At 44.9% G+C, this 71,652-nt stretch overlaps 3 protein-coding genes across 4 annotated transcripts in view; all 3 read left to right on the top strand.

Moving 5' to 3' along the window:
- The window catches only part of alg2 (ALG2 alpha-1,3/1,6-mannosyltransferase), a 3,867-nt gene extending 2,788 nt beyond the window's left edge, over positions 1-1,079 (top strand). The window contains exon 3 of the mRNA XM_035414001.1: positions 1-1,079. This exon is cut by the window's left edge and continues 574 nt beyond it. Within this exon, the coding sequence (XP_035269892.1) occupies positions 1-323 (323 nt within the window). The 3' untranslated portion in view covers positions 324-1,079.
- A 22,104-nt stretch (positions 1,080-23,183) lies between these two features.
- Positions 23,184-34,638, top strand: LOC118221206 (DOMON domain-containing protein FRRS1L). Its single transcript, XM_035406050.1, has 5 exons — positions 23,184-23,823; positions 26,574-26,658; positions 28,568-28,706; positions 30,479-30,725; positions 31,529-34,638. Exons 1-5 carry the CDS (start codon positions 23,619-23,621, stop codon positions 31,699-31,701), a joined length of 849 nt encoding a protein of 282 aa, XP_035261941.1. The 5' UTR covers positions 23,184-23,618; the 3' UTR covers positions 31,702-34,638.
- An 852-nt stretch (positions 34,639-35,490) lies between these two features.
- On the top strand, positions 35,491-69,607 carry tmem245 (transmembrane protein 245). Of its 2 annotated transcripts, XM_035429772.1 has the most exons (18): positions 35,491-36,443; positions 38,460-38,577; positions 39,670-39,768; positions 40,474-40,587; positions 40,979-41,143; positions 41,505-41,674; positions 43,240-43,263; positions 45,596-45,700; positions 46,993-47,075; positions 48,657-48,747; positions 49,534-49,632; positions 50,513-50,644; positions 52,126-52,248; positions 52,989-53,134; positions 56,486-56,586; positions 62,506-62,680; positions 64,154-64,348; positions 65,837-69,607. In XM_035429772.1, the coding sequence occupies exons 1-18, from the start codon at positions 35,832-35,834 to the stop codon at positions 65,880-65,882; spliced, it is 2,598 nt and encodes an 865-aa protein (XP_035285663.1). In that variant the 5' UTR covers positions 35,491-35,831; the 3' UTR covers positions 65,883-69,607. The 2 variants fall into 2 exon arrangements, with proteins under 2 accessions (XP_035285663.1, XP_035285671.1); XM_035429780.1 differs by lacking the exon at positions 43,240-43,263 and having other exon boundaries at positions 35,492-36,443.
- The last annotated feature ends 2,045 nt before the right edge of the window (positions 69,608-71,652 follow it).

Below are 71,652 nucleotides of genomic sequence, written 5' to 3'. Positions count from 1 at the left end.
CCCTGCTCCACCACTGCACCTGCGTCCTCTACACGCCCAGCAACGAGCACTTTGGCATTGTCCCGGTGGAGGCCATGTACACGCGGTGCCCGGTCATCGCCGTGAACTCCGGCGGCCCGCTGGAGTCCGTCGCCGACAAGGAGACGGGCTTCCTCTGCGAGCCCGAGGCGGAGAGCTTCGCCGGGGCCATGGAGAAGTTCATCAGGAACCCTCGGCTCCAGCAGGAGATGGGCGAGGCCGGCAGGCAGAGGGTGCTGGAGAGGTTTTCCTTGGAGGCCTTTGCTAACCAGCTGCACAAGTACATCCTAAGACTGACAGAGTAGCACTCCATGTTCAATAGACCCCAACCCTGGTCCTAGAGAGCCACAGGGTTTTCTGCTTTTCGTAGTTTCTCAACACTTAATTGATCAAAGAAAGCAGTTGATTACTCAGAAGTTATCTTCCCTGCTTTCTTGGATCTGAAATGGTTACTGATTTTTAGGGTGAAAATGAAAACCAGCAGACCCTGCGGCTCTCCGGGACTAGAGTGTGAGACCCGTGGCAATACAGCACTCCAGAAGGGTGCCCGAGACACTGCTGAAGGTGCTTCAGCAGCATTCCCTGGGAGCTGTTGCTCGGGAAAGACACACAAAGAAATCTCCGACCCTTTAAATGGGGGACTGTCATTAACCGCAGATATGACGAGGGCTGGAACAGGACAAGAGAGAACAATAGGGGTGGAGCTGTCAGCCTGGGAGAATATGTCTGACAGAGCTCGTAACGAGTTCGTCCACTGCTTGCATTCATCTACAGTTTTGGTACTGAGTTACAGCAGCCTCTGTGTCTCTTCTTCTCATCACAGACCGTTAAGAAGTCCCTTAAAAAAATTATGCTGGAAATCTTTTTTGCTCAGCCTAGTTTGAGCTTTGTTCAATTGTAATAATGACAGAAATAAAGGATAGGACCAAAACTTTGGAGAGAATAACTTCTTATTTTTCTCTGTTTTATTTAAACTTGTTAAACAATGCAGTGACTCAATGGGTTTACTCTCTCAGAGATCTAATTATATTCCATAATAAAAAATTATTTAATGACTGTAAGACTTTTTGCAAATTATCTTCACGCAACAGGACAAAGATTACAATACACTGTCGATTAAAGACAGAAAAATGCAAGAAACGGCAATCTGAGATTGACACTGTCAGGGTGAGAAAAAAAACTTAAAGTATATGGAGATAGAACGGAGTGAGATGTGGCATGATTTAAATTATGATTTAATAGAGGTAATGGTACGTTTAAATAATGGAAAGTGTACTACCAAAAATGATATACATTTTAAAGAAGAATGTGGTAAACATTGTCAAGCAGTAAAATAAGATCAATCTCCTGAGAGATGTATTTCCACTTGAAATGACTGGTAAATATGCCTCCTGAATTAAAATAAAAAAGACAAAGCAAATGATAACAAGCCAATCTTCCAATGTATTAATGAGTTTAAAGAAAAGAAATTGAGCCAGCCTTAGCTCAGAACTTGTGGACATGCTAACATTTCTGCATTGCAATGCTGTGGAACCACTCTATGTTCATAGTCCAGCATTGGCCTCCTGAGCCATGCTAAACCAGACAGGGAGATTTGTATTCTGCTGTAGGGTACCATTTGAAGCGCAAGAGTTGTCACTCAAGGTTTGTGGAGATGGAGATGGACATTACAGCCTGCATTAGTCCATAAAAGGAGCTTAGGGCATTGCTGGAAGACATTGTTGGCAACATGGTTGCGGTCCACAGCACATACAGAACAAAAACAATGTCAAAATATTCAACAAAGTTGCAGGAAATCTGAGTATTACAACCGTGATCAACTGAAAAGGAAACACTTCAGCCAGCCACCTCAAATTTTTGAAGACTGCTGTGATTCTTTGACCTTACACTACTTTGCAGTCTGGATGTATTATACTTCTTACTAGATTCTATTCCAGGCTTGACAAAGACTGTCACTCTGAACTTCAATATGAATGGCATGTTAAAAAAAAATGCCCCAATGTCTTTGGATCAATTCTGGAATACAGCTGAAAAAATATTTCCCAATTTAACATGGATATTTAACAATACGTGGCAGTTGGTATGAATTTTGTTGATGCTGAAAGAAGTGCACCTCTATAAACGCAAGTTTTCACACACCAGTGTTTATATTTAACTACAGAATTTAGAGCATTTGGACATTTAGAGCTTTAGTTAAATATGTGACATTAACAGCTGCCCCTGTTTTTATTACTGAGAGTTGTTACTTATAAATGTAATTTATAAATTTACATTTATATGCATTCATTTAAAATAATGTTTTCACCTTTTCACATTTTTAACAATTCAGAGCAGGTTTTTCATTTCAATTAAACACATCCCACTTTCTCTAAAACAAAAACATTTTATATGTACTTATGGCTACATTGTTTAATAGGGTACACTGAGTCCTACATGTAAAAAGTGCCAACAAATAAAAATTGCACTGTCATTCTTTTTATGTGGTAATGGGTTGATTGATTGACATGATGAGTGCAATTCATTGAATGACTGAGTAACGGCTCAGAACGTCTGTTGAACCCTTGGTGGTGGAGAACTGAAATACGCGTGAAATAACAACCTGAATTTTCTCTGGCCCAAACTTTTTATCCTGAAAAACCACATCTTTAGCCACTATATCAGGGTTGGACCAGTTAAGAATTTGGTAATCGGTTGCAATTCAATTAATTCATTGAAATTTGAATTGGGATTACAGGGAGTACACTTTAATCCAATGACAAAGAAATGTACTCATTTATAAAACATGAAAGCTTTATTCACAGATCTGACAAATACAGCTGTCACTTTCATTTTCATGTACTGTATATAAAATTATCACAGTATCACCTTGTATAAAATCAAAAACAGTTTAGTCAATCTGTCCATGTTTACAGATATACTGTATGAATCTATGAAGAAAATATCCATACAAGGAAAACTATTTTCTCAATTTTTTTCAGCTTTCCCTGGGTCCTTTCTCCTGCACTTGTGGGTCCCAGACTTCAAACTGACCTCTTAAGTGCATATCTGGAAATCTTTTTAAACATCATAGTATTGTGATCACTTCAGACTGGGGAACAACCTAATATAATGTGACAGAGGGAGATCGGGTCATCTGAAGGATGAAGATAATGCAGGAAAGTGAACTGCTACGAGATAATTGTTTTACTTTTTTCTTTTTTTACTGTGCATAGCTGTAGGGCAGGGATGCTCACATCTGGCTCTGTGGGCAAATAGTACTGCTGGTTTCCATTCTTCCCCTCAGGGACTGATTTAAACCTGACACACCAGGTGAGTGCTATCTCTGGACAATCAGGGATATGATTGGTCGATGGTCTACCAGGCAGAAGAGAAACTGGCCCCAAGGGGCAGATTTGAGTATCCCTGCTGTGGGGTAACGCTGAATGCATTCCTCACTTAATGCTGTCTCACCTCTATTGATGCACATATTGCAGCCTATAGCTCCCGAACTAACAGTGTTAAATTGACATTGATCTTAGTTTGTGTTGGATGTTTGTTTATCCTTTATGTAGGGTCACCAGTTTTGTGAAGCATGTGACCCAAAGGGAGTTTAGTTTGCATTTCAATCAATATCCTTGGTGGATCCCCATAGGCACTGGATTAGCACAATCACCTGACTAACAAATACAATTAGTGGTTAATTGTCACCCTTATGAAGCCATACAGAGAAGAAGGGAAGTAAACATGGGCATATTCTGGTGCAACGGAGTGCACTAGTATCTGTCTGGTAGGCTGCACATGGATGGATTCAATGTACTCAGCACAGTTTTCAATTTATCCATACACACACACACACACACAGATGTTGGACGCAAGCGGATTATTTGGCCATTTGGAGTAGGAGGTGTTTTCAACCATTTAACAAGAGAAAACGAGGGAAATGGGATTTTCAAAGAGATTTGGACAAAATATTCAGAATTTCCTACATTTCCACTCAAAAAATATAATATCGTTCTCTTGGTAGCAAAACATAACACTCATACATAGGAATAAGGCCTGCCACAGAATCCCAGGTGTTGGCAATGTTCAACGAAAACAGCGTCTGATGGTGAGCGATCAGTGTTTCTGGAGGAATAATAAATATGAAAATTAATAGGCTGGTGCGAGGGACTCTTTATCGTGCCTTTGGCTTCCCTCGCTGTGGGTGATATAGAGCCCTGCTACGGCTGGATAATAAAGTGCCCGCCCGGTCAGGACTGTCCCTCCAGGAGCCAAGCGGGGGGCCTGCAAGCACGCACAGCATTACGGCTCGGCGTCTCCCACAGGGAAGTCACGGCTTGTAAAACGAGAAATAATTTGTGGCGAGATAATGTACAATCCCGGGCCCCTCGGTTTTGCGTTGGGGAGAGGGGGGAGGAAGGCGGTCCACAAGCGTCTCCGTCGCCGCACCCATACTTGCTGTTCCCCTGCTCTTAATTGTCCGCGGGGCTAACAAGCACGGCACAACCCCGACGGCGAAATGGTTATAGTTTAAAATAGCCTTTAATTCCATAAAGCAGAGGTTAGATATATAGTTCTGCTGCCCCAAACATCCATTGTGTTGGCAGTTCTGGAACACTGTTAGCCGTGGCTCCTCATTAGCGCCAGGGCATGGTGGACATTAAATATGAATGGCTTATTTTTATCCCCTCCACTGATTGGGTTCTTATTTAGATTAAATAGATTAGATAAGCGAGCCGCATATGCGTAAATCAAAGGAATCATAATTAAGGACAGGGAGCAGATATTGCACCTTGGGAGAAGACCATGTGAGTCGTGAGGTTGCTGGCTAAGTTCGCTGCAGCTGTATCCATTCGAGGAAAGCTCTGTCCAGATAGGCTACCTTGATATAGTTATCAAAGAGTTAATATCGCCATAGGAAAAAAGTTCCATTTCTTTTGGTGCATGACAGATTATCTTTAAACAAAGCAAATCTCAATTGGTATTCATAGCTTGGCTTTTTGTGCTTTCTCACATGGAACACGTTAACAAATTATGGATTTCAATTTTTACGGCTTCTATAAAATATTCGAATGTATTAGCATATATCTCGTAACAGTTAACAAAGCAGTGTGCTATACAATGGGAGGGGGAAGGGAGACGTGATTTACATCTGTGACATAAAACAATCTCCTCGGGATTTTTAAATAAAGCAATCTATATCTCATAGCCATGCATTACAACTGGATTGATGTTCTCAATAAAATACGTATTTATTGCTTGCGTAAAAGAAACGCTATGTGACATGCTCTGAATAGTTGGAAGTCCTCTCATAAAGTGGATGGGGAGTTCTATACCGGACTCTGAAAGCTTCCTTCTTCAGAGAAGACAGCAGGTGTCAGTTGTGCAAAAAAGAATGAAATTGAATTGTCACAAATAGGCTTCCTTCAGAAAAATGGCTTGTTTCTTTTCATGTTAAAGAAATTGAACTTGTGAGGGGAGTGTGGTGGGGGACTTTGGTGCCTGTTCCCACTTAAGTCATTAAAGATCTAGACAAATCCTGAAACTTGTCTATGTAAATCCTGGGAGTAAAAAAGTAAAATAAAATATAAAATAAAATTATAGTACTACATAAAAATAGGGGGTATTTCAGTTCACTATTCAACTGATATATATGAAAACAAAACTGAGCAGTGTATATTTGTACATCTTGTCTGTTACAGCTACCATTGCATACTCTCGTACATACCTCTGCAGTCTCTTACCTCTGAAAATAAGTGACCAAATCAGGTTGATGCTGTGAACATTTTCAGTTTGAGAGGCTGAGTGAGAGATTGTTATGTTGGATTCAGATACTGTGAGGATTCAGATACTGTGACTTGCTGCCAGGGTGTCACAGCACTAGTAGGCTGGACATCCATCAGGGCTGCTTAGATGCCACCTTTAACCTGCAATACCTTTCTTGTTCATCATTTCACAAAGGATGTACCAACATTTCAAAAATATTTTCTAGAGGATTGTATATCCTTGTGGGTTCATCTGGCAAGTTCAGGTTAGTTTAAATGCTGCACATATTGGTGCGCAAAGACAATGGAGTGAGATTTCCAGTGGAAGTTCACTTCGGCTTCTCAAAGCTCTGTTCAAGCACGACCTTGAAAATCCTTACAATCGCCATGAAAAATGGCACTGGTGGTGTTCAGGATATTAGTGTCTACAGCTACTGAATAGTATTTAGTCTTTATGCAGGTTGACCATGGGAAAAGACTGATTACAAGACAGTGAATGGTATGAATTGGGACTGCACCTGAAGGCTGTAGCATGTATAGAAATGGGCAGATTTGATCATACTGAATGTGAATGCCCAGTTTATTGTGGTCCTAGCCAGTGCTGATAGCAGTTGGAATGTCAGTTGATGCAGAAGCAATAGATAGAAGTTGTCGTTGTTTTTCTTTGCCCATTGTTGTCCACCTTGCGGACAGAGCCAGGTGCTTGTGTGGCTCTAAATTTGGATGAGCTCTTGGTGCCTGCCAGTCCCACCCCCCACCCCTCCCCCAGGCCCTTTCCTCCTTCTCTGGGGTTGATCTGATCTCTCTCCACAGGGGCAGTGGGGGAGGGGTGGGGGCGGGGGGACCTCCTGGTGAACTTGGACGGGCTCCAGTGCCTCAATCACCCTGCAATCAGCGCCCTGTCACTCAACCGGGCAGAGTGACACCTCGCATATTCATCGCTCATCTGGGGCGCTCCGATTAGGCGCTTAGCAATTCAAATCCCCCCCCAGCCGCACAGGGAGTCGCCCCCCTGCCTGCCATCCCCTCATTTCTTTATTTATTTACTGATTTTTCCACCAAGTTAGGAAGGGACTGCGGTTGGGGTGGCGGTGGGGGGTGGGGGGCGGTGGATAAGAGGCTGGCGTGGCTGGAACCGAGGGGGGGAGAAAACGCGCTCTAATCGGGGAGAACAATCGTCTCGGTGGCTGGCGCGGAGGGACCGGGTGCCCCCGTTGGCGCGGGAACAGTGATGCCACCGAGCCCCCCGCCTCAGCTGGAGAGGAAGCCCTCACCTGATTAGCAGCCGCGGGTTCACGTCAATCACTGCGCATCCCACGATCGTCCCCCCCGCGCCTCCCCGCAACCCCCCCCACCCCACACGCACTCTCACACAAGCCCGCCAACACCGTTTATTTACCAGGGAAACAATGCCCCTCTCTGATATGAATGCTGCGGAGAGATGGCAGAATAGATTGAGCTGTCAGGCGACGCGCGGCAGATGAAGATTAATGTGCGGCGCAAACAATAACTGCAAAGCAATGATCATAAATATGCTAATGCCCATTATCAATACTCAGGATAATTGTGGGGAGAAATTAAAAGGGTGTTGAGCCGACGAGGGGCCAAGGAGGTGACAGATTAATTCAGGTCACCGAGATAAATGGGGAAATAAATAAATTGCACCCCAGCCCCCCCCACCCCCCTAACAACAACACCCCCTTCTCCCCCCCCGCTCCCCCTTGTTAAACTCTCTGCAACTGATTGTGTGGTGAGTATCTTGTATTTTGGGTGTGCTTTCTCATTCAGGAGAGAAAGGATTGCTGTTGTAAAAAGGATGTTTATGCCAAGGTTTTAATTAAGAGTCAACAGGTTGAGAGAAGTCAAGCAGCCCCTGGTGTATGGCAGGAAACAGATAGTGACGGGAGGGAAAGGAGCAGCATATTCGCTGATAATGTAGAGGCTTTTGTCTTAGTCAAAGCACAGATATTTTTAGGGAGAGAAGCAAAGGTTTAAGTCCGTTTGATGAACTCCAACGCCAATTCACTTTAGGTGCACATAAGCCTGTCTTAAAGAGCTCATTTAAATGACTAATAATGTTTTGTCTGTGACATGTCTCAAAAATTGTCAGTTTTCTGAGAATATCTGACAGCCACAACATTACACAATTATCTATAAATATTGACATCTACTGCAACAATAGTCCCTACGAAGGATGACAAAATGTCCTATTTTATGCGAGTCATTGATGAAATCTCCAGACTGCTTAACTACTAAACCAAGTTAACCGAATGCTTGTAGAAAATCCTTTAGAAAACAAAGAGAAGATGTTATGAAAGCCACTGCAATTGATGCTGTGAGAGAAATTAAAGAAACACGTTCAGTTGGGGATACCAAGCATGTACATGAAGTACAAATATGCTTCATGCAAGATACTTAAAAATAAATATTGACTTTTATTAAGAATTGTGTGATAAACTATTGGTATTATTACAAAGAAGTGCCTGAGATGGGAAGGTCTAAGTTTTAACTGCAGGAATTAAGCAGCTCAAAGCCGGCAGTAGCTTGGTGAACCGTATTCCACCTGCGGCTCAAAAGGCTTGTGAATGTGGGCTGAACTGCTGCACCTGCCCAAACTGTGAAACAAGGTCACCCGCGTGCTCCTTCAGCGAAATCGATGGAGCCCGCGCTCTAAAATAAGTAGGCAGGCAGGTGACATCCGCCCCGCTCCAGAAGCGCATCCGTATTACTGCGGCGGCTGCCGGTTAGCGAACCCTTCTGCTCCGCTAAGGGCGCATCGAAACAAATGGAGCCCAGCGGAGAGGCGGCCCAGGGGGAAAGAACATCGCGCGCCCGTGCGTTTCTCTGACCTCCTCCTCGCAAAACTCCTCCTCTAATTATAGAGCACGGGAGGATTCGCCAGCGTGAAAAATAAGGACCCGCGCCCCATCCCGCTGCTCCAGCGGGCCGCCGGGTGGTCCCCTCCGTCTTAATGAGCGTTTCGGGGTTCGCCGTTCCAGCCGATTGGGCCTAATGAGCTCACTGGGGACAGCGGCTTTGGCGGGAAGAGCTCTCGCGCGGGGAGGCTCGCGCTCGCGTCGGAGAGAGGTCTGTGTCCTCTCGGCGGGGGTGGTGTCCGGTGCAGGGTGCAGCCGAGGGGTTGAGATTCCGCGCCCCCGTGTCTCGTGAGGACCTCCTCTTGAACCTCCCCATCCCTCTAGAGGAGGGGATCCGGTCATTAGCCCTTAAACTGCGGTAACAGTCAGCTGGGCTGGCCTGCTCGTCCTCTCTCAGCCCAGGACAGCCTCACCTGTTTTTTGGCTCAGGGGAAGAAACAGGAAGGAAGCCTGTTGTTGTGTACAGCACGTGAGCAGCGAGCAGCAGCTATGGCTAATTGCTCTGCTCTAATAGATTCTGCATGAAAGAAACACGTTTTCTACATAAATACAAACCAAAATGACGTTAATAGTACTGTACTAACTATCTGACTAAAACAATGGTGAAAATAATTACAGCTACAGCACTGCCTTGCAGGACAAGAGTAGTCTTTCCACAGTATGTAAAACAGATGGGACATAAAACTATATTACCTCCTGACTTTATTTGATTGATCTGTTTGTGTCATCTGTCGGTGCACCTGTGTGCGTATTAGCATTACCAGTCGCTCCAAGGTCACAGCTCTCTTTGCTTGTGACCCCAGACAACCCTTCCACCCGCTCTTGAGGTTACAGTCCCTCGAAACCGAACCCCCGCTGACAACCCAGAGACAGTCTGTCTCCATATTTTCTCCGCTCTCTGCTGAGCCCTTGCAGTCTAATGCGCACACATTCCTCATTAACATGCTGAGTGGCTGGCTGTCATTGCACTATCTGACTGACTGGCTGCCAGGCTAAGATTAAGACCTGTGCTGCAATTTCGATTATTGACACCAGTTAGGCAAGCTGAAGGGCTGTGGGCGGGGAGCAATGCTTACCCCCATCGCTGTGCAACTAGAGTTTGGACACCAAGCTCATAAAGGCTGTCTCTAGAGGTGAGCGCGAGAGCTCTTGGGCGATTTCAGTGGCTTAACCTGCAGCTCGGCTGTAATTAACTGAGACTAATTATTGGCAGGCGGGGTGGGGGGGGTGGGGAGGTTGGAGGGGAGGGGGGTTCGACCGCTGCGAGAGGTCCCACAGCTGCCTGTGCAGATAATCACAGCTTAAGGGCCTGTCACCGGATGAGGCCATTCAGTGAGAGCGTAATGAGCTGCAGCGCCCTCTACTTGTGATCGTCCACACTGCATACTTCTTTTTACGCACAAAGGTGATATGTCAATTATGTGTCCAGTTCAAATGATTTTTTCCTCAAAAAGAACAATTGCTACATGCATATATTGTGTATTCATAGTGGTTCGTGATGAACTCAGGGATCTTTACTGTTTTAAAGTTGCAAAAATGTCATGTCGTATAACTGTCTGTAGGTAAATCTTGATGACAAAAATGCATATCATAAAACTATGAACGAATTCCATTATATTGTGAGGATATATAACTACATTCTGCAATGTGGTTAAAAATTATATTTAGACATTGTCTACCTTTACCTGAAATACTTATTTATTCCATTTGCATACATATCACTTGGCCATACCCAGAATATGACATGATAAAGACCCCCCTGTGAATGGTTCTTTGAAAAGTTTAGTCTCTCATAATATGTGCCAAATTTAATTGCATTGTTAAATTTAATTATATTATTCCATTTTCAAACTCTGGTCATTCAGTGTAACTTCTGAAAATCAGTGGAAATGCTGCAATATTTTGAAACTTTCTTATGATACACATTTCAGTTCCATGTCATGTCTTGACACGAGTGGAAAATCATTTGCAGTTAAATTTATTTGCACAAAAATATCAGGCAGTTTAACCACATTTTTTATTTAGTTTATTTACAGTTACCAGTTACATTTGGATGTCTATGCTTACACCTGCTGATATCGGTCCTTGTTTCATGTATTTAACTTTTGATACACAAAATATACCTTATTTATGGAGTGTACTGGGGATGATGTGCAGAAAAATGTGATACATATTTATTTATTTAGCATTAGTAAAACACTTGGTTCTTCAATCAATGTTAAATTATTTCAGAATATGGGTAGCTCTGTGTGTCTTGCTGTTTCATGACCTGTCTGCCCCGAAGCCACTGACACAAAGGTTCCTCTCCCTAAGTAACACTTAGTGACTAAGCTAAGCTAAATTTCAATGAGAAATTCTGACTTAAACATTTACGACACAACAAACAAAATTCTGACAAAAACATTTATGATTACACCAAATGTTATATTAATAGTGTTTAAAGACATCGTGACCTTGTACTGAATCAAAGAAACATGAACTCATTATATACTCATCTGAACATAAAATACTTTTTTAATAATAATTTTTTACCCTTTATATACGAGCTCACAATTTAGTAATTTAGTTATTCTGGACAAATTTCAGTTTATATTGACACAATGAGTAAAATTACCTACAACACACCAACAAACACGCACACACTATATGTATTAATATTCATAAAAGAATCATATTATAAAAAACATGCAATTTAACAGAGATAGGTGCAGAATTCCCTCATCACCACCCGACTACTGCCGCTGCCATACAGTTCCACCCCAGGGGCGGAAAAAAAGACTCAGAGTCCTTTAATACATTCCTGGCCCCCTTTTCCGTTTTAATTCAATATGCTTTCAGTCTCCTTTGATGAAAGAAGCCCCAATCAGCCGGTGTCAGCTAAGGGGACGTCGCACAGGGGAAATCATCTCCTTTCCACAAACCTGGCATGCTGGGAAGGTAGCGGGCAGCTGGTTTGGCAGTGTTGAGGCTGTGGGGATAATGAGGGGTGGAAAGGTGTAGATGTGTATAGGGTTGGGTCAGAACGGTTTGCGGGTTTTTCACTGGATGCTCTCTGAAGAACTAGGACTGGGGGCCTCTGTGATGGTTTCTTTGCATAACAGGTCTGCAGTGCTGTATCGCAGCCATGCACTTGGATTCAGTGTGTCACTCTGAATTAATGCGCCTGTCTGGACATGACAAACATTTATACATCTGCTTTGTACAGGCCACGCACTTTGAGCATGGCAGGTGCTTTAAATGATAGCCTCTTTCTGTTATTCATTTTGAGATAACATGTTGACTCTTTTTTGGAATGTCCTAAATCGATTTTCGAGCTTGATATGCATGTCATAATTATAATGTGAGGACATGGTATTAACACGTTCCCTACCAGCATTTTGTTTATTTACTTGCTGTAGCTTGAGATTATGTGCATGACTGGTCAATATTAGGTTAACCCTCCCCCATGGTTTTTCATTGAGAGTGATCAGTGTCGAAACTGCCGCGCACACACTTTCATACTTCCATGTGAGTCTAAATACTTTGTCACGCTCACAGTTTAACGCACGGCAGCCGACGCGTTCGTGTTGCAGGTTCACGGTCCGCGGAGGTAACGATTTTTTCTCGATAAAAAACAAAAACAACAGACGGCAGTGTCCAGCCTCTCGTCTTTCATTAAGCGTCCCCGACGAAGAGCTCGCCATCACACCGAACCGCCGCGATCGTGGCGCCGATCGTTTGCGTCTGGCCCCGCCCGCGGTCGGCGGGGGCCCGGACGGGAAGGTGGAGGTGAGACGGCCGGGGCGCTCCGGAACACGCCTCGCGCGTGTCGGGGATCCGGAGGAGCGAGCGAGCGGGCGGCCGATCGATAGCCGTCCGCCTCTCCCACTGATGAGCTAATCGCCCGGGCAAACATTTCATCAGCGCCCGGCGCTCTGCACACAGCGGCGCCGCGCCGCGGGGCGCCCGCTCGGGGATGAGGCGCACGGACCGGTCCTCAATTAGAGGATGAAGTCGGGGCTTTAGAGCGGACGTGGCGGGCGGGGGGGGAGGGGGAGGGGGAGGGGGAGTGGGGGGGTCTCTGAGCTTTAATTGGCCCTGACCTCTGGTCTGACAGCTGATCACTTCATCATGAGGACAAGGCTGGCATCTGACTCTGCTCTCAGTCTCGATCTCACAGACGACTGGTGATGCGCCGCTTTGCTTCCAGGAATACAAAACGCGGGATCCTGCTTTGGCCAGTCGCTGCGACTGATCTTCGCTTGGAATTTTTATTTCCACGTCGTTCATTTTGTTTGAACAAAATAAAAATTGTTCTTAGACAGAAGAGATAGTGCCCCTAAAGATGAGACAAATGATTTCAGTAAAAGGGACAGCACACCATTATGACAATCCCGCATGGAGATGGATTGGAATGCATACATTTGCCATTGTTAATCTACAGAAGCTGGGTGTGTGAAAAAAAATCCTGTAGACACCCCTAGTTAGTGTGATATTTGTCAACTTATTGTCATGGCATTTGAGCTGGCAGGGAAGTTCACACCTCGTAGTATGCTCCTCTGGTCGAATGGGCATTCGATGAAACACCGGCTATTCAATGAAAATAGCAGTGCACCAGTTGGAGGAACTACAGAATGTATCTCCAAAATGACACCCATAACCCAACAGTATCTCTGTACTGTTGGGGCAGTGGAGACTCAGTCGATGTGTCATCCATACAGGACAAGGGAACTCACGCACTGAGATTGGTACTAAAGCCAAAAGCAGTTCTGCAAATTGCCAGCCCATTACATGAAATCAGGTCTAAATGCAAAATCAATGGAGCGCTGGGCACTCAGGGGAATCCAACCCGACCTCAGAGAAAAGAGTCGTCCTCCGGTGGAAATATTTTGACACTTGGCGAGGGATTCGTTTAAAGTGCTAAATACCTGGATCAGAGCGTAATCTGCTGTAGCAACGGTGAAGAGGGCCGCTGTGAACGGACTTCAAATGAGCGACTCAGACGGGAAGCGCTGGAGCGAGATCGGGGCCAGGAAGCGGGCGGAGCTCGACTCGAGGGGCCGTGAGAGCACCGTCGCTTTCCGCTGCTGACGAGCGCTCCGCTGCGAGCGAGGACGCGGCGCGGGGCGGGGCGGGGCGGGGCGGGGCGGGGCGGGCTCGCAAAAGCCCCGGCAGGCTCAGTCTGGCGGCTGGACGCGATGGAAAAATAATGGTGTGAAAATTCTGAAATGGAAGTCCATAGCGGAGAATTACATGCTGTCAGCAATTTGCCCCAGGATTACTCTGTGATACACTTAAGTAAAGGAGGCTGAAAAGAAAATGTAATGTGATAGAAGTAGCTTTCAAAATGTCTCGTAGCTCAGTATAGGTACATTTATACAAATTGTGTTCCATCAAATTTTACTACATGAAATAATATAAGTACACACAATTTTAAAATGGGAACAGGACACACACACAGGGGTACTCACATGTAGCACCCTTTAGACTGCCCCACACGTCTCTGCACATGTTCAGCCATTTAAAAAATGGCATAGTTGTGATGAGTGAAAATGTCGGTCTTAAATTTATGAGTGCATTTCACGTTCTGAAATAGGCTTCTTTTCCAAGCTTTTTGCCGATCTATGTGCTAATAATGACGCGCCCCTATTCACTCGATCCAGAGCTGTTTGGAAATGGCCCTGCTAATCTATGATGTTGTGATGAGGAGGCTCCCTCTTGTATCTCATTCAGAGCTGGCCTGAGTGGGCTCCATCACAAACAAGTGGCGCCCTCCGCCGCTTCGACCGCTGGCGGAAATCGCCATGGCAGCGCCGCACCGACCCCGCCTCCCGCTTAAGTCATCGCCGTGCGCATCACTCTGCTTATCGCGGTTAAACACTGTGATGAAGACCTTTCTCGCTGACAAAGAGAGCCCTCTCCATTAAGGCAGAAACCAGTCCCCCGGGAGGAGAGGGGAGGGGAGCTGCGCCAGGGACACCATCCCCAGATTAATGGGGACACCTGAAGCACTTTCCAGCATCATGCGCCGTAATGGGCTCACAGAGGAGATGGATTGGAATCAGGGAGATTTTGCCCAACGGAGGAGGCCATTTTGAGCGAGCGCCGCGGCCCGCTATTGATTCCCCTGTCGTTAAATTGCAGAGCCGCTGAGAAATGGACATGCCAGCTTTACTTACCTGACGTACAATTTGGGGGCTTGGGACTCTGTATAAATGAGGTTCTCGCGTCTTTCGAGACTTGTATTGAGACCGCAGGACAATGATAATTGCTTCTCCCATTGTCACCCTGCCTGACCCCTGCACCCCCCCACCCCCCTCCCCCTCCCCCGACACATCCCCCCTACCAAAAATATCTGAGCTGGAAGATCCAGCCAAAAGACTTGGCCAAAGCGTGAGCAGGAGTTTGAATGTAAGCAAGTACTCCAGAACTGGGCAGGAGTTGGTACTTACGGCTGGGTTTTTGGTCCACGCCAGTGATTGACATTTCAGATGTGTGTCCAAGTAGAACTGGGTTGGCAGTGTCCCCAGACACAACAGTAACCGTACGTGGGGTCAGAGCATCGCTGGGGCTCAGGGGGTTGTCTCCTTGGGCTCGCTGGCCTCCAACCCCGGAGAGCAATCCTGGGAGAACTCGCTCACGGCCACAATACCTCCGTATTCTCCACAGGCTCTAGATAATGTGAGATCCAACAATGCGCTGGGCATCATTGTGCCTTCCCCTTGGCAGCGCAGTCCGCCGCTCTGCCACAGACCTTCAGCGCTTTTCGATGCTGGCTTTGTAGAGCTCACATAAGCAGGTGGTCAGAATATGCCCATTCAAAGGGCTGTCGGAAAAGTACAGAGAAGATGAGCGCAAATGTTTTCACGCCTTTCACTGTGGCCTATTACAGGAAGGAAATCATGTGTCTACTTTAAAGGTATTGTTTCATAGCTAGCTACCTGTGTCTTTAGCATCTATGTGCCTCGTAATGCTCCACTGAAGCATGTCCAGCTTGGCTGCGCCAGCTCAGTGTTTCAGCTTGAGCTGGACAGTGCTCAAATGATGCAATTCCAACTCTAGTTACTATGAGGACGTTTGGCCAGCTGAAACGAAGACTTAATTTTGAACAGGGAAACAGGTGTCCCCAAAAACAATTCAACAATACTGAGGAAAGTAAGAGCTGCCCCCCCCACACACACACACACCCACAAGTTTCTGAACGGCAGATAGATAGGTGGTCTTGAAATAGTTGTGACAGCAGTGTGAAAACTAAGAGGGCCCGCATGCACACGCGCTCGCGTGAATACACGCGCACGGTTTCTGAACGGGCCGCCGTCCCCGCGTCACTCACGGCCTCGCGGACCCCAGGAGAGACCCGGGTGACATTTAGCAGGTTTCAGGACAGTCTGGCCACATTGTGACCTCCCTGGTAATTAATGGTCCCCTTTGTGGCTATTAAGATGAGGCAGGTATGCCCAAGGTTCTTCATTACGCAGAGGTGTAATTACGGAGACGGCAGCCGCACAGCAGGCCTGCTCGGAGTAATTGGGAGAGGCCATTAGACGGGCCGGAGCTAAGGAGCGAATAATAGCCCTGATAAATGTGAGCTAATTGCCGGGAACTGGAACAAGTGTCGGGAATTGATCGCGTTGATTAGTGGCCTCAGAGGGAGGAAACTGGGTGGAATGGAGTAAAGGTCACCTGTAACCGTGTTTAACTGGGGACGCCCCCCCCGCCCCCCCCATCCCCACGGGACGGCAGATCATATCTTCAAAATGTGCGTTTTCCAAATGCTCCACCTGCGCGACAATTGAATTTGCTACTCCAAAGGGTTAACTATACTGAAAAACAAACAGATCACATGTGTCACTTTTGCATTTGAAATAGAAATGATCCTTGTTTTGTGGGACAGACGCTTACAGTATTTCTGGCAATTCAGACTCATTTGAAAGTCACTATATGTTTAAAATAATGAGCATTGCTCAATGTGCTTCAAGTCTTTTGTGCCCACTCATCCATATAAGTAGTCATCAGATATAACCCCTTTTTAAAAGGTTAAACAACAACAATTTCAAACAAAATATCCCACAGGCTTTCAGGAGGATTTTTAAAGAAAATGTTATAAATATATAAAATTATATACATTTCTAATTTCAATTAATGCTTAAACATATGAATGCAAGAATAAGGGTCAATATGCTTTTATTTACTTCTTTAAAATCCCTCATAATTATAAAGACAACTACCATACTATAAAATCCTTTTGGTATGGAAAATAAAATTATACTGTTACATTGTTGCATAAAATATGGCATTAAATTAAACTGAATAAATGGAATGGGTCTTTAAACTGGACTTACCAAAGTCAAGATTTAAATTAGACACATCATATTACTCAGAAATATGTCACATGACATACTGGCTATATTTCAATTATGACAAAAAAAAAAACATGCAGCAGATTAGTGGGCGCCTTGGAAGACAATCAGAATAATATTAGACATTATTTGGAGCTAAGTAACAAATCTTGTCGCACCCTCTGTTTAAAATGTGTAACTTGGCTGTGTCATGGATCATAAACAATCAAGGATCATGGAAAATCCTAATTTAGCCTGGATTTTCAGTTCAACAGGCAGCTGTAATGTATATTGTGAAGGGTAAACATTTGGGAATCCTAAATGGATTTTTTTTTTTTTTACAATAACTCATTTTATTTTGTTTTGTTTGACATACCTGATCAATTCATGTGTTGCATCCTGCAGCCTTTTCATGTTCCTGCATTTGAGTTCCGTAAGGAAGACATCCACCAAGGCTTAATGTAAGCCATTGTTCGTAGAGAGCTAGCCTACAGCTGTTTGCTCAAATTATCCAATTCTTATTCTCCCTTGGGGTTAAATCATGTGAATCTGGTAGAATATGCAAATCAATACTGCCATCTAGTGGGAGAAATAAAAATTACTCACTTTGAGTAATGTACAGCTGGTCATATTTTATATAAGACTTGATAAATGTGGTAATAGCCTATGCTAATATTTGTACCCTTGTTATGATAATATTGTTTTAATATTATTTATCAATCCCATACCAGCTGTTGATATATGGTGTGGTCAATTTCATATATGTAGTGGTAATATATGCCATATTACCACTGCATGTATGGTATTATTATTCACAATAGTTATTGTATTAATTTTCATGAACGTAATAATGTGTTTAAATATAAGAAATACAAATATTAAATGTGAACATGCGTAACATTACATTTGGTGACAAGCTGAACATATTCAACCACAAAATCTACAAACTACGTGAATCACAAAATCAATATTATATTTTCAGTTATCCATCTCTACACTAGCATAATTAAAAATAATTTTCAAACAGCACCTCACTTTTAAACTGTTCATTAGGTTTACTCCCAACCGGAAATTAGTAGCCACAAAGGATTCTGGGCAATTTCACAGCCTGAAGGATTGTTAATAGATTGGGCCATACTCAATATGAATGAACTAACAAATTCTAGATGCCAAAGGAATTTCCCAAGGTGTAAGTGGTGAGCGTAAGTATGAGAGCATGTCTTTTACATATAGATTTAGGTTTGCTGCTCTCGTTTCGATTTTTTCAATCTTCCTCCTAATCCACCAACTACACCCTACATACTCCCCCTGTTCAAGAGCGCACCGCCTGCCATGTTCAGATTGTACCAGTACTGTGGAAGGTTGATGTGAGTGAGGGGAGCTGGCTTGTAGCAGTACTTTTTCCAACGAACTAATTGGCTGGAAAACTTAACTGTAGTGACATAGGCTTTCTACAATCTGATTGGTGGCAGCAGATAACTGCTGTTTGATTTGGTTTCAAGCACCCACACCAAACACTCTGTACCCATCCCTCCCCATGCCTTGTTTCCCTTCTTTTTCATATTGGTTATCTGTTTTAGAACTTGTTTCGGTGGTTTACAATGGATTATTGGCAGTGAGGACTTCCACATCACCAAGAAACAGTCAGCACAGCACATCAGTGGCTAAAACAGAATTATTTTCACTGTTATAACCCTACATATTGGCGCTGGCACGACTGTGATTCAGTCCTGGACTGTGGGGTTCCAGGCACTAGAACAGTGCCTTAATAGAACAAGTGAGTGGCAAGTCCCCACAATCAGAAAACTTTTGAATGTGGTGTGTTATTACAGGTTTTCTGGAGTTTGTTCATGGCTACACGTTTATTAGTTATTCAAAAATCCTAAAAACACTGCCATGAAACTCCCTCCTCACTGCCCTCTGCTGGCGAGCCACTTGAATCAAGTGTATATCCTTACTACTGTACACGGCTGTATCCCATTCTCTAGACTTGTGGACTCGTGGACTCAACAACCTTATTTCAACAACCCTTTCTGTAACTGCTCCGTTAGCCAATGTTTTCCATGACAAATACGGCCAGCCTTATTCATGCTGTAATTCTATGACACTGCATGAACTCGCAATAAAAAACATATTTCCTTTCTTTTCACTCGCCCCCTTCTCATGTCATTTTCCTTTCAAATGTCATTAGAATTAACTTATTTTAAACTTATTAGACAGCCCACCCCCAGGAAATTTACAGTTCCTATGTGCCTGGTTCATGTTGTGGATGATTCGCCTCTCCTTTTCTCACCATATAAATTAGAGTAAGGTTGAGTCTCTGTCTTTCAGCAAGGTGTCACACATTGGGTGATGTCAGAAGTCTTGTATAATTTAATCCTGTGTATGTCCCTCAAGGCCTTGTCCACTCATGGGCTCTCATGTCCCCAGAAATACACCACTGAAATCTGCGAGCCCAGAGAGCTCTGTTTGGGATTGGGCACTTCTGGGTTACCATGAGGACTCCTTCCCCTCTCTGAGACTACATTTGCCAGTCATGTCTGTTGTCTGTTCTGGCCCCTCAGTGGCAGAATGAGCTTCCCACGGCAATCAAAAAAGCAGAGAAGACCCACGTATACAGACTGCACATAGGCTCCTCCACCCTGACCCTCTCTTTTACTTAGCCTTATCACCTGATTAGGCTTTTCTTATTTTTCTGTTCTCCGTGAATGTGGTCTTTGCGGTTGTTTGTATAATGCAGTTTAATGCTATTGTTTGAATAGTTCAGTGGTGTTCAGTACAGCAACTTGTCAAATCTGCAGTTCATGCACTAGCACAGACCGCAGGCCATCAACAAAATAATATAGAAAGCTAGTGACACTATAATGAATTTATTAACACAAAAAGCAAAAAAATAGAACAAATAATTTTTCCTTTTTGTGCAACTAAATTTTACACCGTGTTACAATTTAGATCTAATATTTTAGATGTACTACTTATAGAACATGATGCAGAGCCAATAGGCTTCAACCTGAAACAAAACGAAGTCAAGGGAAGGCTAGCTACCCTAAAGTTTCTGCTAATTAGTGACATCTATAATAATAATAATAATAATAATACTAATAATAATAACATTTTTAAAAATCTTTATTCATATAGCACCTTTAAAAACACATTTACTAATTGCTTCACAAGACAGTATAAAAATAACAACGCACAACAGAAAAGATGAAAACAAGAATAAAGAAATAATAATAAAATGAATGAAAACAGGAAGATGAAAAATAATTACATAATCAAAACAAGAGTTTCAAAATCTTACTTCACATTACAAATAGCAAGCCTGTATATATGCTACAGTATTTACAGGGTTACAAGATCATTAAGATAACTTGGTTCTAATCCATAACATACCTTAAAAGTTAAAAGTAGAATTTAAAAATAAATCCTAAAATGAACTGGGAGCCAATGTTTTGAAGCTTGTATTGGGGTGATACGTTCTCTCTTTTTAGATTTTGCAAGGAGTCTGGCAGCTGCAGCTGAAAATTGTAATCTGTGAAGATTGCTGACACAGGCAGGTGTAGAGGGAACTACAGTACAGTAGTCCAATTGTAAAGAGATGGATTACAGTCTTGAGTTTTCTTTGAGATAAAAATGAACTAATTTCGCTTAGATATTCGCCTGTGGTGAAGCAAACATGATTTACAACTGCCTTAACCTGCTTATCCAAGCTTAGATGGTTATCAAAGTAAACACCAAGTTTTTTGCAGAACTGGGTAACATTAAGTTAGCATCGGCCTAGATACCACCATTAGCACTGGTGGTATCTAGGCTGATAAGAATGGAATGTGACGTTATGTCTACAGATGACACGCCCCAGGGGCAGCAGGTAAATGCAGAAGAGAAATGGTCCCAGAAAAGACCCCTGCAGCACCCCACAAATCATTTTAACACAAGATGACCCTGAGTCATATGATAGCTACATTGAAAGACCTGTTGTAAAGGTAAGAATAAAACTAATTTAAAACAGAACCGGATATGCCCACCCTTTGACTACGTCAACACAATCTAAAGTAACACTAAGATCTAAAAGATCTAAGCAGCTATAAGCAGATCAGTCATCGTTTTAAAAAGAGCAGTCTGTGCTATGGTTAGCCCCAAAAACAGACTGAAATTTTTCAAAAATATCTTATCAGTTTAAAAAAGCAATTGCTCAACAACAAGTTTCTCTGAAACCTTCAGAAGTGGATTAATAATGTTTATAATAACATGTTTATATGAGGCTGGGACAGTACCAGTCATTAGCAATGCATTGATAATAGCGAAGATGTGTAGATGGACAGATCTATATACCTCCTTAAGAAATCTGGCCGACAATATGTCAAGGGTACATGAGGAAGACTTCATTTTTGTAATAATGTCAGTGAGCGTGTGACAGTACGGGTGCTGGGACCCAGGCGCAGAGTGGGGGAAGGAAAACACGAAACTCAAAAAGGGAAAATTAACAAAGATTTTACTAACACAAAAAAGCAAACACAAACAGGGAACAGGCAAGGCCACAAAGGGCAAAACAACAGACTCAAAATATTCTTAGGAACAAAAAAAATAAACAAGAACAGAACTACACTAGTACAGAAAACAAACGGCAGAAACGCACAGAAACACACAAGCGGAAACAAAGTAAGAAACACAAACCGGTCAAAAACATAGGCGGGAACAAAACAGATCTCAGGAACAAAATACAGGCAGGTACATATAAGTCATGAACCAAACACAACTCGGGGACAAACACAAGTGAGAACAAACGCAGGCAGGTAAATACAGTTTGCAAACAGAGATGGAAACAAACACAAGGAAACCAGAACATAGACAGGAACGCATGGAGCAGATTTGAGGAGGGGAGCACAGAACAAGCAGACATACCGCAAGAATCCAGCACCTGAGTCAAGGAAGAGGGCAACTTAAATAGACCACACTGACGAGACACAGGAGGGCACCATGAACAATCAGGCCACGGAAGGGGAAGGGAAAACGAGACAGCCAGAAAACAATGATTAGACAATTGGAAACAATCATACAATTAACACAGGGGGAGCAGGACACAAAACAGGAGTGCCGCCATCTGGCGGCCCAACAGGGAAAACGCAGACAGGAACGCAGGACCATGACAGAGCGTATCAATAGAGATTGAATTAAGACTCCAGAGAGGCAGCAGTCTTTGTTGGAATAGTTAGGCTTACATCTTGTGATGGAGAAGAAATGTGCATTTGAAAATTGTCCACTTCCTTGACAAAAAAGGTTAAAAATTCAATATAAATAAGTATAGTACAAAATGTCCCAGAAGCTGTTAATGGGATAATCATTTATGAATGATTCTCTCATGAATTCTCCTAATGAATGATTATTTAATTTTAAAAAATAAATTAATAAATAAATCTGTCCTTTAAAATAGCCTTTAGCAAACTGATTTCATCAGCTTGGCATCTTGGCATCTTGTTAAAAAACTTTTTTTTTCATGTTACTTTTTCATTTCTTTCCTTTTATTTTAATTTTGAATATTCCTGTGTGCACATTCATCCCTGCCTATCATTCCCTCGACTTTAGTCATTTTCCTGGATTCAATAATGCTACCCTCCTCCCAAAATAATGCACCGCAAAAGATGAACCTGGACCACAAACTGGACTACAGGTCTGAAAATGAACTCCAGAAATCGAACTCTTTCACACATCATTGTCTAACTCCAGATGTTTGACTCCCAGAAATTTGCTGTCCACTGTTGCAAATACAAGATTGTGGGAGGAGGGCAATTTGAATCTCATCCACGAGAGCTGTAGCCCTCAGTCAGAAATGTCATTCTGAATAATAGACTAACATAATACTGTACAGAAAGGGAAACCAGGAGGAATTATCTCTTGTCGCATGGTAACCTATTAATTAGATTTTAAGGCTAGGCTACATGCATCATGGTTTTAGCAGCACCCAGCAAAATTGCCCTTTGTGTCCAATTTCGAGCTCTATACCATTGTATGTTTTGCCTCACAGCTCCAGGTTTAATATCTAGCTATACATATCGTTTTCTATAATTAGGCAATTATTATCATCGCGGTCTGCACTGAAGAAAAAAATCTACGAGTCAGAAGGAATTCTGAAAATGTTCATTGGTTGACAAATGTCCTATTGGAACGTTACCATCCCGTATTGATACCAGTACCGCTATGCTACGCCACAGCCAGGAAGAAGGAAAGGACGAAACCAATGTTTGGCATACGTATTTATTAACAAAATAAATGGCACGGCAACAAATAAGATCATGCAATAGGCCTACAGAAGACACAATTAAATAAAGCGCACGCCACTAGTTTCCCACGAAGCTTAAGAGCTGCCCGAAAATAAACAGGTCTTGCCACAAATCCCTCTAATTCCATATTGGTTTAACCGCGTTCGTCTGAATGGATTCGGTGTCGCTGACCCTCGCGCAGCCCCCATATCGCATTTTGGTGTGAATAAGCTCACTAATGCTAAATTAGCATTACATTTATCGGGCACTTTATGCCGAATATATCCTACCAATGAAGTGATGCCTTGCAGAAATAATCAAATGCAGACATTAACGCGATTGTTCAACCTTTCTCAAAATTTATAGAGAATTTTCTCGTCACACACACAACCTGGCTTGTTTGCCATGTTCTCATTGTCGAAGCTACTGCAGCTGCTTCTCCTGTTAAACCCGGGCTACTGGCGAGGAGTTGTTGCTAGTCCCACCGATGACAACGCAGCGCGGGGCGGCCATGGAGACCACGGAGAGCCGGGTCATAAAGAGACCCACCAGGATTCATACAGTACATTTGCCTCGGAATTCCTAGAGTCAAGATATCTAACAGATGAGGGTAAGCCTGATTAATCTGAACAATATTCTATTTGATCTTATGGCTTAATGAGGTTTGGCTGTAAAGAAAGACTACGTATATTTTCCTCCTTTTATTTACACTGGCAATGTATTGAAATACCCAATTTACGTTAATTCGCTTATATTGGTTTTATGTTGATGCCGGTAGGCTATATGTCTGTGATTCTGGTTACAGTTCAATAAGACGGTTAGAAAATTACAAGACAGTTCTCCTAGAATTACGTTTAGCGTTGGGCACACGACTTTTGGTAGATTTTTACCTATTAATTACTATTGTTTTTTCACTACGATTACCTCATTTGTTTGTGTAATTTTTGTGTATTCAGAATGACATTAGTAACGTTTTGCGCAGCCTTTTGTCAGCACCCTGGCCAGCAACCCGCTGCTTCTGACATCCCTATTCAGCAATCACTCCTACGCAGTACAGTGTCCATCGTCACATAGCTTTCAGAGTTCTGCTGCGCAACGTTTTAATACGTGAACGAAAATCAAAATGCTAACATTTTAATTGCAATGTACACGTAACACACAGACCTATTACGTGTCCTAAGAATTGTGCACAATATGATAGAAACCCATTTAACCTTATTTGTAGGGACCTTCAAAACGTTTCCTCGAGGATGTTGCATGCCTTCTGGGTTCACTACGCGCACGATGCACTGACTAATAGTGCGTTGTGCGTTAAATACAAAAACTGTGTTTTTATTCCAATTTGTGACTGTGACTGTGGTTGTGGAAAGACAAAATGTTGAATAGCACATTGCGGCTCTTGGGTAACTGCTATACCACCTCTACCCACAGAAGGAGGTGACGTTTGTGGTCACCTTCAAAACACTAGCTTGTAGTTTTTACACTGCAAGCCGAATAGCATACAAAAAGAAAGCTGCGGGTCACCAGAAGAGAGACTCTTATCGCTCACTAATGAACCCTGGCCAGTTTAAGCAATTCTACCCCTAGCAGGAACCCCAAATTGAGACTTTAGCCTGTGGTCGAGGAACGTGCTGTTCCCAACTTGGGAGACTTTAAAAAAAGAAAAAACAAACCATAAAAACATTACACCTCTGTCGGCGAAGTGAGGATTAACTGAAATATGTTTAATTTTCTGAATTCAGCATTTTAAACCAGTAAACGCCCTCGTTTAACTTCAGACACTCTGAATACGGAACAGTGCATCAACAGTTATTTAAAACCCCTCACTTATCCAACATGAAAAATACATTTAGTTGACTTAATTAGTTCATTGTTATCAAAAATATCAATTATTAATTCAATCATCACATTTGTTGATAGAGAAGCCTGTGGGATCAACCTTTATAAAACTCACAACCAGATTAAAATTATGAAATAGAACAAATATTCACATTTAATCTAAAGACGAGGGTCAACTACCTTAAAAATCACCAGACATGGACAGGTTACAATTACACAACAAACAAAGAAAATACCAAACCACAGCCTGTTTCTCCCAAACAGACCCCGGGAAACCAAGATCAAAGTACAAAAACCAAAAGACAGCCAAATATTCCAAAAAGCCAGGGATGAAAATGTAAAAATGCTAGATGAGCTGAATGACTAAAACTTCAGATCCTGCGTACACCAAACACCACACAACACCAGGCCTCGCTGCAAGGTTCCAATTCCTCAGATGGGAACAGCAGATACCCACCCAAGAATGTCCACAGCAGCAGATGTTACTGACTGAGGTTAAGGCCCCACAAGAACTACTTTCTTCCTCCTGACTCTGATTGACTAGCTAAAGAACAGCCTGCATTTCATTTTCTGTGGTTCTATGAGGGAGGGGGCATGGTTGAGGGAGAGAGGGGGCAACCTGGCTGCACTGATTTGGTGAAGTGTGAGGTGTGGGGGTGTGGTTGCAGACTGGGACTATCTTATATGAAAACTGACAAATGTGTGTATTAAAGTTGCCTTATGTTGCTGAAAGCAGGGCTAAGCACTATGACATTATTATCAAAAGAATCCTGGTGTTAATCCCTTTATAAAAAGATCAAACATAGCTATGTTAGGAGGTGATTTAGCTCAGCTATCAAAGAAAGAAACATGGAAGTTTACTACTGCTCCTGACAACAAGAGGTGGATTTTTGTAGGCAGGTAATTGTTAAATCTCACCAGTTGCGATCTCCACCTTCAGGTAACATATCTTCCATGTAATAAAACCAAACGTTGGTTTCTGCTTGAAACTGGAACCGCTTCCATAAAAATGTAGATTTCAACATATCATGCCTCAACAACCACTATAGACATTAAGTGATTTCAGTATCAGAGTTTGCATTTAAACTTCAAAAGGAACATTCTCTTTGTGCAGCATATAGCCAGGCTCTGCGTGTTTGAGTTTCCTCCAGAAGGCAATGAAGTCATAAAGTTTCAAAGGAGAGAAAACTCTCTAAGACCTCCCAGTTAGAAGATATCCCAGGGGGCCCTACTCACCCAAGGATGACAGTGGGAAGAGTGAAAACAGATTCATTCCTATGGTCAAACTATCAAATCAAATTATATTGTCTGTTTCTCAAAGGTGGTAATCTAAGAACTAGTTATCCGACATAATTTACACTGATCGTGATAATCGTGACAGAGTTGGCATAGATCCTGTATGGCATGATAACCTACTCCCCTTCATCTAGTCCTGTCTTCTGTACCTAAAAATGATCCACCTGGATATCGTTTCCATGGGGTTGTGCTCTGCTGATGGATCTTGTTTTTTTTCATTTTCAGGTTATCCCTTCCCCACTGCCCCACCTGTAGATCCATTCGCTAAAATCAAAGTGAGTGACTGTGGAATAACCAAGGGTTGCGTCAGGTAAGATCTAAGGTGCCCTCCTGTAAGGATCACAGATATAATGTGGTACTGGGTGTGTCTCTAAATAATTAATTTCCCTGTTGTTAATTTTCAGATAGTTAAACTGAAAATTTTCTGAAAAACTGTCAAACTTCAATTAAGTTTATTTAGAACTAAATACAATTATTTCAATCAGTAGCCATAACTTAATCTCACTTCCAAAATCTAATAATATTGCTCTGAAAATAAGTGTTTCCCTTAATTTGGACAGGAATATATATTGTTCTTCATGGTGCTCTGAATTTTGACTGTCTTAGAAGATGGTTCACATTGCAGTATTGGCAAGCTCTGATGCCACAAAGTGAACAATGTTAGGGTTGACTTTTCTAAGCACTTGTTCTAAATCCAGGATCTATCCACTGAGATCCTGGTTTGCTTCTAAGACGGTCAACTTGAGTCACATTGTCACAGACAGTCTGCATCGCCACTGATGCGAACAGAACAGAAGAACTGTGCGGCTCAGTCATGTGTAACTAGCAGACTCATCACAGTAGTTTTTCACTGCTGCCACACGTGGTACTGCACCTTGTGTTTGGAGCATTTAACAACACCCATTGAGCCCTCATAAGCCCCCTGTACTGCATCGTGCTGTCACCAGGCATTTGCGTTCACATTAAGTATCTACTGTGTACTTCACATCACTCTAATGTTACTGTGGGATAAAGAGTGCTATATGTGTGCCAAATTCTCTGACAATTTCTTAGTGGGGTACTGCTGTTGTACCCCTGAGTGAGCAAGGTCCATTCTTAACATAGGTTTCACTTGTAAATATAAAGCTGTTTAAATGGTCAGTGTGTAAAAATGATAGCTCTCTAAGTCAGACTGGAGAATACTGTCTCACGAGTTAGCTGCTGACAGACGCGACTTAGAGACAGATGGGCTTTGTAGCGTGACAGCAAGTCATAATTTACTGTATTGTAAATCAAGGCAAGTCTTGTTTCACTGGCTGCAATCCCAGAGCACAAGCCTATTACGTGACTGACAGTACACTAACTACTTACAGAGGATATAAAACACATTTAAAGGACCGAACAGGTAGTTAGATCTGTTGAGAAAATCAATGATAAAGCAATTATACTTAACCCGAAACAACACCACTTCCTGCTTTAATTCAGAAAAAAATCCTATCATTATAATAACAATTACTGCTGTTGCTTTGTAAATGTGCTTTTTCAGGGTGAATTACAAGGAGTAGATGCACATAATCATAGAGAGCATAGTACAAATCGCTATATTTATGAAATTTGGCTTAGGGATTTCAATGACTTAATGAATTATCAATGGAGCGAGCGGCTTCAGCCCTCAAATACTATGATAAAATACAGAATGGCCCTTAGTTATTCATAAGATCATTTCTTTGTACATAGTAAAATGTACAGTGTTAATTCAACTCTTAACAGATAACATTTGGTACCACAGTGGAATGTGATACCAAATGTTATCTGTTAAGGGTTGAATTAAGACTGTTGGAGATGTATTAACACTGGACATTTCACTGTGTAATATGACAATAGCTTGATATTTAGTATATAATACATGCATAGTATGTGTTTGTAACACAGAAAACCTTTTTTTAACTGTACACTTATTTTGTTTGGCCTGTGTCTTTATAATTTCCCTAAATAAGAATAAATTGAAAAAACAAAACAAAATACAGGACCAATACCTGTGCATATTCCTGGTATGATATCCATATGGGGCAACAGCCATATAAGATTTATTGGGAAATGATTTCAGGCCTTGTTTGCACGGAGGTGTCTGACAATCTGCCTGTTGACATGCTGGGGTGCTGGGTGGGGAGGGGACTAGGGCACTGGGGGGATTCTGGAGAACAGAGGCTCAACATGACGCATGTGCCTCCCTTTCCCAGGTACGGGAAACCAGGCTGCGATGCAGAGACCTGCGACTACTTCCTCAGCTATCGCAGGATTGGTGCTGATGTGGAGTACGAAATGAGCGCGGACACCGACGGATGGGTGGCCGTGGGGTTCTCCTCCGATAAGAAGATGGTGAGGGGGCTATGGGGCATGGATACATGTCAATTTGTCCATACAACATTTCAGTGATTATCATTTTTTGACAACCAGAGTGCCTAAAATGAGTTTGGTCACGTCCAAGTTGAGCTTGGTGTCAAAATTGAATGTCAGACAAATTCACAGTTGAGTCATAATCACTTTTTTGTGTTATTGGCACTCTTAAGACAAATACAAGAAATGTGGCAGCATATTACTTCACAAGTCCAAATTGCTTCCGAATTTATGATTTACTTTCATGTTCAAGCAGAGTAGGGCTGTGGGGACAGACTCAGGTGGGCTCGGAGGGAGAAAACGAGAGCAGGTCAAAGCAGAAGAAGCGGAGTCTTTTACAGGCGAACTGAATCGCGATTGAACTGCCTTTGGGTGGACGAAAACGGTATGCACATTATGGAGCTGCAAAGGTAGTCTGCAAAAGTTAGGGCAAGTACTGGCGTAGATCAAAACTGGTGTGATGAAAAGGGTTTTGGTATTTTAAAGACACTGCAGCCCATTTTCACCTTTTCACAAATGAAAATGTACTCATTATACAAAGATATATAAACCTGAATAATTGAGTGGAGAAACATAACAAATGCAGATTATTCCATGCAGGAGTACTGCATGATACAATTAAGCAATTAACATCTTTTCATGCTCTGTGACATGTATAAAAATGCTGGGCCAGCTGACCCCGATTTTGGGTCAAGATAGCAAGAGGAAAAGATCAAAGTAACTTTGAAAGAGGTTCATTATTTGGGCATGAATGGTAGGAGCTTCAGTCACAGAGACTGCTCAACTGGCTAGTGTTTCAATAGGAACAGTGAGTAAAGTGACATCTGCATTTAGATCTATGGGAAAGACATCAGTAAATAGGATCGGAAATTGTGGTTGAAAGTGCACATTCGATGACCGTGATGCTCCGTGCATTAGTGCGATATGTAAGGAAAAACAGAAGAGCAACTCTGTGACTCAGAATTTCAATGCAGGATGTGATCAGACTGCGACAGCAAGAACAGTGCATCGACAACTACATAGAGAGGGATATCATAGAAGGGTTGCACTGCATAAACCCCTCATTACAAAGACAATGCACATTTGAGAGTACAGTGGTGAAAAACCATAGGCACTGGTCTACATACATGTGAAAAAAGTGATATGGTCAGATAAGTCCTCCTTCACCGTATTCTCAACAGCTGGGCGAGTTCACGTGTGGCATACACTAAGAACAGTACAGCCCAGAATGCTTGACCCCTACTGTGAGGAGGTCCGATGGCACTGTTATGCTGCGGGGGCCATTTTCCTGGCATGGTTTGGGTCCACTTGTCCCCTTAGAGGGAAGGGTCACTGCAAATAAACGCAAAGTTATTCTGAGTGATCACCTTTTTCCTATGATGAAACATTTCTATCCTGATGGAAGTGGTCTCTTCCAGGATGGCAATGCGCCCATCCACAGGGCACGAGGGATCACTGAATGGTTGAGTATGAAAATGATGTGAATCATATTCTGTGGCCTTCACACCAGATCTCAACCCAATTGAACAACTATGGGAGATTTTGGACCAATCGTCTGTATATATATCATCTAACTATGGGCAAGATAGCCAAAATGCGAATTTCCCAAAAGCCTGACCATTCCTTTAACATTAGTGAAAGTAAAAATGAGAAGCCAGAGCCAAGCCATTGCTAGATTTTGGCACAGAACTGGTCCAAGTCCTAAAACTCCACTTGGCCTGGAATTTTCAGTGTCTCTCTGGTCCCCCATCCAGGGAGGGGATGATGTCATGGGCTGCGTCCATGACGACAACGGGCGAGTACGGATACACCACTTCTACAACGTGGGCCAGTGGGCCAAGGAGATCAAGAGGAACCCGGCACGCGATGAGGAGGGCATCTTCGAAAACAACCGGGTGACCTGCCGCTTCAAGCGGCCGCTCTATGTGCCCCGCGAAGAAACGCTGGTGGACCTCCACTTAAGCTGGTACTACTTGTTCGCATGGGGCCCCGCCATCCAAGGTGAGAGTCCACAATAGCATGGGTTGGAGGGCTCCTATGGGTCAGAGTATGGCCCTCTTCCTCCCATTTTGCAATTGTACTGCTGAACTATGCTTTCACATCACTCACATTCTCCCTGTACATGAGCAGGAAGCAATGCAGTTGAAGCACACCCATTCCTCCAATACACGCACCTACAATAAAGTGACTATTTTCCTACACATAGTACTACATGGGGGAAAAGTAACAAGAAGGGGAGAAGTGCATCTCTCATCTGGGTAGCTGATAACCTGTATGGTCCTGTTAAGTAACTGAGGCGATTATACAGAGAAATGGTACTATCCTGTTTTTATAAAGCCAGCTGTGGCACTCCCCTGCACACTCCCTTGGGGGACATAGTTGGCCTCTCTGATATCCAGTTCTCGAGATCCACAGTCCAGATAGATTTAGAGCTGCCTTTTAACCAGAGACTGGTTGACACCTTGACCAATAGTGACTCGATAAACAGGAATGAGAAACATACAGATCTGCAACAGTCAGCCTTATTTTCTGTGCACAGGCAGTTTTAAGAAAGAAAGAAACTGCCTGTTCACCTCCTGTCCAAATAGCAATACAAGAAAAGTGGCAGAGACCTAAGTTGAAATAGAAAGAGTGCACCTGACTGTGAGAGCTGCAGTTTTCATTGTGTGCATTCTTGCCTCTGTTCAGTTGGTAATACAAGTTATTTTTCTGCAAATGCTTTTAAAAAGTTCCATTCATTGACAAAATATTTTGTTGATGAAGGTACTGACCAATCAATGCTTCTCTCCTGCTGCTTCAAACAGGATCCATCACCCGGCATGACATCGACTCGCCCCCTGTCTCCGATCACATGATCAGCATCTATAAGTATGAGGACATCTTCATGCCCTCCACGGCCTACCAGACTTTCTCCTCCCCCTTCTGCCTGCTACTCATTGTAGCGCTCACCTTTTACCTTCTCATGGGAACCCCATAGCCCCTCGAGGCGGAGAGAGAGTGCCGTCGAAATGAGGGGACCAGCAATAATCAAAGAGACTGGGAAACACCAGTGCATCACTGTCAAAGAGAACACACGACAAGGGTGTGTCATGCATAGATATACCGTAGACATATAAATCTAGAACTCAAGATGGAGCCTGCAGATCATTAAGCAAATGATTGTAGTGTTTCACCATAATCCACGCAAAGAAAACGTCCGTTAGCCTTATATCTTATGGTGATTCAGAAACAGGTGTTTCTCAATATTAGAGCCACTATTAGTGTTATTTAATTTATGGAGTATTTATTATATTTTATGATTATGAGCATTAGTAATTAGCTGCCAGATCTGCATGTGCCATTTTAGCCTCCCAGTGCCAATGGACAGACTTGGGGCCTACACAATGTGAAGAACACTGGACTGTGAAGCCAAACTGCACAGGAAAGTGGTGTGCCATAGCTTCCCGCTGGAGCTTGCTGGAGCTTGCTGGTGCTGTGAAGAGCGAGTGTAGATTCACCAAATACGCAGCTCCTACGGTTCTTCTGTTCTCCATGCCTTTACGAAAGAAGGTTCTAATTAGTATTGAGAGTTTTCAGTGGTATATTACAGTGCAGAAGATCCATTGCCATAGAACTGAACTTGGTCACAATGCCAAATTCTGCAAATTTTCAAAAGTTCCACCAAATTACAATTTTCTTCTTCACCATCTGGGAGACAGAAATTTCAGTGTTAAGCACAGCGCTAACAATTTGAGTCTAACAATTCTGTGCTGTCAGTCAGCTTGTACCTTTCCTAGAGCTGCTGAAGTGGGTATGGTTCAGCATGGCAGATACATTTTGACAATATACACGTTGTCTCGTATCATTGCTTCCTTCCTGCGGTTTTGAGCAATGTTCTAGCATCTTGCAAACAAGGGCTATTTACCGAAAAAAAGTTACTTTACAGTTTAATTGATAATCACCTCTTAATTGTCACTAATCTGAACATGAAAATGAACCAATAGGTATTAAAAAGTGAAACATTGCGGAAGAATTTAGTTTAGATATACCACAGTTACAGCTGATCAGTGGCCCATAGCTGAGTCACCAATGCTTGGCAAGTTGAACCAAGCACTGTCCTTGGGTTATCTTTCCCAACAGAACCACACTGGATGCCATTCAGTAGATTCAGGTCTGAAGGAAAGGAAATATTTAGTTTCATGCAGAAAGGTCTATTTTCAGTTCTTAAGCAATGTTTTTTATGCCTTTTTTCTGCATAGACAAAAATTAAACATGTTATTACTGTATCACTAGTAAAAAATATATTTTAAGTGTATAGAACTGCAAAATAAATGAGTAAATGAGTTAATTTTAGGAGGATGGGTAAAAATTTGAAGACAAAATGCAGCTTAAAATTTAAACATTCCATCCAGCTTTGATCTGAGTCTCTCTAATTACAAAGTCAACTCTGTTTATAAATCCTGTGGAACCAATGCAATACAAGTAGGGTTGCATGATAATATTGCAGTCGTATTGATGTCACCACAGAACATCTTAAAACAAATGTGTTGACCCAATGCTAAGATCATGGCCAATATGATGAAGCAACATACATGCAGCAGCAAGGTGACACATTTTATATGTTGCTGATACTGTAAATTAAGTGAAAATGAAATGCTCAAAAACTAACCTGATTATAAACACCTTTTGTTAATATTTGTAGTTTATCATGTTCACCAGCCAAACCCATAAGCAAAGCTATATAGAGACACGGTAACTCATTAATCATATTCGCTGCTTAATAATGAAGTAAGCAAGTTGAAACATTTTGGTATACAGCTAAAATTTGTTACATTTTCCATTCATACAGTATGTTGATTTCTGTGCTCACCTACCTCTTCAGTGAATGTGGAAATTTAGCTGCAGCTTGCATTTGTGCCATCATGTAAAACAGGACAGCAATAGCATTGGTATTGCTCAATACCAGACAAACACTGGTACAAATTCTAATTCCATTTGGATTTTAATTTAAGAACACTGGCTATAGGAATTTTAATAAATTACACTATTATGTGCATGATGACATTATTACAGGTATGGCGTAATGGTAACGTTAACTCTTGTTCTGTTTGTTTGTCTCCATCAGCAGCGCTGCGGTTTGAGGTAAAAGTGTCAATTGAAGTGAAAACATGAATATGGACAATCTACTGCTTGTATAATACATTCCCCTCTAGACTGCATTGAGCAGGTGACCTTATTCAAACCACAGAGACAAAAACAGCTTTTAAAGCTGTTTTTTATCTACTGTATTCAAAATAACACAGTCCTCAGCATTTGGAAATGGGGAGGAAAGTTATTCCCCCAAAGTTTGAGAATGACTAATGATATTTTGGCACACAATTATTCTGATTACTTTTTTATTTTATTAAAAGCGCACAGCAGTTTTCTAGACCACAGACAAATGCACAGATATATGTGAAAACCTGCACAAAGAGAGAGTGTCTAGGGGTTGCATAAAAAGTACTGTACTGATGAGAGGGGATGTTCGACTACAGCATGAATAGGAATCAGGCAATATGCAATAACACTTATATAGGTGTGAAGGAGAAAGCCATTTCTAATGACAGAAAGGCAGAGGGGTAAAATATTTTGACAAAAAAGGCTTCCTTTTGTTTTAAACTTTTCATTGAAAAGTTTTGGATTTTCTTATGAATCATTCACACGGACGCACAACAGTTTTAAAATAATAAAACACCCAAGAGCCCTCTAAATGAATTTGTTTGTCTTTAATCCAGACTGTAGCTGTGCTAATGTAAAGGGACAGTTCAGAGAAAGTGATCACAACCCAAGTTTATTCCTGTACGTACCTGCTCCTTCTGGAACAACACCCCCTCAAACAATCTTATGTATCTTTACTATATGTGTTCTTAATAAAGATGTTATTAAGAAAATTAAAGATTTTATTGTCTTGTCCTCTCTGCTAAATAGACCCATGCGTGGTTATATAATACTTTATCTCAGCAGATTTATATTATGGAGGCCGGGGGTTCTCAAGTAGGCCAAGAGTATGACTTGACTTGAGAACAAGAGTATGGCAGACATGGGGATAGACCCTTGGTCTCCCACACCACTGTGCAGTGACATTAAAATGGATTAGTGGGAAGCCTTATACTTTATAGTTTAGTATTACAAAACCGTTATGTGTTATGTAGCTAAGTCAAAATCACTACTTTAAGCCTTTGAACAGTAGGTTTTTTGGAATTTATTTTTCAAAATCGTGTTCTATAACTCCATTGCTTTCAATTACCAGTGATGATTGTTACATGAGCATTGGAATGTTCAGTCAAGAACATTCTAATCACATTTTGTCATCTTACACCTTAAAGGGTTAAGTAGTAAGTATCTATCTCCTGTGATGTATGCAGCCGCACATCTGAACAACTGACCATTGGGTGACATTACTTTGTCATGCTAATGAGAGGTCTATTCACGGTTTATTAACTTATGCTTATTTTCACAACAAACAATGAACGGAAAGACTAAAGTAGGCAATGGCATATAGATAGGAGTCATGCTTACTTTTCAAATTTTATTAATAATAATAAAACAGTAGCTAGGACATGACCTACAGAACGAGATCTAGGACCTAGCCTATACCTTATTTGTCCTCTAGATGTTAGCAGAGATCCGCCAACGTGAAATATGTCCATCCAGTCATTTTCATGCACAGGCAATAGTATAGTATCAGAGTATCTGTAAAAACAGAGGAAACATGGGAATACAGTCAATGTTATTGTTTTGAATGTTACTTTGAATGTCGCAACGCACGAATGTATTCGCTGACTATTGTTGGTTAAAATAGCATTCGTTGAGATTCCCAAAAACAAAATTGCAAACAAAATGCTCGAAACAAGCTAAAGAACTATATGAACTCAAAATAGAACTCCTCAGTTCAAATTACAGTCACACGTGTATTTTACGTTTAGCACAACAAAAAATACTTTCCCTTCTGGGCAATACTTTCTCTACTGGGGCTGGTCATTGTACTTTTGGAATAAGAACTACATCTCCCACAACTCTTTGCGTCAGCACTCGATTCACAACCTCAGTGTGGTTGTTGTAGGCACAGCTGCAGACCAGCCTGTGAAAATGGCAGACGAAGAGGACACCGGGCAGGGGAGTGCCGTAGATCCAGCCTCATCTCCAGATAGCCCGCAAAATGAGCGCCAACCCTTCGTGACTTTCAACGAGACAGTGCACCCGGCGGTGTCAGGCATGGTCAGCCAGCTGTTCAGTCAGCCACCGCTGGCACTCAAATTTGACAAAAACATTAAACAGGCCTTCTACAACACCGGGGCTATGATCTTCGTAGCTATATGCTGTGGAGCTGCTGTATTGGTTTATTTTATCTTGGAGGCCTTTCTACGACCGCTTCTTTGGGCCGTTCTCTGTGGCACTTTTTTACACCCTTTTAAATACTCTCTAGCTCGAATCGGTCGTTCTTGGCTCAGTGGACTGCAGGACACTGGGACGCCGATACTGTTGGGCACCTTGCTGCTTCCCGTGTGGTTCGTGAATTATGGTGTGGAGACGCTGGGGGCTTTAGTCATGGAACGTCTCAAGGTGCTGCTGGCGATCGGGGCAGGGGTTCCACTCCTCTGTTTTCTGTACTACTTCTGGAGCGTTATTGGTATGCAGGTGATAATCGGCCACGCCTGTGCTATCATTAGTTGCACGCTGGATTACTTCAATGCTATGTGGGTGAGTACCCAATTGACACGCCCCCTTTTCAGCAAAACAATAGTCTCTTTTTAGGAAAAGAACATAGAAATAACATAGGGTGGACTTAATTAATTACAATCACGATATTGATAACCACCTAACGTTAGATATGTATTACAAACATTATTAAGTGGTTTTTAACATCTATAATGTTAAAATACTCAAAGTTCATGTCGTGCTCAATGACACCTTTCTGTAGCCTAATACTTCACATTTCTCCAAATGTAAACCTTTGTGGCGCATTCCGATTTCTCTAAATGTAAACACTTGCAGCGCATTGTGACTTTAAATGGAAGTTGTGAGAAAGTATTGTTACTGAAGTGAACGCCACGTTAAACGGAACTGGCTAAGCGTCAAGCTGGTCAGAGAAGGAAGGGCTTATTTCAGTTGTTCGATCTGCGCAGTGCAGTTGACCAAAAATAGAAATCGACGATCCCTCTTAACTGCTACTGTAAATGCCATCGTTTACTCGCTAGCCATGAATATTACTACATGGCAGCCGGTTAACAATGGCATGAGTCATGACAAAGACCTGAACCCAACGCACAAAGTAGAATATTTAACCCTTTGAAGAGTTATTTCTTTGGAATGCTTTTATGAAAATTTAGTGTTATAGCTCAGTTGTTTTCAATGACTAGTAGTGATTGTTATATCAGCATTAGAATGTTTAGTTAAGAACATTCTAATAGCATATTTATGATCTCACATCTTAAAGGGTTAATATAGAATCCAGGGGTACCCACCTCAGTGTCACAAACTGACCGAAGTGGTGTGACTGTGAGCATGGATGTTGCGACAAAATTATACCTGATCAATATATCGAGCCTGGTTTCACCACTGATGGAAAAACTGCAAGCATTACGCCGAAATTAGACACACCTCCATGTATTTAAATCTCAGTAGTAGCGAGGGTAGACGAATGGGCAATGCTCAGTGCAAGGTCTACATTTTATGTATTTGACGAAGGCCCAGAAGAAAATGTAACTTCTAGGGGGAAAAATGTGAGAGGTGATTGGGAAGCCCTTACTAAACTGGTTGTAGAAATAAATGTTCTAGTGATATGTTGATTACCCGGTTTTATTATTTAATATTTAAAACTTAAAATAGCCCTACATTAATGCAAGTAATACTTTCATTCAATGCAGAATTACAGTTCCTAAATTTGTGAACATTTTAATATCACGTTTACAGTTAATAATCTTTCCTAACCAAATCCATTACATAACCCTCTCAGAGATTTTGCAATAATTAGTTTGAAGGTTTTATACAGTCTTCCATGTTAGCTTAAACAGCTGTCATATGAATAAAATACTGCTTGTGAAGGAGGCCACCTGGATAAAGTGGATGTTGTAAATTAAAGTAGTGTCCAACCATCATTCTACTTAACTACATTACACCTTGAAAGTACACTTTCTCGCACGGAATGGAGATCTTTAAATGGTTTGTACTTCATAATTAGAAGGCTTTGTTAGGCTTTCCTTTTAAGGGCTACTATGCCGTCCTCAGAATATAAATAGCTATAATTTGCTTTCAGAAATCTTAAATGGTGCTATGATCAAAGATCTGCTTGCCATCTTTGATGGCTTTATTTAAGCAGTTTAATTGTTTTTGAAAGGGAATTGTGTGAATGGCAATTAAAACTTATTTATTTAGAGATAGAACTGAACTGTGAAGCAATTTCAGTTTTGACTTTGGTGTCAACTGGCTGTAAGTCAGGAGTCAAGTGCTGTGGGTGTGTGCTTTCTAGAAGGATAAATATCCCTCACACTGTGGAATTATTAACTGCACAAGCAAGGCATCAATTTGGTGTGGCAGGACACCTAATGAAGACGTACTTGTTTGAAACATGCCTGTGCCGTGCAGCCACTGAAGTCCACGTGGGAGCATGGAAGTGCTTGTGGGATATCTCTCCATTCATTAGTCACCTCTCACCTGGCACCAGTGCTGGCCTTTGATGTCCCCACATTGTGAGTGAGTGTACACTCTGTCTCCTAGGTTGGCACTCTTGTACTGGGCTACGTGCTGGCGGTGGCTTTCAAGTGGACCCCCGGCATGGAGGGCTACCTGCGGGCTTTGTCAGTGCCTGTGTGGATTGCGCTGTTGTTCTACATGGGTGAGCGAGGGGGCCGGGGCGGATTACCAGTCTCCGCCTCTTACTGTCGGTTTTTGGTTCACGATCACACTTGGACTTAGCATGGTCGTGATGATCACACACTGACTGATCACAGTCATAGTGGCCATGAACACTGACTGACTACGCTCATAGCAACCACTCGTTTACATTTTACATTTACATGTAGGCATTTAGCAGACACTCTTATCCAGAGTGTGTGTAGACAGGTTAAGGCAATGCACTATGCTGATGCAATAGGGTCGCAACTGATAGTAACAATCAATACACAATCTTTTACACATAAAATGGCCATATTTAGGTTGTCTTTTGAAATGTTCCCAAGGCCAGCGTCTCACGTTTTCCTGTTATCTTGTGCTTGTGTTTAACTGATATCACTTCCACTATCAAAGCTGCCCTATGGGGCCTCGTGCACTGTGTGCTCTGTGATGCTGGGAGGTCATTGGCCCCCACATGAGGAAAAAGAGCTTTATGGAGTAGGAGCATTTGGCTAATAGCGCTGGCTAAAGGTCTCCAGAACATAATGTGAAGTAGAATAGATATATGTAGAAAGTACACTGCCCCTGCCCCTGAATGTTGACTAGTAAATGTTAAACCCTGATGGTTGAAATGCTAGAATGTGGAGGGCTTTTCAGGCGTCTCCTGATTATTGTGTGATGTTGTGAGCTGTTAGTGTGCACAATCTGTGCTTTGTATTGATGCAACCAGAGTCTGAAATTATTCAGAATGTCTTTTGAAATGCATGTCATATTGCTGTCATTTAGTACATGACAGGCTTTTAGGTTGCTCCTTTCATCCAGATTACGTTCAGCTGAGCTTTATGTGCATTCTGTTAGTAGGACATTAAAAAACATAGCTTTCTAAGATATATGGGAATTTAGAAATCTCTTAACAGGCGTCCTACATCTGATATCATTGTATTTCCTTTACTGCTCCTTCCCCTTCATCCCCCTCTCTCCCTCCTTCCCTCTACCACTCTCCCTTTCTCTCCCTCCCTCCCTGTACCACTCTCCCTCTCCTCCCTCCCTCTTTCCCTCTGCTGTTCCCTGTGCCACTCCCCCTCTCCCTGCCCAGTATCTTTGACTGGGTCCTGGAGGGTGCCAGTCTTTGTGGTTGTGGCCAGCCTCCTCATCATTGGCTCCCTGCAGGAGAAACCTCAGGCGTCGAGCCAGGGTGAGCGCAACAGCAGCACAGCTGCCCTCTGCTGTCGTCCAATCACTGTCTGCTTTAAGCGTGGGCATTTGTGTCCTAGAGGCCAGTGCGGTCAAAATATGTAATGTACATAAAAACCCCAGAAAATGCTGATATATATGTCTGATATATGCTCTGATATTTTATTCTGTTGAGATTTTAAATGAGTTTTAAAATCCTGAAAGCAAGTGCCCACTACTTTGTGAAATATGTTCCTGTTTATACATTTGGAAAAAGTAAGTGTGTGTTTTGCCCTAATGACTTAGTGAACACTTAGTACGAGACAAAGTTACTGGGAATTGCCTCTCTACATTGTATGGAAAAGGTGATGTACCACTCCAGGAGGACATTATATATTTTGGTTTTTGTTCCTAAAAATCCTGTTGGTGTGTTTCAGAACATGTATTTACATGCTTCCTTGGTTTATGTCTTATTTAATTAGCAGAATGGTATGGCACTGTGCTTTTCTGCCCTTCATTTCACATAGGCAGATGTTATGTTTCAGTAACCACAAATCCACACTGCCCGCCCATTAATCCACCAATAAACAAACCAACAAATAAATAAACCCTTTGGGTGTATGTGATATACCCCTCTCTGCCGACCTCAGCTCATTTAGCAGCTCTTTAGATGCAGGAAATTGTTATGTCAGGCGTAAGAAAAACTGTTCCTCTCTCCACACCGTAGGGGAGCTGTCAGGGCAGGTCCTCTCCTTCGCTGCCAACACCATCTACATGGCCATCTCCTGCAGTAACCTCAGACTGGGACCGGAGCAGCAGAGCTCCACAGCAACATCTAATGGTGAGTCAGCAGAACTACAAAATGACATCATGTGGAAAAACATGGCCACAAAAGGCAATAACGGTGATAGGAATGGGTGGTGAAAAGCCTCGTTTTTGGATACGAAAGCACACTATTTATTAAGGATAACGAAACGGGGAATTAACAAATTCTTATACCAGTGTTTGTCTTGCATGCAGAATAGGGAGACAATCCGACTTGAAGAAGTGCATTTTAAGTACACATATTTAACCTTTGTTAGCATGGGAGTGCTGTTCAGTTGAACCTGATTGGAAGTGCGTCAGTAAATTGAAATTGTAAAAAGTAAATCTGCGATTGTGACTGCGTATCGCTTATGACTTAAAACCTGTGATGGTCAGGCTTTGAGTGGCGCGTGTCCCCTCTGCCGCAGACGATGTCGACGCCCCCAGTCAGAGACCCCGCCCGGAGTTTCGCGCGATGCTGCACAAGGAGAAGGCGAGCGACATATACTTTGTGCTGCTGGTGTGGGCCATCGTCCTGGTGCAGATCTGGCTCAACCTGTGGATCCTGAAGCTCCTCCCCATTCCTGTGGCTGGTAATGTTCATGTACCGCACACACCCCAAACCCACACGAATATCTACTCCCTCACTAACACGTGCACATTAATGCATATGAACGCGCACACACACAGGCACTCACACGCTTGTTCTTTTGAAGCGGTTTGCTCAGTTTTCTTTTATTTAAATTTATGGATATGTTCACATCCTGTGATGTATTTCTATAGACCATAGAAAGCTTATATGGAAAGTGTACATTGATTGGCTGTTGCCTGCAGACTGGGTGTTGCCTACATGGGTTGCTATGCCATCTACTTGCCTCACTTTGAATAACACAAGGGTGCCCCTGGCAAATCACGTGCCTGTTCTTTTAAAACGACTCTGTTTGCTGTTTACAGTCTGGGTGCTGAAGAAGCTGCTGGTGCGATTCGGGTTCAAGGGCTTCGCCAAGAGGACCCTGACATCGTGGTGGGCCGTGATTGGCCAGCTCTTCAGGGAACGGCAGGAAGCCCTGCTGCCTGGGCCTATCAAAGGCCTGGCCCAGTTCCTACTCAGAGTGGACACCAAGGTAATCGCCTGCTTTCCCTCTCTGACCGTAGATACCGTCAACTCAACCCCAGTCCCCTCTGTCCAGGGATATTTAAAATCTGGTTAAGACAGAATGTGACACGGGTCCGCTTTTGGTTTCCGAACCGGAAACTAAGCATCTATTGAAACGGGATTACCCTCTTCTGATCTGGCACCGATAAGTGGACCTGCCACAGTGTGTCTTAACCCTGTCTGAACGCCGCTGACAATGATGGCGCCGCCCGCACTGCAGCCTGACTCCTGCCCCCAGTAACAGCCACAGCTCACTGTAGCCGCTTGGGCTCTGGCCATTGGCTGGAAGGCCCACCTTCGCTGCTTCGCCCTGGTAACAGGTAACGCCTCCTCACAGACATTCAAATCCAGGATCCTGTCCCTAATCGCAGATTATAGTAACACTGGTAACACATTCTTTGAGCCTCTTGTCACAAATGCCGGATCTGTGATTGTGATTTTTGGTTGGTCCACGGTTCTGATTGAAACCCCAGGCTCACGGTAGCCTCACTGTTGCCCCACGGTTGCCCCTCTCTTCTCCCATGGTTGCCTCACTGTTGCCCCCTGTAGCCGTCACTGGGATGCTAGAATTTCCTACTGTTAAGTGTGTGGAATTTTCCTTGAGCTCTCGGATGTGAATCCGGAGAACCGTTGAGATGTTGGTGCATGCACAGGGGTTCCCGTGTCATATCCCTCAGCCTGGCACAGTCCTTGTGAGCATGTGCTCCCCCTCCCCCCCGGACAGCCTATCTGAATTGCCTGGAAGTGCAGTGCAGAGGAATATGAGGCGGTACAATATTATAGCATTTGAAACTGCATCAAAAATGGCCGAACTGGTGTATTGATGGGTCGGTAAATAATCTAGGGAGGCTGCACAGTGAATGTGGCACTTTGATGGGAATCTGCCTGCTGCTGGCACGACTGTAAAGGATCTCTGTTTCAGTCGGTTGTATGCTCTTGATTTTGATGTTTTCTGTTGAGATGGACTCTGAATCTGAGTAAAAGTACTGTTGTGCTTGTTTCTGCCTTTTGATGTGTAGACTGAGCGCTGTTGCCTTTGAACAGCGATTATTGCCCACTCACACATCTCTGCATTCTGATTCATTTAGCTTGACCCCTCTCTTCTACCTCTTTATGGACCCACACCATGAAGCAGTCAGAGTTACACTTGCTGGCAGAATCTCTAGGTTTTTCCCTTGATGTGTTCCTGTCATTTTAAGAAAAGTTGACCAGCCTTAAATATGTGACATTGTTGTCTCCCTTCTTTCCCCCCTTTCTCTTCCACCATTACATTTTTAGCAAAAAGAAGAACCATTTCTTGTTTCAAACTTTTCTTGAGGTTTTCCAGCTCACATGTATATTTTAGTCTTTTCCACACTCTTTAACACTCTCTATGCCCCCCCCCTCACCACTTCCCCTCCACCCCCCCCCACACCCATACAAGCAGGCTGCCCTCTTCTACCTGAAAACATGTGATGTTCTGCTTCTTACTTGCACTCATGTTTGTTCTCTCCAATAATGCCCTTGAATGTCTTCTTGTCTCCCTCCCAAAAGCTGTGGCATTGGCTTAACAAGCAGGTAATGACCAGGTGGTTGTAGTCTGCAGTAGCGGAGAGAGAGAGCGAGAGAGTGGACGAGTGACAGTTTGCGCACCCACTAGAGGCTTTGACTGAGGCTGTGTCCATCCACTGTCATCTTATTCTCACACCCCCCCCCCTCAGAACTGCCGCTAAAATCATGGCCTTCCCCCCGCTTCCTTACGTTCTGCCAGCATTAGCACTGCAAGCTATCGAAGGTTTTCCTGTCTTTTAATCAGACCGCTATATTGACAGCATCTCTTCCTCCTGCAAACCATAATGTTACAAGCAACAAAAAAAGATTTTTTTTTTTTTTGAAAAATCAAGTGATTATATAGTCCCTCTTTCGCAGTTGCGAGAAAATAGTGGAGGACTTTTTAAAAAATAAAAAAGACAAGATTTGACTGGCTGTTCAGTGTCCTCATCTTCCTTTCTTAGAGCATGGCTGTTCAGAGCAGTAGTGAGGTCGTGGAGCACATTGCTTGTTTGTGCATTTTTGTTTTCAAACCTCGCTGTGAGGCTCTTTCCAGCCTCTCGAAACTGACCCCTCACGAGACGGCCCGCCCCTTTACCGTACTTTGACCCCCAGCATCCCCTCCCTGTATCACCTTGTTTTGAAAACCCTGCTCACCACGCATGTGTGACCTTTGCCCTCTGGGTGCACATCCAGCAATGCCTGCTCCTCATGCTCCCTGTTTTAAGCCAATTTTTTCCCACTCTATGAACCTTCCATAGCTTCCTGCCCTCTGTATGAAAGCTGTTTGGCTTTGCGCAGCTGAAATGCATGTAGACAGCTGATTGGATGCCTTTTTAGACCATTGTTGATAGAGTTGGTGGGGTGGGGGGGGGGAGTGGCTAAGACGGGGGGCCCCTGGGTGACGAGCATTGTGGTTTGCTGTTTTCCTGTATCGAGCTCTGATTGGAGGAGGCCGCTCGATGATGAAGGGTAGCGGGCCTCCGTCCGTGACCTGCTGCCTTTAAGGTACAAACAGGGGCGAAGCTCACACAGGAATCCATCTTTAGTCCAAAGCATGGCCGGCGGAAAGGGCACTTTTGTTTTCACTTACTGTTACACCGATTTATTCCTGACTCTTAATATCAATGGCAGTTCAGATAACACCGTGTGAGCTTTTGTTGTTTATGAGCTGTGTTTTTGACTTTGGTTTGGAATTGTTAACATTGCTTGATAGTGCAATATATGTGAATTGAGTCAATATCCCCTTTGGTTGTCTCCATAAGTAGCTTTATAGTGACTTTAAATTGATAATGGTATAGTAGGTCCAGTGTGAATCACTCCACAATAAATAGCCATGAGTTTTATGTACACAGCATTACTGAGAGAAGGCCCTTCAATTCAGGAAACAAATGAATTATCGGTCTGGCGCATCTGTGATTTTATAAATACCTTTTGAAGAACCTTTATGTTGGAATCGGTATTACAAGCACTCGAATGAAAGATTCAGACGGTCTGCATGGATATTGCTCAGATTTTGGGGCTCTGTTACAGAACGGGAACGCTTTCACGCAACATTTCACACTGTTAATTCTTTAACAGGCACATACAGGAAAACAACAGGGGGGCTGCTGCTACTAATACTACCTGTGACATCCCCACCCATGGTAACAACTGGTAATCCACTTACATGGTCAAAAAAACTGTCCATTGGTACCATAACCAGAAGTGGGCATGCAAGTGGGACTTCAAAAGAGTCTGTGATGCTGGCAGTCATAGAGAAACTTGGGTTGAAGAGGCAGTCTATCACAAAAGATCATACAATTTCATTCATCATTTTTTCATCCATTGATTTGGAATTCTATCCTATTTATAATGTCATTTTGTATTATTACACAAATGCAGTGTGGAAAAAAAACTCAATTTGATGAGAAACGTGAAATTAAATTCACGTTTGGTGAAAGAGAGAGTCAGAGGGCTAATTTGGCTAGCTGTACCACAGACAGCACATACATGCAGATAGCATAGTCTCAGTGCTAGATAGAGCCAGATGGCTGGCTTGCAGGTGGTCTTGTGATAGACTGCTGTTTCCCAGGCATGAGGGGAGAAGTGGATCACAGGCTTCTGTATGAGTCCAGCTACACTTGTGAGTCTGAATGCATCATTCCGGTTTACTGAGGACTGACATCTCTGTCTCTCTTCGATCTGTTTTCCTTTTCTTTCCTTTTTTCTCCCTCTATGCCTCTCCCCTTTTATCGCTACTTTTTTCTCTTCTTTTTTTCTTTTCTCTTTCCGCCTTGCAATTCTCCTCTGTCTATCTTTCTCCTTCTCCCTCTCCATCTCTCTCCCTCTCTCTCTCTTTCTCTCTCTCTCCCCACAGATGATTGTTTGGTTGGAGCGTTCGCTTGACAAACTCATCAGCATCTTCATCATCTTCCTCCTTGTGACAGGCACCTTGCTGATGGCTCTGCTCCTGACTGCTATGGTACTGTGTATAGCCAGCCAGTATAGCCAGTGCCACACACAGCACAGCACAGCACAGCATAGCATAGCATAGCATAGAAACGCACAGCACAGCTTAGCATAAAATCACAAAGCACAGCACAGCACAGGATAGCATAGCATAGAAACGCACAGCACAGCTTAGCATAGAATCACAAAGCACAGCACAGCACAGGATAGCATAGCATAGAATCGCACAGCACAGCAAAGCACACTATAGCACTGATAATTTCCATGAAGGCAACCACATGCACCATAAACTACTGACCCAAACCCATAGATCCTTTGGAAAAACTTCTGGTGAATTTTTTATATGGAATGAATTGTACCATTTTTTTGGGCAGAGTATAGTATAGTGCTGTGCTGTACATTTGAAGTTTGCTTTTAGGAAAATACTTTTGTTCCAGCGTCTGATTGCACAGGAACTGTTATTAGAATATTCAGTGTCCCTATTGATGTCTGTGACAGCATTTCCATGACCATTTGCACATTCAAATAGACGGTGAGGTCTCCCTCTTCCTGTATGCATTTTCATTACAGTGGTTTACTGTAGATGAAACGTACAAGAAATACGTAACCACAAAGGGCTTTTTTCTTAACCTGCGGTTAGAATGTGTGGTCCTTTGTGGTTTGATATGCTTGCTAAAGCAAGTCATGTGTTTTTCATGCAGCACCAAGTCATGCAATGAAGATTTTATGCTCCCTGCAGGGAAAATGTATCTTGCAGAATCATAAGCTAACAGAAGAGCATAAAGCACAACAAACTGGTGCATATCCACACATGTGGATATGTTATTTAATAACCTGCTGGATCCAACTTAAACATTACATTATATTACAGGCATTTAGCAGATACTCTTATCCAGAGCGACTTACACAACGTTCTACATAGCATTTACATTGCATCCATTTATACAGCTGGATATATTCTGAAGCAATGCAGGTTTAGTACCTTGCTCAAGGGTACAATGGCAGTGTCCTACCCAGGAATTGAACCTATGACCTTCAGATTACAAGACCAGTTTCTTACCCATTATAAAGTTAAATTTAAATAGATAATATGATGGGATTTGTAACCACGGAAAATATTGAGCACTATTGATTATACAGAAAGACTCAACACTTGTTTACAGATGGGGGTGATGCTCTTTGTGGTTAGATTGAGTCCAGGCTTTAGCTCCTGATGTGCCGGTAAAATCCAATCTGCTGTCTGTGAAATTTGTGCTTGGCGTGTTATTGAACAGATGCTCTCTGCTGCCTCGGCTGGCTTTGCAGGTTCACCATGAAAGCGTCCACATCATTGAAGTCACCAGTAACCTGATCAACGAGACCGTCTCAAACCACCCAGAGTGGGCCAAGTAAGACACAGGCTCCTCCTCCTCCTGCACTTTCTCCCGTCCTAGGAGAAGGTCTTACCTGCAGCGACTGTATCAGATCATATTCAATGTGATCACTGGCTTCTTGGTCCCTAGTAGTGGACTATTTACTAGTGACTATTCCTTTAAGTGACTAAACCTATGACTATTCCTTTAAGTGTTGTTGGTTAAACCCAATTATGTGTTTTTAATTGAAGCTTGCCGTTACTGTGAAACGTCTGGGAGGAAAGAGTCAATAAGGTGTGAAAGTGGAACTCAGGAGGAGTGCTTGTGCTTAGTATGCAGCGCAGGAACGCAAAGTAAATGGCCCTCAACAATTTACAAGTTATAAAATGTTTGCTACGTTCAACCAGCCATTTTCCCCGGTTTGATGTGGTCTCCGATCAACTTTAGGCGCCTTTCCCGGGCTCTGCCAAGGTCCCGGCGGTTGAGCCGTAAAACCCCATCTGCTGAGTGACATTTAGGCCTTAGAGCTCATTTTCTGGCAGTTCCATTTTACGGGGTGGTTTTGGCAGTTCCTAACTGAGCGATGACAGAGCGTTTCATAGAGTATTAATAGCAGAACCCGGGTGTCCAATAGTCAGACGGGCGAGGTCGTGGCATTTAAAGCCGCTCGGAGTCTCCAAATGCCGTGCCCTACACGCGGCGCGCGCTATCAGATCCAGAGAGCCGGAGCCGCCCCTTTAATGTCAGACAATGTGGCAACTGCAGTAACCAAATCACCTGGCCGTCTGGCCTAGACATCTTCAGAATGCTGCAAATTTCTATGCTCTTTAATTCTATTGGCCAGTGAGAAGCTTAGGGGCGTGTTGTGTATTCGCTTACAGTACAGTGGCTTGTGCTCAGCGTGAAGGAACTGGAACATGGAGGTTTTGACTGGGGGACTTCCTGAAATGAACTCACAAGCTGAACGCTGTTAATGATACGTAGACACACCAGGGGCTGTTCTGTCACACGCATCCACGTCCCCTTCAAGGACAGAGAGGTTCTCCAAGCTCAGTCCTGGGTCTCCCTGAGTATGCAGTTTCTTAGTTTCAGCCAGTCTCTTGAAAATTATAAAACCTGTTTTTCCAATAACATTGTCTATAAACTGGTCATTAAAATGCTGGTCATGCTGATTGCAATTGTCATTTATTTTGTGTCTGAACACGTGAGTTTATTAGTTAATTTCGTAAAACTTAATTAAAGGAATCTACCATAAAGATAAAAGCATATGATAAGAATGAAATAATGAAATCATTGCTTATCTGAGAACTGAGCTAACTGATTAAAAGGCCTGGAATGGATATTCATTCTTTGTTGCATGCTGTTTCTGACATTAAGTGTTCAGACATCAAGAGGGGAAGTCATCCCTCATTAGGCATTAAGTGTATAATCAAGACTTGATTATACGCAGTGCACCTCATAATTCATGATGATGTCCAGAACGAGAAGCAGTACCAAGGCTGGGCTAGAGAACCACCGCTGTAAATTTCTGAGATGAGGTTTGTTTGTGTGTTTGCTTCCTGTCCACTCTTCTGACTCCCATAAACTGCGCTGTTCCTGTCTGTTCCCCTCCTACAGCTGGCTTCCAGAAGCCCGCGTGGTCCAGAATGCCCTGAACTCTGCTGCCACTAATGTCTATCAGCACGGGAGAGAGTGGATAACTCACAAGGTATGGGGGCCTACACCCCACCTACTGTGCTGTGTTCACTTGCCTTCAGGTTTGGTTGCGCCAAGACCGTCCTCATTCAGAAAGGAGCACTTTCTAATAATATCCATAAGTAGGGAAAATTCACTTATGTTACCATGTAAGGTACAGATATAAAAGCTTGTGCATATTTGTTGGATTTGTTCTAGCACAACATTTTCAGTAAAAAAAAAAAAACACATTTTGTGAATAACGAGAAAAATATGAGTGATTAGGAAAGCAAGGCGTTGTGAATTGTTGTATTAATGGTTTTAACTGCAATATGCTATCAATCACTGAATTGCATTAAGTAGAAAAAAGACCTTTCGCTCTGTTGCTGTTAAACGTAATAACCACCAATTTTACAGTTCAGCCTTGTTCATTCATCACAAATTAATACATACATTTTAGTAGTAACAGTAAACATGGGTTTAAGATGTACTTGTGAAAATGGGACTAGGAATGCAAGGCACTTCTTGATGAAAATTCCTGAAAACCAGGAATGACAAATTGACAAATACCTCTATATATTTTTTTAAATATTAAAACCAGACAGCATTGTGCAGTCGAGATGAGATTAGGGACTGAGGGAGTGTCATTATTCTGTACATTCTGTGTCTCATGTCTTCACTGTTGCCCTAAAGCCACGTGACATACTAGCACTGGACCAGAGGGGAAGGCCTGCTCTATGACGTGAAACTGAGATACATGGGGTTGGCTATCTGTGCGCTATCTGCGCGCTGTGACTGACTTTCCCCCTGTCTGCCGCAGCTGCACAAGATGCTGGGCGATAAAGTTAACCACACCGCCGTCATCGAGAAGCAGGTCCTGGAGCTCTGGGACCGGCTGTACCACTCCTGGTTTGTCAAGGTAGGTACCAGCAGCACGACAACTGCTGAACGTTGGCCTTCCCTGCCCCCCTCATTTTTATAGCCCATTTGGACCTGCCGGTTGTGCCTCTTGCAAGGAACAGTGCAGGTGATCTGCAGCCATGAGCTAGTGAATAATTTGCATGCTACAGACCACACAGTACTACAGTAGAGCTAGCGCTGGTCTGTATTGCCTCACTGATGGTAATGGTTTTCTGTGGGGCACCTGAAGCATTTTTTTTTTGGAGAAACAAATGCAGCCTTAACTTCAAACTGGTATTGTCTGTACAGTAGACATATCATAATTTAGTTAGTTGAAGGATGTAGCAGTGAGCTACACTTCCTGTTTTCAGATAATAGAGATTGGGTGCATGGTGCAGATTACTAGTTCAGACAATGTCAGTGCAGCACTGATTTTATCTTCTCTCTAGACCGCATCCTGCAAGTGAGGGGAGAGAGCGTGGTCAGGTTTTGAGACTGAATCAGAAACTGGCCCAACTTAGTCAAGTTTGACAATAAAAATGTGGGGGTAAGAGGTCCCCCCTGACCCCCTTTCTGAGCTACCCCTCTCCTTTGGGAGATGGATTTGGGAAGCATTGTAAGCCTATAATCTTATAATCTTAGGGTCCACAGGTTTGGTGGATAAATTTCAAATTGACACAACCCAGTTTGACATCAAATATCAGGTGATAAAACTGGGTAAGAACCTTCTCTCCCTCTGAGGGAGGAGCTTACGCTCCCATAGTTTGAGTATCGAATTTCATTGGAAGTGCTATGGCCATTACAGTACATAGATCAAAATGGCTTGATGCTGTAGGAAGGACATGCTGTAGCATTCATGAATATTAATGTAGCGTTGTCTCTCACGTTTCATTTTGCAGAACGTGACCCACACTGGCCGGAACCGCATACACCGGTTACACCACCAGCGGCAGAACAGCTGGCTGGGCGACATTCTGGACTGGCAGGACATCGCGTCCTTCGTGCAGGAGAACATCGAGACGCTGATCTCGGTGAGCCCCGCTTCTGCAAAACTACTGTCTGGATGGAACTGCGAACGTGTCGCATATTTCATCCAGGTTCTCATGATGTTCGATACACAAGGTGAAATAATTAGCATTTAAGTTGCTTTTCTGCAAACTTAAAATATCACTGGAAAACCTAAATTAAGTGGAAACGCAAAATGGAACAAAAGGAATGGAATATGAAATGTACCTTGCTAATTAATAATAGAAGTAGGGCTGCTATTAATGTTTTTTAAATTTATTTATTCAGATTATTATTTTCTCTGTCCTGTTTTGTCATTGGGGAGGGATCCTTCTTGCCAAATTACTGATGCCATATTGGAGAGAATTTAGGCTTTAGGGTTGGAGAGGCTTAACCAAGCTTGCCGATTTGGGACCTGAAAGCGGTTGTAACATGCTACACGTTTACAAAGGAATTGTGGGATTTTATGTCACGTTGTACACCACCATTTAGAAACCTGGACTAACCTCCAAAGCTTATGTGAAACCAGCAGGAAAACTGCGATGCAGTGCGTTATGTGTGCTCATGTATTACAGTGTGTTGTGTGGCACTGTTTGTGAGCTGTAATATATACTAGCATTTCATTTTTTTGTCAGTGAGTGCCAAATTCTGTGATTGCTGCAGTTTCATTGGTACCCAGGAGCAGGGACTCTTTTCTTGTTGTTTAGCCTGCTCCCAGAGCAGGCAGTATCCTAACCTAATAATTGTTGCCACAGTGAAAGTGAGTTTTTATGATAATTTACTTGAGAACAAATGAGAACAACAGATAATCTATCATGGTGATGAAAATAAAATAAAAACCTGTAAGAATAATGTGATCTCAACACACTGAGATCTTGCTTTACTTGTATACGATTAAAACGGATATGAAAATGAATACATTATTTACCAGCATTGGTGAGCCCACTCAGAGAAAAATCCTCAGATTATATCAGAGGAAGTCTGCAGTCGTGGTCTATAATCAAGGCTATAATCTAGGCTATGTGCAAGTGCTTTCTTCTCAATACTGATCTCCAAGCTGGTAAATTACACCTGTGTATGCTAAAGCATTAATGTGTTGTGTGTGCTAACATTATATGCACGATAATGTATGTGGTGGGGTAGCATATTATGTACGATGATGTATGAATGCATAATATAATGCTTCTGCATTTTGAGTGGCATTTTGAGTATAGTAACATGCACAGATGCCTTTGTGTAGTGTCGTGATTCATTGCAAATGGTTAGGGGTGTTTATTGCTGGGGGGTGATAATCTGGTGTGGTGTTGGGGCTTGGTAGCAGTATGGTAATGTATTGCTGGGGGGTGATAATGTGGGGTGGTGTTGGGGCTTGATGCAGTATGGTAATGTATTGCTGGGGGGTGATAATATTTTGTGTTTGGCAGCTGTATGGTAATGTATTGGTAGTGATATTAACACGGTGTGCTAATGTACACTGTGTGGTGATGTGCTGCGGTGTGGCCTGCAGATCCTGGAGTCCCTGTGGGTGGTGATGAGCCGTAACATGGGCCTGCTGATCTCCACCACCACCACACTGCTCACTGTGCTGTTCCACAGCGGCACGGCGCTGCTCAACTTCGCCCTGTCCCTGGTGAGATCTCTCTCTCTCTCTCTGCGGGTTGCACACTGTCCAGGTTCCGTGTGTAATCCTCTTTCACTCTGTGTGCCACTCACTATCCTGGGAGTGTATATAATACTCTTTCACTCTGTGCTACTCGCTGTCCTGGGTGTGTCTCTGTGTACTTCATCACTCTGTGTGCCACTCGCTGTCCTGGGTGTGTCTGTAATCCTCTTTCACTCTGTGTGCTACTCGCTGTTCTGGGTGTGTCTCTGTGTACTTCAGCACTCTGTGTGCCACTCTGTCCTGGGCCTGTTGATTTATGAATCTTTACCATTCCTTCCCTTTAATTTACTTTTCACTTTCCCGTGCTGCTTTCTCTCTCTTTCTCTGTGTAAAATGATTGATGAGTTCAACTCAGCCTTGTGAGCAGGACTGGATCTTGTGTTGCCTAAACATGCTCGAACAAGAAAATATCAAACCAAACTTCCCTTATGAGTAAATGCCAGTTTTTACAATCTCCTTCTCTAGCTCCTTCTGTTTGTGTACCATTTGCCATGGTAGGTAGCCACTCACATGTCTCACAAGTATGCCCGTGTGTCGTCTTGTGTAGATTAATTGGGCGGGCCCTTTGCTTTTTTGTATGGGGTTTGTCTCCCTCATGTGGATCCAAAAAGGAAGCTCCACATTTCTGACGTCTCCATAGGTCTAAACAGGGACAGTAGGAGGAGCAGTCAGCCTTTGGTTCTGACTCTTTCTGTCTCCTGTTACAGGTGATCTTTCTCACCACCCTCTTCTACCTGCTGAGCTCCAGTGGTGAGTACTACAAGCCTGTCAAGTGGGTGATCAGCCTGACACCCCTGTCCCAGTCCGGGCCCTCCTCCAACATCGTGGGCCAGTCCGTGGAAGAGGCCATAAGGTCAGTGTGACGACCGCACGCTCGCACACGCTCACGCAGGCGCCTTCATTCTCGCTCGCTCTCAGTACTGATGGGAATGCGGTTCTGTTTTCCCGATAAGGCAATGAGAAATGTTTCTTAAATCCTGCTGTGCAAATGGGTTTCAAAGCGATTTTAGAAGACATGCATATTTAAACCACACAAATCGCTCTTTCAAAGGGTATCAAAATACCAGCTACTTGGAGGAATACATTATTTGTATTGAAAAGTACGAAGTCCCATGTTAGAGAGTGGGTAGGGTTACTGAAGGTGATATTGAGGCTGGGAGCTTTTGTGCAAATATGCTAAAATTGTAGCTGTGGATCAAGAGGAATAGAAATCAAGGGATAAGGTTATATTTGGAGGTACAGTAGTAACATTTCTCCTTGGCCAATACCAAGTATGCGAACTAATGTTTTTTAAGGATAAATATGCACAGTTTTGCACAATGTAACAGTGCAGGCTTATAGTGCCATACCGCCCCCATTATATCATCTCCCTCTATCGACAGTAGTTCCTCATGTACATACTGTACATTCTGCGGCAAAAAAACCTTTCACCCCTGCTGTCCACCATCTGTCAGCTCTCTGACCTGATCGAATGTATGCAAATTATTTAACACCTTTGTGTACCACCAAAAAAAATCAAAAAACAAAGGGTAAATTGTGACGCACAAACTAACGCTTCTACCCACCTGCAGAAAATAAGCATTATTCATCGAACAATACCTAAACTTCTAAGCAAGAGATTGTTTTCCTGAGATAAGTGGCTTAACTTTGACGATCCTAATCAAAAGAAAGTGTGACCCAATACTGGTAAAGTATTTTTCTCTAACGTACTGTAACGTTCAGTCAACTAGCAAAGCCACATAGGCACATTTATTTGTGCTTTTGTTCTCTTTGAGTTAAAACCACAAATGATATTAAAACGTAGGGCCTTGCAGTCCTTTTTTCTGACCTGTAGAGGGCGCTGTTGACATTCTCTTGAGGAGTGAGTTTGATTTTACAGATCCCTTCGCAAGAATGTATATTTTTTAATTGGCTGAAGCTTTTAAGCAAGGCTGGCTCAGCCAAGCAAAGGTTTAATTGGAGCATTTCACAATCGGCTTTTTCCAGACGTTGCCGGGGGAGACGGACAGCCGTAGTGTCGCGAAAGGCGAAGGAGTCAGTCCCCTTGCACCAGTGCTAACCCCACGCTTGCTTTAAATAAATCACCTCAGCAGAATGAATTTGGCAGAGGAGTCGGTCTCATATGGGCAGTGTTAAACCAAAGATAATAAAGATTCGAGGCAAGTTAGGGTATCTTGTTACATTGGATAGATTATTAATCCTGGTTCAGCCACACGGCCATGTTCTGCTTCCCAGCATGCAAAGCAAGGTGTTGTAACCATTGTTGGTGTCATCAGTGTGGCAAGTGTCACTGTAGCATAACTGATGCTATAGCGACACATTCCCCAATGGTTTGGGCTCAGTCACCTGAATAGTTTTATCTAGGGCAGGTGCTAATTAGCTCTAATTTGTGATGCATTGATTATCAGTCACAGACTCGGTGATGTAAACACTTTCCTCGAGCCTTTTATTAAGATTTATTGAAAGGTAATTGTTTTCAGGGAGGTTTGATCATTTGTATGGAGGATGTGTGTAGTTCATTGAGATGAGACAAATTTGTCTGTACATGCGTGGCCATTGTTAGTGAAATGGACATACTGGTACTACATCAGAGATTCTGATCTCCCTACTTTAAGTTAATGCTGTAACAGCAATTTTTATAATTATAATTATAATTATTTCAGATAAGCACGCTGAACATCACCAACTGAGTGATCACAGTCTTTTCATTTCCCACACAGACAGCTTTTAAAAAACTGTCTGCTGTAGGACTTTCTTTTTTCACGGAAACAGTGAATTTTAAAAAACAGATTTTTTGTTTTCTGAGTGGCGCGGAGAGCTGACGAGCAGGACGCGGGGACGGCGGTTCGGAGGTGTAACTCCCCGCGCGTAGTGCCGGCGTTTCCCTCAGCCCCGTGCTCTCCCCGTGCGGGCTGCGCTCTCGCTGAGATTCGGTGGGAGGTGTTTAATATAGAAGCGGCGCGGCGCCGAGTCGAGCGTCTGTTCCCCGGTTTCGAGGGTCACGCGGCAGCCCCGCGGCGCTTCGGCAGACGGAGCCGCGCTAACCGGCCCCGCCCGGGCGGGCGGCGGCTCACGCCGCGCTCTGTAATTGAAAAGCGCGCGGGGGAGCCTCTCCCCTCTCCTCGCGAGCGCGCCCACCGCTCGGCCTCTCCACAATTGATTTGAGTGCCAACGGGACGCAGCTGCAGCCGAATTTACCACCTTTTATTAAAGATGAGCCGCCGCCATCGCCAAGGAGAGGAAGAGCGGGTGGGTGGGGGAAAGGAAGGAAATGAAATGAGAGATGGAGAGGAGAGGAGAGCCTGCCAGGATTTTTTCTATTCATCTACCTGAAATGAGTCTTTGGCAAAAAAAAAAAAAAACGGTCAAAGTAAACATTCAGGCTCATGCTGTGCTGGTTGTTATATTGCAAAGATTTTTAAACACATTTTATCAGGCAGTCTGTCGTGTGTTTAATGGAATGAAGCTGGTGTGTTTTAGTGCTCACTTCACAAGCAGGTAGCACAGAGGCACCAAGCTCATTCCTCAGTTCTGTCTTCCCCCCCTCTCTCTCTCTCTCTCTATCTCTGCTCTCTCTCTCTCACTCTCCTTCCCTCTCCCCTCTTTCTTTCTCCCAGTCTTTCTCTCTTTCTTATATGCTCCTCTTTTTGATTTCTCACTGTCTTATTCATTAATCTCTCTTCCTCCCCCTCTCCGTCTCTCCATACGTTTCCCTTCCAGCCTTCTGTCTGAACTGTAGGCAGTTCTGCTTGGCAGTGCTCGTGGAGCATTTGGCAGAGCACTGGGCTGTGTTTAGAAAGACGCGCTGGTGACACTTCTGTGTGTCTGTTCCGTGTCTGAAACCAAACAAATCGTGAATGAAAAGGCCCTGTTATCCGTGTTATTTTCACCCCTCAGCCTGAATCTTCGGTCCTGCACATCACAAATATGGCCTCTGTCAAAGCTAGCCCATCTGTTGTGACTTGGGGGTAAACTAGTCTATGATAATGTAAAAGGGGAAAAAGAGTCCGGTCTGCTGGAAAAGAGGTGCTTTACATGTGACTAGGTAGTACCACTACTCTTCATCTGAAACCTGTCTGTTTGCTTACTGCTCACATACTGTATGGGTGTGCGTACGCGTACATCCACGCACGCACCTGGTGTTTGTGTGTATTTCTGCACGCTTGTGTGTGCGTGTTGTACATGCGTGTGCTCCTCCCCACAGAGGTGTGTTCGACGCCTCTCTGAAGATGGCGGGGTTCTACGGTCTCTACACCTGGCTGACGCACACCATTTTCGGCATCAACGTCGTCTTCATCCCCTCAGGTGAGCCCCTGGATGTGGTTCTGCTGTTCACGCACCTGCGTCCACTCCTCACTTCACCAGTCAAAGGTCAAAGGTTCTGCTCAAATAACATCAGTTAGAGCTACAACTAAAGTCCAACAAAAGTTATACCAGAGGACCTCAGAAATGTCTTTTCAGAACATTTTTGTGGAAATACAGGTGTAATGTAACACAGCTCAAATGGGCAGTGGATATATATTAATTACTGTGTTATCTATAATCTGCAAATATCCAGAATATACTCTGTAACTATAAATAAGTATAAACAGTGCCCTGAAAACATAACTCTTAGGATGGGTTTATTTCCCTGTTGTTATTATGCCAGGGGCATTAGCCCTCAACCACACTATATGGGATCAGCTCTTAATGAATCCTAATTAGGTTGCCAGCTCTCGTCAGATAACTTGTTGCCAACTGTTAAAGAAATGGTGCTATCATTACTGTACCATATGAAAGCAGTGCCAGGCCCTCTTATAGAGTATGGTCTTCTTGGGGAATAGAGAACTTGTGAAAATATCTAGGAAATCTTTTTTTATTTTTATGAATGTGCCTTTTCTTAGCTGAGTGTGAACGAAGCTAGATAATACAGCGGTGAAAATTGGAGAGCAGAATGAAAGCTAAAACAGAAAAGGTAAGAAAGGGAAGGAGGTGGTTTGAGGTGTTTGTAAAAGATAAACACCAGGAAGCAGAAGAGAGAATCTTAAAGAGGCTGGATCGCTCTCTTCCATTTTAAGCAGGGCAGTGCAGTTTGGGACATGTGGTCCTCAGACAGAGGGCTATTATTGGCAGCTTCACAGAGAGCACTAAATACTTGTCCTCGGGCAGGGAAAAGGAGGAAGAGGCTGTTCTTTGGACCTTGAAATGGGGGATCTTACTATATCACTCAGGCTGTTGGCTCCCATTCAGTTTCCGCAGTTTGAACAGATTTATTTAATTACGTCGGTGGGATGTAGAACATGAATTTAAAATGGCTCAGTATGTACCCGTAAGTTAAAACTGTGTCAATATGTGGTTTGGTTTCTTGGCCGACCGCAGATGTGAAATACATTCGGTGTGGAGGGCATGCAACATGAATGGGCCTTTATCATTTCGGTCACATACGGAACCCGGGTCGTTTTGACCTTGTGAAGCTTCTGGAAGGCAGGTTCTTGAGCTGAGATATATCGGAGGGTGCGGTGAGGGGAGGGGAGGGATGTTTAATAAAGAGCACCTGTGGAGTGGGCGTGCTTGCGTTCTGTTGTATCCCAGCAACGGTGCCTGATCCAAAAATGGGGAGGGGGGGGGGGGGGTATGGAGTGGCAGGCTGCGCAGGGAAGCAGGAGTTTAGTCTGCGCAGCCCTGGCAGCCTCCCTCCCTCTTAATGAATCACAGCGAGGGCTTCGTCCAGCCCTCCGGCTCTCTCCCGCTGTCCTCCACCGAAACAGCCCGGCTGGACCTGGAGCAATCCCCCCCCCACCCCCCCCCCCCCTCCCCCATTACCCTGAGGCTGGGAACAGATCCACTGCCTGTGCCAGAGCTCCAGGGGAACCCCAGTTGTGCCTACCCCACCCCACCGCCCCCCAAACCATAACCCCCTTTCACAGTACTAGCCCGGGGCGTGGCTCTGATCCAAGACTCTGTTCAGCGCTCACCATCTGCTCGGTGAGTGAAGAACCCAAACCCGTTTATCACACGGGTTCTGTGACAGGCTAATATGCCGCCTACACTGGCACTGAGGCATTTTCAGAGAGTCTGGTGCGTAAATAATAATACAGAAACATTGCAGTGACACTGCTGGGAAAGAGATACTGCACTCAAGGCATCGTATACAGTGTTTAGGTTCCCTCTCCTCTTAGAGTCAAGCGCATGTCAATACTGCATATCCTGCTCTTAAATACTCGCTTTATTATCAGCCTACAGTATTCAGGGGAGATTCGGACTCGGACTCAGTCGATGGTTATCCGCCTTCTACTGCCTTTCCCCTATTGGCCCCGTGTAGTTTTCGCCTTTCTTGTGTCCCAGTAGTGCAGCCCTTTTGCAGACAGTGTATCGGTTCTGTATTTTGATTTAAAATGGCAGTAACCGTGGCTGTTGTCGAGGTGCAGGCGCTAGTGGACCTAACCGGAAACGCGCGCCCCGGGCCTCACTCCATCTCCCACACGGGGGCGGGCTGTGCGGGTCGCCCGGGGCGCGCGGGGGCGTCCGCGCTCAGATGGCGCGTCAGCGGGGGGGCGGCGTGCCTCCCCAGGCCCGAGCGGGGCAGTGTAGCCTGGGCTTCCCTGAGGAGGCTGCTTCTGTCTGTCAGCCCTGTTCTTTTCAGAGAGGGACTTTAGTGTTAGGGGGGCATCGGGCTGAGGCTTGGATCAGTGGCGTAGGTTTCGTTTGAACATTGGTGGGGACACATTAAGTGGGGGGGGGGTCTGGGTGGTCCTCCCCCAGGAAATTTTGAGCGTCAAACACTTCATTTCCTGCGTTCTGGTGAATTTTTATGCACCTATTTGTGCCTTTTCTGCATCAATTTATGGTGGAAATGCTTCTTTCATGTTTTTATTGGCGGGGGGACAGATGCACGCATTCTAAATCTGAGGGGGACGTATCCCCTGCGTCCCCGCCGAAATCTACGACTGTGGCTCGGGTGCTGTGTTCCGTAGCCCTGTGTAGCAGGTAGCGCTGCTCCCTCAGACCCCCGTAGCCCTGTGTAGCAGGTAGCGCTGCTCCCTCAGACTCCCTCAGACCCCCCGTAGCCCTGTGTAGCAGGTAGCGCTGCTCCCTCAGACTCCCCGTAGCCCTGTGTAGCAGGTAGCGCTGCTCCCTCAGACTCCCTCAGACCCCCCGTAGCCCTGTGTAGCAGGTAGCGCTGCTCCCTCAGACTCCCCGTAGCCCTGTGTAGCAGGTAGCGCTGCTCCCTCAGACTCCCTCAGACTCCCCGTAGCCCTGTGTAGCAGGTAGCGCTGCTCCCTCAGACTCCCTCAGACTCCCCGTAGCCCTGTGTAGCAGGTAGCGCTGCTCCCTCAGACTCCCTGTAGCCCTGTGTAGCAGGTAGCGCTGCTCCCTCAGACTCCCTCAGACTCCCCGTAGCCCTGTGTAGCAGGTAGCGCTGCTCCCTCAGACTCCCCGTAGCCCTGTGTAGCAGGTAGCGCTGCTCCCTCAGACTCCCCGTAGCCCTGTGTAGCAGGTAGCGCTGCTCCCTCAGACTCCCTCAGACTCCCCGTAGCCCTGTGTAGCAGGTAGCGCTGCTCCCTCAGACTCCCCGTAGCCCTGTGTAGCAGGTAGCGCTGCTCCCTCAGACTCCCCGTAGCCCTGTGTAGCAGGTAGCGCTGCTCCCTCAGACCCCCCTGTAGCCCTGTGTAGCAGGTAGCGCTGCTCCCTCAGACTCCCCGTAGCCCTGTGTAGCAGGTAGCGCTGCTCCCTCAGACCCCCCGTAGCCCTGTGTAGCAGGTAGCGCTGCTCCCTCAGACGCCCCGTAGCCCTGTGTAGCAGGTAGCGCTGCTCCCTCAGACTCCCTCAGACTCCCCGTAGCCCTGTGTAGCAGGTAGCGCTGCTCCCTCAGACTCCCCGTAGCCCTGTGTAGCAGGTAGCGCTGCTCCCTCAGACTCCCCGTAGCCCTGTGTAGCAGGTAGCGCTGCTCCCTCAGACTCCCTCAGACCCCCCTGTAGCCCTGTGTAGCAGGTAGCGCTGCTCCCTCAGACCCCCCGTAGCCCTGTGTAGCAGGTAGCGCTGCTCCCTCAGACTCCCCGTAGCCCTGTGTAGCAGGTAGCGCTGCTCCCTCAGACCCCCCGTAGCCCTGTGTAGCAGGTAGCGCTGCTCCCTCAGACCCCCCGTAGCCCTGTGTAGCAGGTAGCGCTGCTCCCTCAGACTCCCCGTAGCCCTGTGTAGCAGGTAGCGCTGCTCCCTCAGACTCCCTCAGACCCCCCTGTAGCCCTGTGTAGCAGGTAGCGCTGCTCCCTCAGACCCCCCGTAGCCCTGTGTAGCAGGTAGCGCTGCTCCCTCAGACTCCCCGTAGCCCTGTGTAGCAGGTAGCGCTGCTCCCTCAGACTCCCCGTAGCCCTGTGTAGCAGGTAGCGCTGCTCCCTCAGACTCCCTCAGACCCCCCTGTAGCCCTGTGTAGCAGGTAGCGCTGCTCCCTCAGACCCCCCGTAGCCCTGTGTAGCAGGTAGCGCTGCTCCCTCAGACCCCCCGTAGCCCTGTGTAGCAGGTAGCGCTGCTCCCTCAGACTCCCCGTAGCCCTGTGTAGCAGGTAGCGCTGCTCCCTCAGACTCCCCGTAGCCCTGTGTAGCAGGTAGCGCTGCTCCCTCAGACTCCCTGTAGCCCTGTGTAGCAGGTAGCGCTGCTCCCTCAGACTCCCTCAGACCCCCCCGTAGCCCTGTGTAGCAGGTAGCGCTGCTCCCTCAGACTCCCTGTAGCCCTGTGTAGCAGGTAGCGCTGCTCCCTCAGACTCCCCGTAGCCCTGTGTAGCAGGTAGCGCTGCTCCCTCAGACTCCCCGTAGCCCTGTGTAGCAGGTAGCGCTGCTCCCTCAGACTCCCTGTAGCCCTGTGTAGCAGGTAGCGCTGCTCCCTCAGACCCCCCGTAGCCCTGTGTAGCAGGTAGCGCTGCTCCCTCAGACTCCCTGTAGCCCTGTGTAGCAGGTAGCGCTGCTCCCTCAGACTCCCTCAGACCCCCCCGTAGCCCTGTGTAGCAGGTAGCGCTGCTCCCTCAGACCCCCCGTAGCCCTGTGTAGCAGGTAGCGCTGCTCCCTCAGACTCCCCGTAGCCCTGTGTAGCAGGTAGCGCTGCTCCCTCAGACTCCCCGTAGCCCTGTGTAGCAGGTAGCGCTGCTCCCTCAGACTCCCTCAGACCCCCCTGTAGCCCTGTGTAGCAGGTAGCGCTGCTCCCTCAGACCCCCCGTAGCCCTGTGTAGCAGGTAGCGCTGCTCCCTCAGACCCCCCGTAGCCCTGTGTAGCAGGTAGCGCTGCTCCCTCAGACCCCCCGTAGCCCTGTGTAGCAGGTAGCGCTGCTCCCTCAGACTCCCCGTAGCCCTGTGTAGCAGGTAGCGCTGCTCCCTCAGACTCCCTGTAGCCCTGTGTAGCAGGTAGCGCTGCTCCCTCAGACTCCCTCAGACCCCCCCGTAGCCCTGTGTAGCAGGTAGCGCTGCTCCCTCAGACTCCCTGTAGCCCTGTGTAGCAGGTAGCGCTGCTCCCTCAGACTCCCCGTAGCCCTGTGTAGCAGGTAGCGCTGCTCCCTCAGACCCCCCGTAGCCCTGTGTAGCAGGTAGCGCTGCTCCCTCAGACTCCCTGTAGCCCTGTGTAGCAGGTAGCGCTGCTCCCTCAGACCCCCCGTAGCCCTGTGTAGCAGGTAGCGCTGCTCCCTCAGACCCCCCGTAGCCCCGGCTCTGTGGGCCTCACTCCGGTTACCGCTCTGCCGTCTGCTCGTGCCCACGGCGACCGCTCTGGGGCCCCTCCCCCTCTCTCTCGGGGGAGGCGGCCATCTGCTCCGGGGTTGGCGGCCAGTGGGGGGGGCAGGGGGTGCTCAGAGAGGTCTTGCGTGGCGACTGGCGGGGGCGAGTTCCAGCAGGGGGCAGCGTCTGCTCCACACGCCACCGGGCGGAGGAGGTCCTGACCTCGGGGGAGGCGGCCGGCGTGCGCACGGCCCCGAAACGTTCCCCCGCTCTCCTGCAGCTCTTAAAAACAGCGAGAGCGCAACTTTAGGCACCGGAAGCAACGGTACGTCGTTTGTGAAGCTCTGCAGCATCAAAGGGAGTGCTGCGGAATGGCCCGGAACGTTGCGGTGGGTTTATATGTAGAGCAGGCTGCTAGCGTTGACTCTGTGTGCTGTGGGGCTGCCTGTCTGCTGTTCTCCGAGCCGCTCCCGCTTACTCTGGCGCGCTGGACCCGTCCGCCCGCCGCCCGTCTGCGGCCGCTCACGCTTCCCCCTCTCCCTCCGCAGCCATGGCGGCCATCCTGGGCGCGGTGCCCTTCCTGGGCACGTACTGGGCGGCGCTGCCGGCGGTGCTGGACCTGTGGCTGGCGCAGGGCGAGAGCGTCAAGGCCGTGCTGCTGCTCGTCTTCCACCTCCTGCCCACCTACTTCGTGGACACGGCCATCTACTCGGACATTTCAGGGTTAGAGGCTTGTGTGTGTGTGCGTGTGTGTATGTGTGGGTGCGTGCGTGCGTGCATGTGTGTTTGTGTTTATGTGTGTGTGTGTGTGTGTGTGTGTGTGTATAAGTGTGTATGTGCGTTTATGTGTGTGTGTGCACGAGTACGTGTGTGTGTGTGTATGTGTGTTTACGTGCGTGCATGTGCACATGTATGTGTGCATGTGCTCATTTCATATTTGTGTACGTTTCAACTTCTGTTGCAACTTTGTGTGATGTTAGAGGGATAGAGTATCTGACGTACAGTAAGGTGTCTGTCCCCCAATTCTAGGGCAATTGAAACAAATAAAATACAGAGAAATAAACAGACAAATCTGAGGTGTAGATCAGATTTCATATCTTCACCATTTTTACCTCTTTACCTCCATCTCCCCAACACCCCAGTCCAGGGGGACCCTCACCCCCAGCCCCCTTTTAACTTCTGAGATGAGGAGATAAGCTTCATCAGGGGAGAAACGGGGGATGACGGAGCGCCTGAGATATCAGAGACAGAGATGTTATTATTAGCAAGGCCAGCTGCGGTTCACAAGAACCATTAAGAGAGCGAGGGAAGAGGAAAAGGAAAGGATAAATGAGTTGAATCTAGTGATGTCTGTGTGAAAATGAGGGCACGCTAAGAAAAAGGGGAAGAAGAGTAATGGCTAAAAGGGTGGAAAAGAGGTCTGTTTTTATATTAATAGGCTGTAGACTGCACACAAGCTGCCTGAGCTTCTAAAGAGTAGGCTTGTTCTCTCAGCTCTGGGGAAAAACGCAACCAGACAGACTGCTGTGAAGGTTTTTACTGGAGAATTTACTGAATATTATTCGGATTGTGTTGCCTGTTCTGAGGTTATAAAAGGTTATTTAGTTGTAACATTTGAGTTGATTAAAAATTAAACACCGGATATAGTTAGAATGGAGACCTAAAGGACCCTCAAGCAAAACGGCTGAATGGCATTTTGAATTAAACAGACGACACCGTACTACTAAATGCACACCAATACGCCCTGTCACATTGAAAATGGGTAATGTATACCTTTGTGTGTTTTTATAAAGATGTCTGACTTGGCTGTTGTACAAATTGCCTTGTAAAACATTACTTACTTGGCTGGGCAAGTATTACAGCGCAAAAACAGTTTACTTTGCAATGACCAAACATTTGGGTTATCGCCAGAGGAAGTGAGGTAAAATCCTGCCTTACAGCCTACAGCAGCACCAGTCCCCACCTGGGACTCAAACGTGCAACCCCCTGATTAAAAGTCCAGTGCCTCCACCCATGACATCACTTGTCTGTCCATAAGACAGCTGGACTTGTCTGAAAGACTTGTGCTACACCCGTGTTAGTGGCGCAGTCTGTGTTGCTGGTAGGGGTTTTTGGGTGGTGTTGAGCGACTCTTGTTGGTGTTCAGCCTCAGTAGTTGCGGACGGTGTGTGTGACCCCGGCCTGTGTCCCACTCAGGGGCGGCCACCCTTACCTGACGGGCCTGGCGGTGGCCGGAGGCGCCTACTACCTGGGCCTGGAGGGGGCGATCATCGGGCCCATCCTGCTCTGCATCCTGGTGGTGGCCTCCAACATCTACAGCGCCATGCTGATGAGCCCCAGCAGCGCCCAGCCCACGCCCGTCACCTCCACCTGGCCCGCCCACATCTCCAGGTCAGCCAGCCCCATTGGCCCATCCGTCACATCAGGCCCCGCCTCCTGTGTGCTTTAAGCTCCCCTCTGTGGAGCTGAAACCACTCCCACTCTTGCAGTTAAAGAGTTAAAGGGATTCACTTCCTGGCTTTTTTGATAATACTCCAGGTTTAGTGTTGATTTTCAATTGGCCCGGACAGGTTTATGTGCAATGAAGGATATTTTAGACTCTTACAGAACTTTCTGAGAACCAGTTGGCTTTACAATGTTTGGTGAAGAGGCATTTGGGGGTTTGTGGTCTAAAGCAAGAAAATACTCTTAAAGTAACTTTTACAAAGCAGCTTTTACTGCAGCAGGCTTATGTTTCCAGAGACTATACATATGAGCATACAAATTTAATAGTGTTTATAGCTAGCAGGTCAATATAAACGTATCTAAAATATCTCACACAAAACTGCCAGTACCAATAAAACCTGAAACGATATCAAGAAATCCAGAAGTCCCTCCCCTACTTTTTGCTTCTCCACCTACACAGAGTACCCTGGTGAGTGGCAGTTTATTCCACCAATCATAGCACAAACTGAGGTAACCACACTTTTGCGCCGTGAGATGTTAATTGAATGGAGACATATCGAATGCAAGATTGAATGTAATCGCACGACTGAGGCTGATATTCTGCTTGAGATGTATGCAAATGCGCTGCCACTGCCGCACAGACGAACGCAGCGCGCCTAACCTCGCCCTTAAAAATGGCAGTTAATGTTTATAATTACAGTACCACTTAGTGTTTACAGCCCATTTCACCGTTTTTACGTTCCTTCCCAAATCTGTAGTCACTCATACGCACACATTATTCAGCACATTACTCAGAACCTGAAGCCGTTTGAGTGTGCGCAGTTAAATAGTAATGGCCAACTGGAGGCTAAATCGGCGGATAAATTATTTGTTCACCTGGAAGGATTCGACTGAAGGAGTAGCTGTACCAAACCTTACCTTTTTACACTTAGGATACTGAAAGGATAGTTAAAAATTAGAGCTGCAAATGCTATGTGTGTGAAGTACACCCCCCCCCCCCCCCCCCCCCGGTAGCCTAAGTCAACCAAACCCCCCAATTAGTTGCGCTGACGTTGCTCAGACTTCCTCTTTAATTCTGGGATATCTCAGTGGAGGCCCGCATTTCACAGGTGGATCTGTGGAAATGACAGATTTAATAAGGGCACCAGTACGGCTGCTTATTATATCGGTGTATTAATAGCATGCGCTAATGGCAGCGGCTCGGAACAAACTTACGCCGCATGACTCACAGCGGGCGGGAATTTAGCCTCTGCCATTTGAAACCCCCTCTTAACTGCTCAGCTGCAGGCCCCTTTCATTTTAGTTTCTGGGGTTTATTCGGTCGTTCGGAGATCGTTGTCTGTCACCTGCCAGGAGACCGGCTTCTCTCAGGCGGGGCGTACCAAACACACTGGCGAGCACGCCAATGAGGTCACCCTTCCTCCTCCCTTTCAGGCCGTTCTTGGACACGCCCACCTTGCCAAAGAGGGAGACGGAGTGAGGGCGGCGTCGGCGTCCCGATTGGCGGTCTCTCTCTCCCGGCCTCCGTCCCTTCGAAGCGACTGGAGCCAGCGGTCTCCTCTGCTTGTAGCGTTCTTTCCGTTTCTTTGCTGCCCGCACCCTCCTCCACGGCCAATGAGAATCCCTCGCTGCGCGGCGGAAGCTCGGAGAAGGGGTCGGAGCCCCCGGCTACCTCCCGTGGCGTTGCGTCGCCGGGCCACCACTAGAACCTCCCTACAGAAACCCCCGGAGCTGCCGGGACCACCAGCTGAAACCTGAGTGCATCCAGAGTCCGTGTCTGCTCTGGGAGAGAAAAGCAGCAGTCATGGCCTCAGCTAGCGGGCTGGAGCACAGTCTCCGTAGCTACGTACCAAAAAGCCCGGTGGCAGAATGGGGGTGTCACTCCCACACCGTGAGGCTACACAGGGTCCTTTTACACTTTAAACCAGGGCCGCCCCACCCTGGTCCTGGAGAGCTGGGTTTCACTTTCAGCCCGTAATTACCAACCAGTTCAGACTGAAGGAACCTGGTGAGAGGAGCTAACTGTGTGACCAGCCGCTTTAAGTGATCAATTTTCAGCCCTCCAGGACCAGGGTTTACGGAGCCCTGCTTTAAACAGAAACCCATTCTGATTCACCGTACTTAACAAAAATATTTAGATTTTACTTTCAGCTGGTTTAATTGAGATCGGGCATAGCCTTCCATGTTATTGGTATTACGATTATTGCTAACAACCAATGGTGTGCACGTTAAGTAATTCTCTGAGATCAGCACTTTATGACATATATTTAACAATATTTTCCGTGATGTAACGGAGTTGGTGCTCCTCGTGTGGCCGTTCGTGAGCTGTTTGACAGCGTGGGCGGAGACGGACGCACTTCTTAAAGGAACGGGAGCACGGCTCAGAAGTGGAAATATTGGCTTCGCATTCCCCAGGGAGGCTCTGTCCTCCTTTCTCCGTCTACTGTATATAGTTTCCTATCACTCAAATGTTTTTTGTATGGCTGTTCTCTTTATCTGTGTTTTCACGTAATGTTATTTTAAAGTTTCGCTAACTTTGTGGCTCACCTTGACACGGTCACCTGAAAGTTGGTCTTTTTTGGCACTGCACTGGGATATACGGTGATAATTCTTAGTTTGATTACGTTTGCACAGCTACTAATGTGTACTAATGATATCAGTGGCTACAAGCCTTCAGTTTAAAGGTTTACCTCAGTTCCCCAGGCCGGACGCGCTTATGTTGGATTTGGAAGATGTACTTGCATCGGTTAGGTTTTCCTGACCGCTGTTTTTCGGAGAGGACACAAAATGTGTGTTCATTGCTCAAGAGTTTACATTTAAATGTCACTGTCTCCCTGGAAGGCTGCAAGCCTGCTGTACTCTATGGACAGGAACAACAAGGAGTGGGAACAACAGAACTCAAGGTACAAAAGCTTGCTTCCTCCTGTGCTTAATGCACATGTGCATTGTTTACTACTGATAAACTACTACCAGATAAGAAACCACTCTTCTCTGCTCCCCTTTGAGGCCATTGAATCTGCTGTGTGGGCATCTCGCTGCCATTTTTCTGTTTAATAACCACTTGCCTTGTCTGGGCTGACTCAGCTAGACAGTGCGCACAATATCACATCCCAAGTGTAGAAACCACAAACTGCAGCCACCTCCAGCGCTGTCAAACATGTCTCTGTCTGCCCGCGATTTTATTACAGTTTTAGGGCACAGTCAGTGAGAGGGGCGGGGCCAGGGCTGAGCAGGCAAATCAGCCCGGAGATTTACGGCGCTCGTTCGTCCCGGAGACAGAGCGGTCGCGTCCTTGTCCTAAAACTTTTTTTCTCCCCAGTTTTTAGAGGAAACGACTAACTTGGTGGTGTTATGAGGAAACGGAAGGCTCTGAAAGCTTTAGCCTGGAGATGATCGATATCGGGCAGAGAATCCCCCTGCACTCCGGAAGGGGCCGGGGGTCACACTGCTCCTGGGTCCAGTCGACCTCAGGGTGTTGAATGCCAGCCCTGTGAGACCCAGACATCGTCATAGTTTCAGGCCTAGGTTGTGTGTACTCAAGACATTCTGAGTAACAGTAGAAAATGTCTCATTCCAAATATGACGCTAAAATATAGCATAGGGCCTCAGGAACTGGGAAATGTTGTTCTAAACCGAATGGTGAACCGAATGGGGAAAATGGTGTCTCTGGAAAGCAAAGGGTCTCACAGGGCTAGAGACGTGGCGTCGTGCTTTCTCTGCAATTTTTATCATCGCCAACGTTGTTGACAAATGAATGTTTTAAACCTAAGCCATATTGAAATAGCGATAGCCTTCGTGAGTCCACGGTACTCTCTGGTGAGACGGAAGGATTAAGGGCCGGCTCGGCCTCTCCTTGCGAACTCAACCTGCTGTGTTAGCCACTTCCTGTTTTTTTATTTATTTTTATCATCGCTGGCCGTTCCTTCGAAGCGTACCGAACGATAATCAGAAAAATTTCTTTTGTGGTCACGGCTGCTTATTTTTATCAGCAACACATTTTTTCTGGGGTGCTGAGACAGCCTTTTCACTCTGGTGTACCTGACCGGCCTTGACTTCAGCGTGTGCTTGCCCACAGTTGACGGGAAGCGGTATTAAAACTTTCGCTCAAGAAAACCGTTTAAAAAAACTTAATCGCTTGTTCGTTCTACCTGTGCCCGTGTGGACCGGTTGTGCGTTCCCCTCGCACTCGGACGGCGTTGTACGTTTACAGTTCAAATGATTTGTGTATTCGTGGCCTGGCCTTGCTACTTTCACCTAGAATGCAGAACAGGATCTGTGTAATTATCGGCTTTGAAATAGGGATCATTCAGAATCAGATTAGATTTCGTGTCGTGTTAGAGCAAATGTACAGCAGGTTTTTATGAACTTTCGAAGTGTCATCCTCTTGGAAAAGCTAGTACTTTAGTGTTTTTGATACATGTATATGCTTAATACCTTTACGCTGCCATCACCTTCTCGCACAGGTGTACAGAATGAGATAGAGGATCATAAGAATTAAACAGGAAATGAGGTCATCACCTGCAGCTCATAACACCTGGGTACAACTTGATGCAAGCTGCAGTGAAGCTCCAGAAAAGAATGTCTGCTGTATTTGAAGGGCCTTAACAGCCCTGCCCACAGATTTGAATTCAAGTTATGCAAAGTGGTGTGTTTGAGCGCTAACCAGGTGTCTGGATATTTATCTTTTTTTAAGGAATAAAACACCATTCAAGGATAACTTTTAACTCGATCATTAAGTTTCCTTACATTAAAACTTTAGCTTGATATTTTTGAAAAATGGACGGGTTAGCCAAAATGATTTGTGCATTCGATAAGAGAACATTGATGGGACAAAGTGAACGTTCTGTTGATACAATGTTGCTCAGCAACTTGAGTCAAGTAGCATTTTAAGATAATCCGTATGTTTCATTTAAGTTTCAGTAATACCTCTGTCACAGCACTTTGAAATATGCCTCACTAGGAACTCTCAACTTCACTCCACATAGAGAATGTTTGTTCCTCTTTGTGAACATGTGTAATGTGAATTGACACTATTGTGTGGTTAAACTTTGACAGTCTCATGATTGGAAAAAATGAGAGCGCTTTCCTTGTTTGAGGCAGCATTCAGTATTAAATGGCTTGGTGTACTAATATTGACTGTTATCACACGAAACAAGTAATGTATTTTCTACTGAAAACATTAATACAATAAAACTTTGGAATACACTCCGGGTTCTTGCATTGTTTCTTTCCAGTACTGAAATGAACACAAGTCACCAGATAAGTGTTTATGTACAATGTCTCAAGATGATATTGATGTCACTACGGTCTTTGCTATTTGAAGTTGCAAGTGCAGGCTAATTTTAAATGCAGTAGGCCCGCATATGTTACACATACAGTCTATATGTCAGCTGCTGCATCAAAGCATGGCGTGCCAGAGTAAGCTAAACCGCTCACTTTCATCTGTAGCCGCTAACAAATCATCCTGACAAAGAGTCGAGCTGAATCAAAGTTAGGGTAAATAATATGCAATAGGGTGTTTAGTGAATAGCATGGCCTAATTTTTTGACATTATGGCAGCACCACTGATTTGTTCTTACCAGGTTTTGAGGTGATGTTTGAAAGAATAACCACTTCAACTCCTTTTTTCTTTGGGTAAAGAATTCCTAAATTTAGAGGCTGTAATCGAGGTTGTCAGGCTGAATTTACATTTTCCTGAGAGGGATTTGAAGTCATTTTAAAAGCTTATATTTCCGCAGGAAGTTGAGAGAACCGATTATCTAGGTTTACCCCTAGGCTTCTTATGGAAGACGTGCTCTGAGTGTGAGCTCTCCTGTAGGTTTTGCAGTGGTGAGGGAACAAAAAGCATTTCAGCTTTAGCCAGGTTGAGTTTTAGGTGATGGACTGGAATCCAGAGTGAGGTTTGCAGCAAGAACTGCACACCCTCTTACCTTTGATCCATTATGAAACCATACACGTCCTCCACATCCTCTGCTTGCATCGCTATTCGCTCTGAAAAGGGTTCCTCCACCTTTCTGACACGTCTGTTCTCTGGTCTGGCCCCGCAGTGGTAAAATGAGCTCCCCATTACCGTCAGGACAAGAATCACTGTTATTTTCCACTGCAGACTGAGAATGCACCTGCTTAATATGCATCTTGAGCATTTATCACTGCATCTTCAAACCCATTTTGCTATTTCAATTATCAATCTCTCCTGCACCTACTCTAGTGCTTAATGTGTTGTGGGTTAATATGCTACTATTGATTTTGACAAAGGTGACTTGACTTGTTGCCAAAACCTTTGTATGTTCTTTAAAAATTGCTTTGGATTAGTGCTAAATGCTTAATTGTACATTTAAATGCATTCATTTCTAAATTTCTTTGAAGAAATCGTCCTGGCAACTTTCTTGAGCACCTCTTCATGGCGAATGAGTCGATGCAAACAATCTCACTTGGCAATCATCTGTGTGTTATCTCCGCTCTGCAGTGCTCTGGGAACAGCTGCTGTAATGAATATAAAATTTGAACTTGAAAGGCATCCCAAGGTCACGCTATGATTTCCTGCTCTGCCGGTATATTTCTGGATCATGCCGGGGGCCTCCCTGGACCTCGCTGCAGTTGCGTGGTACAAATGGAGGGATGGGGGGATGGGGGGGGGTGTGCCATACCCAACCTCTTCCTCCGCGTGCGAGCAGAAGTGCTTCTTGCTGCACGACGCCGACGCCCGCGTTTGCGAGACACCCCCCACCACCTCGTCCTCCCACCCTCCCGTGATGGCGATGGGGGGGGGGGGGGGAATTGAAATCGATATCCATTCGCGGTCTCAATTATCCTGCATTGACTCCCGCCCGGTGCGCTTATGACAGGCGGGGGGCGCCGCGCGGCCCAGCAGCTCAGAGGCGCTCGTCGCGGCGCTCTGGAGCCTGATTACTTCATTAAGGCTTTCTCTTCATTAACCTGGCCGAGGACTCGGCGAACGCCTGCCTGTAAAGCGCTCCGATTGCTCGGGGCCCTGGAGCCGCGCACAAAGGACAGGAAGTGCTGTTTACATCTGCATCTGTGCTCCACTCCCTGGCACTGGGCCTTCCCTGTTTGAAAATGTAGCTTTAACTGCTAGAGCAAAATGTCTCTGACTTCCATGCTGATCTATGAAGTAAAATGATATCTTAACTTCAGCACAGTTTAAGTCCAAGAAGGATGAATTGTACTCTGTCAGAGTAAAAGGACTCCTTCAGGGCCGAGTTTACTGCTGAGAGAGAGAGAGCAGGAAC

This window comes from Anguilla anguilla, chromosome 1 (genome assembly GCF_013347855.1).
Source record: "Anguilla anguilla isolate fAngAng1 chromosome 1, fAngAng1.pri, whole genome shotgun sequence".
NCBI lineage: Eukaryota > Metazoa > Chordata > Actinopteri > Anguilliformes > Anguillidae > Anguilla > Anguilla anguilla.
Note: the sequence above shows the minus strand (reverse complement) of the source record. Positions and strands in the feature narration are given on the sequence as shown.

What these genes read in the sequence shown, in the direction of transcription:
- LOC118221206 (XM_035406050.1), top strand. Translation starts at nt 23,619, where the DNA reads ATGTTCTCATTGTCGAAGCTACTGCAGCTGCTTCTCCTGTTAAACCCG. An exon ending in AAGATATCTAACAGATGAGG is followed by an intron (nt 23,824 to 26,573) that starts GTAAGCCTGATT and finishes TTTCATTTTCAG; the next exon opens with GTTATCCCTTCCCCACTGCC. An exon ending in ATAACCAAGGGTTGCGTCAG is followed by an intron (nt 26,659 to 28,567) that starts GTAAGATCTAAG and finishes TCCCTTTCCCAG; the next exon opens with GTACGGGAAACCAGGCTGCG.
- tmem245 (XM_035429772.1), top strand. Translation starts at nt 35,832, where the DNA reads ATGGCAGACGAAGAGGACACCGGGCAGGGGAGTGCCGTAGATCCAGCC. An exon ending in TGCGCTGTTGTTCTACATGG is followed by an intron (nt 38,578 to 39,669) that starts GTGAGCGAGGGG and finishes CTCCCTGCCCAG; the next exon opens with TATCTTTGACTGGGTCCTGG. An exon ending in CTCTGCTCCTGACTGCTATG is followed by an intron (nt 45,701 to 46,992) that starts GTACTGTGTATA and finishes CTGGCTTTGCAG; the next exon opens with GTTCACCATGAAAGCGTCCA.